The sequence below is a fragment of the Diabrotica undecimpunctata genome, chromosome 9 (genome assembly GCF_040954645.1).
Source record: "Diabrotica undecimpunctata isolate CICGRU chromosome 9, icDiaUnde3, whole genome shotgun sequence".
Classification (NCBI taxonomy): Eukaryota; Metazoa; Arthropoda; class Insecta; order Coleoptera; family Chrysomelidae; genus Diabrotica; species Diabrotica undecimpunctata.
The window spans coordinates 59112488-59184576 of record NC_092811.1 but is presented as its reverse complement, the minus strand read 5'-3'; the positions used below and the strand labels follow the sequence as shown (position 1 = coordinate 59184576).

Sequence of the window (72089 nt, the reverse complement as noted above, 5' to 3'; positions counted from 1 at the left end):
CTGAATGTGTGCTGTTTGCTCAGTTTGCTGTTCACGTTGTTCCAAATGTTGGCTATCATCGGTTGCTTTTCCAGAAATGCCCTCTCTCGTCGATTCTAACTCCTGAAACAAAAAACATGAAATTACATGAAATCAGTCATTCCCGAAAGCAATTGAAAGTTGACACAAATACAAAGCTCTAAAAATAGAATAATGTACACTGTCTAATAATTATTGCTTGTTACAGGTGCCTAACACAGTTGAAAGCTGGGAAAATGTGATGCGACACTACGAAACTTTGTGGAATTTTACAAATGTGTGTGGGGCTATGCACGGTAAGCACGTCACCATCAGGTGTCCTCCAAACACTGGTTCATAGTATTTTAATTACAAGAAAAATTTCAGTACGATACTATTCGCAATTGTTGATGCCAATTACAATTTCATATACATCGATGTGGGAACCAATGGAAGAGTAAATGACGCTGCAGTATTTGCGAAGTCAACTTTTAATGAGGCCTTGCAAAATAATTCACTGAATATACCGGAACAAGAAATTTTCGTTGCTGACGATGCCTTCGCATTCAGAACCAATATTTTAAAACCATATTCCAGATGTGGTCCGCTAACGGAAAAACAAAAAATATTCAATTACAGACTTTCAAGGCAAGGGCCCGTCGCGTTGTGGAAAACACATTCGGCATACTTGTGTCGAAATTTAGAATCTTTGAGAAACCTATTCCACTCTCTATACAAACAACGGAACAAGTGGTGAAAACTACATGAGCTCTTCACAAGTGGTTGCGAAAGACTTCAACTCCCATACACCCATACATCCCGAGAGATATGCTGGATGTTGAAAACTGGGAAGAAGGAAGGGTTCAACCAGGTACCGCTACCCAACATCCACATAGTGGTCTTGAGGAAGTACACCACGGTCCATTAAATAACTACAGCAGGGCAGCAGGAGAAGTACGAAATTATTATGCTGAACGTTTTGTCACAACAGACATTGTACCATGGCAATTGAAAATGATTTAGTAATCAACAAATTAAAAAAAAAATAAACATCTTGTTTTTGGCTTTGAACTTGATTTGTCATTTGGTTTGTGAATTATTATTAGCAAAAATTAATCATACATCATTTTGAGAAAAAGAAATACTTACGTAAGTATATGTATTTGAGAGTACTCACCTTCAAGTTTGAAGAACTTGCTTTTGGAGTGCATATGTTGCGTAGAAACACGTCTGCAAGTTTAAACCAGAATAGTCGGGGCTCATAAACGTCATCAGCACTAGCTCCACTTCTTTCTGAATTTTTTATCTTGCAAAGTTCTGCCCCATAACGTGTTCTTCTCTCGTTTGTTTTGCTGTAATCACTGCATTTATTATTCCACAAGCACTCATACCGCTGGTAAGTTTCTAGAAATAGTTCCATGTGTTTGTTTATCTTGCCACTTGAATGACATTGTCACGATAATAGGTATGCACAATACTTCCACAAAAATTTAAATCAAATAAAACTACTTAAAACTACCAAAACCCAAAACAATCGACTGGCGTTTGTGAAGTGAACATCGGCAGTTTACATTTGTTATTGGGCCTTCACTCTCGATGAATCATCGCTTCGAGGAACGACTCTTTCATCAAAAGTTGGTCGGGGGTCGATATATTTCATCCTTCATCTGAAGTGTACACTTTGGATAAAATCACAATGAAAGGCAATTTACACTTGTCACTTTGGATGATTCCTCCAAGATGATCATCAAAAGTGACAAATGTAAATGGGCCTTAAGTGTACTGGTATGCTGAATTCTATTATGGCCATGTACAGTGCGTTTCTCTCAACACTATCACAGGCACATCTAAAATCAACAAACAGGTGATGAGTATCAATGCCATACTCATATGTTTTTTCCAGAGCTTGCCTTAGAAGGAAGGTTTGATCGGTCCGTAATCTTTCTTTACGAAACGCACACTGATATTTACCTATTATGTCTTCACAATATCCCGATAGTCGGTCGTAAAGAATATATGTCAATATTTTGTATGTTATGTTTAGGAGGGTTATTCCTCTGTAGTTGTCACATATTGTTTAATCTCCTTTCTTGTGGATAGGTATAATTATATCTATATTCCAGTTTTCTGGCAACTTTATTTGCTTCCAGATCAGTTCTACCAGTCTACATATACAGTCAGGTTTTTTTGCCATGCTTTAAAAGCTCTGAAGGAATGCCATCTGTCCTAGGAGCTTTGTTTTCTTTCAATTTCTGTATAGCTTGGATGACTTCTACCTCTGTTGGGATGTTATCTTTCTCTCTTTTATCGTCAATGTCCTCGAGTTGGATTTCTGATTCATCGAGCCCTGTCTCACCTCTTATATTTAGCCTTTCCTCGAAGTTTTCTGCCCATCTTTCTAGTATCTACTCCTGATCACCAATGATCTCCTCTGTTCTATTTCTAACGATTGAAGGTTTGAATTCTTTCCTGTTCTGGTTAATCCTCTTGTAGAACTTACCTGAAATGCCCTTTGCTTTCAACAATGTAGTGTGTCTTGTTTTCTATCTAGATATGGCAAATCTAAATATTGTGTTAAATGGTAGCAGAGGAGATTGTTGTCTGTTGCATGACAGTGTCACTTATGTTCTTGTCAAAATGTTCCTATATATATTCGTCATCGGCTTTAGCTTTAGTTCCAGATGTCGACACTACGGCTGGTTCTGGTATTTGCTCATGAACTTGTTGAAATTGTGCCAGTTCATCTGGCAAAATTGGGTTTTTGCATGTTTTTTAATAAGCAAAAATGTTTTATTCTATTTTATTTTCTTGTAAATTTTATTTTATTGTAAAATACCAGTTACACATGAAGGCATTTTTAATCCTTGAAATAAAATCGAACGCCACTGAAAAATATATATTTATTTGTCTTAAGATTTACAGTTGTAACATTTGTCACCCTATCCCTAATGACACGAACTCCTATGTCATCTAGATTATCATCCTCTTCATTAATTTTATATAGATGGTCTGGAAGATTTTGTTCAACTGGTTCTATATTTAAAATATCATCATCAATGGCAATATTATGTAGTACACATGCAGCTCTAATTAAATGGCATATTTACCTGATATTTCTTAACTTTATGTGATACATTTTCCTAAATTTTTGTTTAATTATCCCAAAGCGATGTTCAATCGCGATTTTTTGCAAGTTTTACATTGTAGTTTCGTTGATGTCTAGTTAAGTTCCCTCTTTCCTTATAACTAGTTAGCAAATTGGCCCGTAAAGGGTAGCCACTGTCTCCTAGAAGAAAATATCTTCCGCATCTTTCCTCCAAATTCATGTTCAATGTAGAGTTTCTAAAGACTGCTGTCATGGACTAAACCTGGATATCCTATAAATATGTCAGTTATTTTTCTTCTGTGGCCACATACAAGTTGCATCTATAATAAAAAATAAATTTAAAAACCAATTATTGTGTTTTTATAAAATGTCATATTATTAGGTAGTACTAAAAAATTAAACATGCATAGATTAAATATTTCCTGGTGTCAGATATCTTACCTGAATTGAGTACTACCCTTTTCCATTTATATATGAATCTGGGTCATTTTCCGGTTTATTAATTTTTATGTGGCTACCGTCAATTGCTCCTATTACATTTGGAAATCCATTAGCTCTAAACTGTTGTTCACTTATGGTTTTCTCATTTTCATTACGCCAATTTATTACATCTGGACTCCAATTGCTTAAAAAGTATGTTAGTAGATGAATCATTTCATGAACAGAGCTTATTGTTATATCGAAACGATCTCCAACATCTCTAAAACTTGCAATCTCATGTCCAATGTACCACAGATAAATAAGTACCTAAAAGCAAATGTTTGTTAAAATAAAAGAAAAAGCATAGTTCTGATTGATTTTAGAAATCATGTGTGTATCTAAAATATTTATTATTTACTTACCTGACGTAAAGCAGGTATGTTTGCATACTCTTCCTCCTGTGAACTATAATATTGACTAGCCTCAAATATTTTAACTAAACCATTTACAGTGTCCCTTGATAATCTAAAATGTTCCAAAAACTCTTCTTCAGAGTAATGTGTCACAGTTTGTTCTGATAGTAATAAATCAGTTATCATTTATTTAAATTTGTGTTACTTATATACACATATATATATATATATATATATATATATATATATATATATATATATATATATATATATGTATATATATATATATATGTATATATTATATATATATTGTTATGATGTGTTTTTTGTTTGAATGATGAGCAATGAGTATTTTTAATAATATAGGGTTTTTATCGCGGTTCTCAAAGAATTAGTTTGTAAGTACTTTTTTAAATTATCTTTATTATAACTATTATGAAACACGCATATATATCTAACCTAGCCAATGTAAATTTAAAATAAACTATCTTTAAATTGATGTTCTTATAAAACTAATTAAATTCTATAGACAATGTTAAATTTAAACAAACTATCTTCAAAATTGAAATTGTTATAACACTAACTAAATTATATTAACAAAATTTTGTACCTTTCTTTCACTGAATGCCTAAATGAACTGTTTTCCACTATATAGATTCTAATCACCACTGAATGTCTTCGTACTTCAGTTATCCTTGTTTTTTGTGAAATTACTTTTTCCAATTATCAGCTTCTACCAATTTAAGATATAGTTTTCTTCACCAGCATTTATACACCACCAACCAAACCAGCAAACAGCATTTATATTTATTCTTTTCAATATACCAATATCCAATTATTATAAGTTGATTTATACTAATCTCCAATCATAATATAATTTTAATTCCTTCCAATGTCCATACAATATTCTTCTAATATACTTTTATAATCTTCAATAATTATTTGTGTATAATTATAAATGTGCATTAAATATATGCATAATTTTTAATCTTCATTTAACTCACTATATTAAACAATTGGACTATCTCCAACTAACTTTCATATTTCTTATTAAACTGCTTGACTGACTTACTAAAACTGTGAACAATTGACTTCACTAACTAATCTACTAACTTTCATAATAAACTGCTTGACTTCTGACTAAAAACTTCCCTCTTGAATCCAAATCACGGGTATTTATATCTTTTTGGATATTCTAGAACCATCTGGTAAGAGATCATGTTCCAATTTGTTCCATTACTTCCATATAGATGTTCTCGAAAAAAATATCTGTTCGATCCACCGCCATAATCATTATTTCGAGAATGTTCGACCGTAAACAATGGTCACACTATGCACTCTGGAGAATTCGTTAATGTTCCATTGATAATTTTGTTGACATTTAGGCTTTTCAGATCAGAATAAACATTCAAATTAGTAACTAACACTCTAATTTAATAAAATACACAATTCAAACAATATATTATTATAACCCCACTTATATTCGTATTATGATTAATTTCTATCTGTCAATTACTCACTGTATAGTTGGTTGCCTAGTCACATGGCTCACTTAAATCTATTTACAACATTAAAATACAACTTTTTACAATTATTATATGCTGATTTCTTAAAATGCCCTCACATAAATATAATTTTATAAAATTCTCTAGTATATAACTTATTTAAAATAATCAAATACTTTTTTATATCTAATATTATGTAGTATATAACTTAATAAATTATTTTCTATAAACCCCAATCGTATCAATATATATATATATATATATATATATATATATATATATATATATATATATATATATATATATATATATATATATATATATATATATATATATATATATCGAGAAAAGGAGTACGACCGTCAATCCAAAATAAACTAAGGTACACTCGAAGAGTGGTGGGTTTTTCGGTCAAAGTGGAGAAATAAAAGACAAAGAAGGTGGCTACTTCATCTATTTATTGAAGACGTTTCGCTTTCTGCTCAGAAAGCATCATCAGTTCATCTAAAAAAAACAATATGAAACCAAACATCCATAGAGAAGTTACAACAAAAGTGTGTTACCTTACAAAGACATGTAGCAGTCAGTGATGTTAAAAATATGAAAAAGCTTACAAAGCTGGACATTCAGAGTTAACGTTGTATATACGTTCAATTAATTGTTATATATCATTGTTGGTATTTATCATTTTGGCTTTTACTAGATGGTGGTCACTTCCACATTTGGCTCCTCGAAACACTCTTACGTCATGCACTTTTATTTTAGATTTTTGTTTCATTATTAGGTAATCAATTACTGATCTTAATTTTCTTGTAGGCCGAGTCCATGTATATGTATGTATTTTCTTATGTTTGAAATACCCATTCATGATCCTTAGTGAGTTGTGTCTACACATTTCTATTAAGTTATTGCCATTATCGTTTGTAGTGTTTTACATACTTATATTTAATTTACCTAAATCGCTTTGGTTCTTAACCCTTGGTTCGTCTAGTAATAATTCTAGGTCATCCTCGTCACTGCTTTTCATAGAAGACATATCACTGATATCACTATACTCTTGGTCGGATATATTAAACAAAAATAATCACTGCTATGCTCACTGTAAAACTCAAATATTTAAACACTGGTAAACAAGCGATTGTTAACTTTAAACATAAAAAAGTAGGGTTATAAGGCAGAGAACAATTAAGCCGTTGACAAACCTATTCATTACTATTCAACGGTACTAGCAGTACAGCTTGTTTCCGACTCTGGTTGGAATAAACCTATGTACAGTAGAAATGCAGAAAAAATGAGAGCAATGCTAAAAAACTATTTTAGGGACAAAGGAGCAGTTAATTTCCAGTGGAACAAATAAAACTTTTTGTACAATTGTTGAATATATTTTTTTTAAATAATGCTTTTGAATTCAAACATACAATAATGATCGTTATTTCATCGAAATTTTTTTATATACTTTACTATACTTTTTTATATACTCAAAATCATGTGAGTATCAAAATTTAACTTGAAATTGAACTTATTTAATAAAATATCGCTACACCTTTTACAGTTACAAAAATATACAAATTGTAGTAAACGTTAAAAGATCAAAAAAATTTAAAATAAAAATCAAGGTTCAAAGTTTTATTCTTAAAAACAAAATTACACATTTTATACAAAAAAGTGAAATATGTATTTATAAATAGTCTTTTGATCCTTCAAAAGCCACGCCTAGTAGTTTTATTTCTAAACATGTTCTTTCTTTTTGAGGCATGACATTTAACAAATCTGATGTTCTTGAGCATATCGGGTTAACGGGTACTGGTGATAGTACTGTGGGTGCAGGTGCAGGTGCGTTAATTTTTTGTAAAGTGTCTATCAGAGCTACTTCTATATTATCAGTTTTATTCTGTTTGACAGTGTTATGTAATACTGTGTCAGTATCAGAAGGTAAGAGATGTTTTGATGTTGGTTGCACTTTAACATTTGATACCGTTGGTTTTATAGCCAATGCTATATCATTTAAAAATGATAAGTAATCAAAGTAAACCCACTTCTTTTTTTCTTAGCGCCAGATCCACTGGGTGTATACTTGCCTTTCAATGTAATATCTCCATTTTTTTGTAAGATACTCGATTGAAAATTCAGGATTGCTACCAAACTGTTCAAAAATTTCTGTCCAGAGCTTCTCTCTTATTCTTATACCCTTTGACCTTTCTTGGAGTGCAATTCGACAATCCCATAATGCAGGTCTTGCCTGCACGCACTGAACTAGTAGTTCCTCCAAAGGCAATTCTACCTGTCTCACTTCATATTCAATTTCCTAAAACAATTCAAATATTACCGTAGTTATAAACTATTGTCTGCTCAATATATATACAGGGTGGTCCTTAAGTAATTGTACAAAAAGAAACCGTAGATTCTACACTTTAAAATTTTACGACTTAAGCCAAATTGCTTTAATAAAATGTTGATATTAAGAAAGATACAGGGTGTTAAAGTGGAAATTTAAAATTTTAATTTTCGCTATAACTTTTATGTTTGTAAACATTTATGTATCAAAATTCATAACTGGGTACTACTGAACATCATAAATTATAATTTGATGCATACTTTAATGTAGCTGCTGGAGGGCGCCACATATGCCACATATGTAGCATATATTTGCGCTTACCTTTTTTGCTCTTTAAGTTACCGGTGTTTGAGATATAAAATATTAAAGATACATTATTTTAATAAAAAAAAGGTATACTTATTAATAACTTTAAAACTCAACAGTTTTCGAGATAATCGCATTTTACAAATCAACTACATAATTCAGATTTAACGCAATTACTCCAAGAAACGAAAGAAAATTAGACAAAAACATCAATACTTCTGAATTTTTGTATAAAATGCCTTTAATAAAGTTAATAGTTAACGAAATATTAAATAAAATAAATATATTAGCAGGATAGAATAGTAGGATTTGACAAAATAACAGAATAATTGGATTTTACATCAAACATTTTACGTTTTGTATTAAAGTCATAATCAAAATATTTTATTTATAAACCAAATTAGGAAACAGTTAAACTAAATAACATTAAACTTTTTGTCAAAGTAAGTGTTCGATATGTCCACCATTTTCTTTAATTCATTTGTCAATACATTCCATAAAAGATCGTCTCATATCAAATAGCACCATTGGTTCTAAAGAAACTGCTGCAGTATTTATAATATTATTATAAGTATTATAAGTATAATAATAAGTATTCTTTTGGGATTGTTATGCATTAAGTAATTATATTAATATCTCACCACATGACTAAGGAATATGACTACCACGAACAATCCAACGTTCAGGAAAGTTGTATTAAAGTATGTTCTCACTCTCTCACCTCTCTCTATAATGTGGTGGTGTACCATTTTGCATTAACCACATATTTCGTCTTAAGTTTGATGACAATTCTTCCAATAAATCAAATAAAATCATTTTATAAAAATGTAAGTAAATCTCACCATTCAAATTACAAGGTAATTCGCATGTCCGTAAAAAATAATTACCAATTGTTTCAAACCATACGTTTATTTAAAATTGATGTTTAAAATGCATATGGTATGGTTTGGTACCATTTGTAATTATTTTTTATGGACATGCGAATTACCTTGTAATTTGAATGGTGAGATTTATTTACATTTTTTATAAAATGATTTTATTGGTTGGTACACTACCACATTATAGAGAAAAGTGCAGTGAGAACTTAATTAAATACAACTTTCCTTTCCTTTCCAACTGAACGTTGGATTGTTCGTGGTAGTCATATTCCTTGGTTATGTGGTGAAATATTAATATAATTATTTAATTCATAAAATTCCCAAACGAATACTTTATTATTTTATTATGTTTATTATATATTATACTTATAATACTTATTATAAATACTGCAGCAGTTTCTTTAGAACCAATGATGCTATTTGATATGAGACGATCTTTTATGGAATGTATTGACAAATGGTGGACATATCGAACTCTTACTTTAACAAAAAGTTTAATGTTATTTAGTTTAACTATTTCCTAATTTGGTTTATAAATAAAATATTTTGATTATGACTTTAATACAAAACGTAAAATGTTTGATGTAAAATCCAATTATTCTGTTATTTTGTCAAATCCTACTATTCTATCCTGCTAATCTATTTATTTTATTTAATTTTTCGTTAACTATTAACTTTATTAAAGGCATTTTATACAAAAATTCAGAAGTATTGATGTTTTTGTCTAATTTTCTTTCGTTTCTCGGAGTAATTGCGTTAAATTTGAATTATGTAGTTGATTTGTAAAATGCGATTATCTCGAAAACTGTTGAGTTTTGAAGTTATTAACAAGTATACCTTTTTTTTGTTAAAATAATGTATCTTTAATATTTTATATCTGAAACACCGGTAACTTAAAGAGCAAAAAAGTTAAGCGCAAATATATGCCACATATGTGGCATATGTGGCGCCCTCTATCAGCTACATTAAAGTATGCATCAGATTATAATTTCTGATGATTAATAGTACTCAGTTATGAATTTTTATACATAAATGTTTACAAACATGAAAGTTATAGTAAAAATTAAAATTTTTAATTTCCACTTTAACACTCTGTATCTTTCTTAATATCAACATTTTATTAAAGCAATTTGACTTAAATCGCAATATTTTAAAGTGTAGAATCTATGGTTTCTTTTTGTACAATTACTTAAGGACCACCCTGTATATATATATATATATATATATATATATATATATATATATATATATATATATATATATATATATATATATATATATATATATATATATATATATATATATATATATATATATATTCATCATCATCATCATGTGCAGCTTTATCAACCGTTTCCAATTACGGTGCAGCCTCCCTTATTTCAAAGTTATTCTATGTTCTTATTATTATTCGACGATGTCTTAGTTATACGTTGTTGTAATAATTTGCGCTCATTTGCGCCCATATTTTTCTATTTTGTGCTATTCGAGACCACGTTGTTCCTGTTAATTTTCTAATATCATAATCCCATCTGAGATTTGGGCGCCTCTTTGGTCTCTTAGCGTTCCTGGGGTACCACATAGTTGTTCTAGTGGTCCATCTGTTATCTGTTCTTCTTGCCATATGTCCTGCCCATTGCCATTTCAGGGATTTTATTCTTTGGATTACATCAGTCACCTGGGTTTGCCTCCGTATCCATTCAATTCTTTTACGATCCCTCTTTGTTATCCCTAGCATACATCTTTCCATTGCTCTTTGAGTTACTTGGAGTTTCGACGTTATTTCTCTCTTTAATATCCAAGTTTCACATCCATATGTCAAGACGGGTAATATGCATTGATCAAATACTCTCTTCTTGAGGTATAGTGGCATTTTGGACTTGAAGACTATGGAATTTCGTCCGAATGCTGACCACGCTTGTTTTATTCGTCTGTTGATTTCCGGAAGTAGTGATCCCGATTTATGTATGAGCTGTCCCAGGTATATGTATTCATCTACTACTTCTAGCGAGGTTTCATTAATTTTTATTTCCACGTTGGCGATCAGATCATTGCACATTATTTTAGTCTTTGCTAGGTTCATTTTTAGGCCTACCTCATTGCTGGCTGTATTAAGGTCATTAATTTGCAGTTGTAATTCTTCAGGACTTCTAGCAATTAGAATGATGTCATCAGCGAATCTAAGATGGTTTAGGTATTCTCCATCTATACATAGACCTTGGTTGTTCCAGTCTAATTTCCGGAAGATATTTTCTAAGGTTGCAGTGAAGAGCTTAGGGGATATGGTGTCTCCTTGTCGGACTTCTTTCTGAGTGGGAAATTCTGGGGTATTTTCATATATGCTTACTCTAGCTGTGGCCTCTTTGTATATATTTGCTAGCGTTTCGACATATGGTTTATCTACTCCTTGGTCGACAAGAGCTTCTATGACTGCTCTTGGGTATACGGAGTCAAATGCTTTCTCGAAGTCTATGAATGCTAGCGCCAGTGGTAGATCATATTCTTTTGTTCTGCTCATTACTTCCCTTAATGTTTGAATATGATCCATTGTGCTGAAGCCACTTCTAAAGCCTGCTTGCTCTCGGGGTTGTGCAGCGTCAAGTGTGTTTTGTATTCTGTTGTTAATGATTTTTGGTGAATACCTTGTATATCACAGGTAGCAAGCTGATCGGTCTATAATTTCTAATGTCTTCCTTGCTACCTTTCTTGTGAATAAGGATTATGTTGGCTGAATTCCACTTTTTTGGAATATGTCTCGATTTTAGGCAGTCTGTGTATATTTTTGCTAGGATTTTCCAAGTTGTTTTACCAGCAATCTTTAGAAGTTCGGCTGTAACACCGTCATTACCGGCTGCCTTGCCGTTCTTCATGCTCTTAAGAGCTGCCTCTACCTCATCTAATCTACGAGAACATCTGGTACATCTTCTTGAACCGCAATTTCTTCTTCGCCTATTTCTTGTGCTTCCGGAGCTTTATATAGACCCTCATAGAATTCGGTTACATGTTTTATTATTTCATCCCTATTTGTGATCCTTCCGTTGTTGTTTCCCAATGCTATTATTTGCTTTCTACCGATTGCCAACTTCCTCTTGGTTTTCCTATAGCTTTTATGGTTTTCGATTGTATTTTGTACAAGTCGTTCATTGTAGGTTTTTATATCTTCTGCGATTTTTTTCCGTATTACTTTGCACAGTTCGGTATATTCAATTCTATTAATATTGGAGTTAATTTTCATTTCTCTTCGTTGTTTCAGGAGAGCTGTTGTTTCATCTGAAAGTTTTCTATTGCTGTTGTGTGCTTGTGATCCTCCAACTTCTTTGGCGCAATTTAAGATTGTTTCCATTAAGTGTGTGCTATTCGTTGGGTCTTGTAATTTTTCTTGAATTAAATTTTGATAGCGTTCCGAGTTGTTGCTTAGGTTAGTGATATTTACCCCTGCAGTTGGTTTCTGGAGTAATTTCATTCTTTCTAGTTTAGTGTTTAGAACGACCCGAGATCTAATTAGTCTGTGATCGCTACCTGTTTGGAATTTGTTGAGCACACTTACATCCTTTATGGTTTTCAGCTTATTAGTTAGGATGAAATCTATTTCGTTCTTGGTAGTTGCATTGGGAGCTAACCATGTCCATTTCCTATTGAGGTTCTTCTTAAAATAGGTATTGGCGATTGAGAGGTTCTGGTAATGTGCGTATTGAACCAGTCTCTCTCCCCTTTCATTTCTTTCTCCAATGCCAAAGTTGCCGACACATTGTTCTTGATTTGATTGTTTACCCACTTTGGCATTAAAGTCCCCGACTAGATACTTAAATTGGCTTTTGTTCTTGTTAAGCACCTCAGTTATTTCATTGTAGAATTCCTCTATTTCCTCATTGGAGTGGGATATGGTTGGTGCATATACTTGCACAATTTGGATGGTGTATCTTCTGGATAGTCTTAGACTTAGACTAGCTACTCTGTCTGAGGTGCTTGATATGTCGACTATCCTATCCTTCCATTTCTTATTAATTAGGAACCCCACTCCACTTGTTCGTCCATTTTCTGTTCCTTTGTGATAGAGGATGTTGCCTGATTCAAGTTCTATTAACTCTTCGTCCTTTCGTCTTACTTCGCTTATTCCGATGACATCCCATTTAATATTGACTGCTTCATTTTCTAACTCTATGAGTCTTGCCTGGTTCGCTAACGACCTGCAGTTATAGGTCGCTACGTATAGTGTTGTTGATCTGGCTGGGTAGTGGTTTAGACTCCGCAGATTCTTAGCACCCTCTGCCCTCCTGACTGGTTCTCGAGAACTACCCATCTCGGGGTCAGTTGGGCCTACGGAGAATGAGGGCCGTGGCTTTCTTTTTCCTTTATTCATAAGGGGTCGCGAGGCATACCTTACCACGATGCCTCAGGTCGGGTTGGTAAGGGGCAAGTGTTGTCGTACAATGGCTTTTGCCAGTAACCATTGAGTTATATTATATTAATTAGATTTATAGTTCCATCGTTGATTAAAATCAGTTTCCCAGACATTATCTAAAAAATTGAATGTTTCACATTTTTCATCAAAATTATCATCATTGTTGTTGTATTTTGGATCAAAAGTCGTATTATTCATAAAAACTGTAACAAAATGAGATTTTCTGTTGCTATTTTATTCATTTACTTAACCAATTTTCAAATTTTAATATATATGAGATCTTAACGGAATTTTTCATATATTGTCATTTTGACAGTTTTGTTATATAAATAATCAACTGGATGCATTTTCATAAAAAAGGTACTTTGGGGTACCGTAAACAAACCCACAAACTGACACATATACAAAACGTGATTAAAATGTTCATAAGTAATTGTCAAAAACACTATAATTCCGGTTCTTATCTTACCGTTGATAATTAGTGTCATTGCGTGATATGTTTTCGACGTGGGAATAATTTCGTCTTCACTTAAATCAGTTGTATTGGAAATAAATTATTTAAACAGATTAGCAATAAAGTTTGTTGCACTACTAATTTCTACATCTGACTGCATCCAATTATGTGGTAACATCTTTTTGTAAATCTTTACAGAAATATCCAATTTATTCAGATCTTCTTCAGCTTGCTATTATTATATATATATATATATATATATATATATATATATATATATATATATATATATATATATATATATATATATTGTTATGATGTTTTGTTTGTGTATGGTTTTATGAGCAATGAGTGTTTTCAAATAACATTATATATATATATATATATATATATATATATATATATATATTATATATATATATATATATATATATATATATATATATATATATGGTTTTGGTTTTTATCGCGGTTCTCAAAGAAGAAGTTTTTAAGCACTTTTGAAATTATCTTTATTATAATTATTATGAAACACACATATATATCTAATATAGACAATGTAAATTTTAAACAAACTATCTTTAAATTGAAATTCCTATGACACTATTTAAATTATATTAACAAAATTTGGTACCTTTCTGTCAATGAATGCCTAAATGAAACTGTTTTCCAAAATAAAGATTTTAATCACCACTCAATGTCTTCATTGTCAGCCTCGGTTATCCTTCTTTTTGTGAACTTGCATTGCCAAATACACCACGTTTTAATTATCAGCTTCCACCATGTTAAAATATTTTTCTTCCTAATAGTATTTATAAATCGGTAAATATTCTTCCGTTTTAATTGCTTTTTTGTTTATTCTTCTTTCTAATAATCTTTTTTTTTCTTCCAATCTCCAATCACCATATACATAATATAATTTTTAATCTTCATCTATTACTCTCTTCCAGTCTCCAATCAACATATACATAATATAATTTTTAATCTTCAATTAATACTCTCTTAATTCTATTTTTTAATCTTCATCTAATATACTTTCCAACTACTGAATCACTAATAACTGATTATCTTGACTGACTGAAGAATTATTGGAAATAGTGGGAGTGTATAATAAACTCATAAAATTTTGTGGAATTTATTTCTTCAAAATATTTTTATTTTGTACAATAAATAATTATTGATTGGCATCATTTTTGTGTTATTAATTACCTTTGTTTACTCTTAATATTGGCTATGAGTATGTGTGCTTGATTGTAAAATAATTACTAAAATGATTAGACAATAGTTGTGTCTCAGATTTGCGAACCAACTATAGTAAGTATTAAAACAACTCCTATAAAAGTTTTTCAATGTTACACTCATGCGACATATTGAATTTTTAATTACAGGTTAGCATATATAACAGCATAATAAACCCGATAATAACATATGGGGCGGAAACATGGATTGTGCAAAATACAAAAGAGATATGAGAAACCTGGCCACAAATACTATAAGTGCTTGGAAGAAGTGGATAAAAGGCGGAACACGACATCCGACGGCCTGAAGGGCATTAAGGATTATGAGAAAGAAGAAGAATTACAGGTTGTTCAAGAGACTAAATTTAAAATTGTTTTCTATTATTCATACCTGCCAAATAGTAAAAGATCATTTTCTTCTGCAGGGGGTTTTGGTTCGTGCAAATTCTTCAGTGCTTTTGTGGTTTCTACCAAAGTATTGTCCAAATGTTCGACTTTCCTTTTTTTTTGCGTTTGGACTACTACTTTATTCTGGCGGTGGATGGCGTATCCTCGAACCTATTCTCCTTATCGCAGATATCATAAGAGGAATGGCTAGGCCCCTCTCCTGGGTCATCACAGACTATTTCTATATTGTCATAATCAGAATACTAGAATATAATAAAATAAGTTATATATAGTATATATATATATATATATATATATATATATATATATATATATATACTATATATAACTTATATAAAACTTTATTATATATATATATATATATATATATATATATATATATATGAAAATTACTTTTAGCGATTCTCGGGAAGAACTGCGTTGAGATTTAAATTCTCAACGCGGTTCTTCCCGAGAACTTAATATATATATATATATATATATATATATATATATATATATATATATATATATATATATATATATATATATATATATATATATATATATATATATATATATATATATATATATAGTAAATTCCTAAAACAGCAGATTTTTACTTATTTTGCACTTTTTAACTTTATTGTTGATATTGAAATCTAGGTATTTTGACATAATTAGAAAACATTAAAAAAATTTCTCGTTATTTTATCTAGTTTATGTTTTTCATGTTAATAAATTAATAAGTATATCATATCTCTAATCTAATCTCTTTCCAGATTTATTGTAAGAACACATGGCAACACTACCGTGTCTTCAATTCATTATATCCCTAGCTAACTTTTCGGACCCCCTATCTAAATGTTGTCCAGTATAAAACAATTAAGTATTTAGTGAACGGATAAAAAATAATTCTAAATATTACCTCAATGTTATATCGAAAGCTTGACTAGCTTGACTTATCTTCTTGTAAAGCACTAAAGTCTCCCTCCTGAGTGTCACCCTCTACAGGATTAAGTAGATGTCCTAGGTCCAAATTGGACTCTCTCTTACATGTAACATTTGTGCTATCATTTAAAAAATATGCCATATCAAAAAACCAGAGTTTTGGCACGTAAATGTCGTCAGTGGATGCCCCACTTGCCTCTGATTTTTTTATTTTATTTATTTCAGTTAAGTATTGTGACCTAATTCCATGAATTTTCTTTTTTATGACATCCACAGTTATAAATTTGTTTTCTTCCATTAAATTATTTTTAATATCTTCCAATGCCTGAATTCTTTTAATTTTGTTGTGGTATTGGCTGGATTTTATATTATATAGGCAAGGATAATTCTCATACAGAATTATTAATTTTTTGGTCAACTCCATTGTCCATATTATTGGTTTTCTATAAAAGATATATATTAATTTTCTCTCTAGCAATATTATAAAACAAACTTGTACTCACTCAGTCGTTTTTACATTAACTTTAGACATAGTATATCTATTTATCACCACTTAATAAACTTAATTTAAATCAAAACACAACAATACACACGTGGGCTAAGGGACGCTAAAGATAGAGATAAGGTTATGTTTTATTCTGTAATCTATTATAAATTGTTATGTTGGCAACATGAATTTTAACGATAAATTGCAAGAAAATAGCATGAAAAATAGAACATGTTCTAAATTTTCGTCTAGCACAGGAATTGCATGGAAATAGTCCGTGCGCATGCGCAGTTCCATGATCTGTCTTGCATGGCTCTTGCCTAGCATGAAAATAGCATAATGTAAAACTGTCTTTACAGTTATGGTATATTTGAAAAATACGAAATTCTCAAAACTTTATGACAAAATTCTGATTTTTCTGTGTGGTTTACTGAAAACATTTTTTGTCACGGAGTATTCTGTTTTTGCAGAAATCCACTTAGCTGTATAAAAATTTTAATTTTAATTAGCTGATCAATAACAAGCATATTATGCTCTTTGCAATTATCCAGCCATTTTTTATTAGAATTTATAATGGCTTCTAATAAGTATTGTTTAATTTTGACGGTTATTTAATACGCGGTTATTACTTTTTCGAAAATTGTATTAAATTCTTTTAATAGGAATAAAATGGCCTCCGAAAAACTTTTTGTTGGTAGTTTCAAATGTTCAATTTCGCATTTTGTTCCATAATCCCGGTTGAAAATTAATAATTCGTGTTTTCTAATTGCTGAACGATCAGAACTAACATTTTGTGAGCAAATTTCGCAATTGAATTTTTTTAATATATAATATAATAGATATCCCGTCACGTAGATTCCCGAACAGGTCTTTAGGGTGGGTTGTACATAAATAATTTTTGTGTGACAAGATTTAGTATTAACCACATCAGAATGATTTATCCCTGGATCGTCAAGACCTAGGCTATCTGTTACTTCATCACTATCCCCTGGATTTCTTAAGTTCTATTTCCGCAGAGTTTGAATCCAGTTCTAATCCATCTACTTCATCATCTTCACAATTTGCTCCTTCGGTGTGGTTAATAAATTTTATATGCATATTGTGCTGCAGAGCTATACGGAAACCCTTGACCTTAAAAAAAATTAAAATTACTCAAAGTAATAAGTATCTATAAATGTTGAATTGTATTTCGGTATTTGCAATTATTTTTATACAGTAAATTTATTTGTGTTTGTGGCTTCGGACTATTCATTAGCCACAGATCGTAGTAATTACGATTTTATTGTAGTGTACTGATTTAAATTGACAAAATTAAGGAAAAAGAATCGTTAAACTATATTTCATACTCTTAAGGAAGTAGGTATGCTGTTAAACCTATTATAATGTAGAGAAGGTCTATTAGCAGTACAATAAAAAATTCTTTCAAATGTCTAATTTTGTTTTTCCCAGGAATTCAAGTAACAGGTCAAATAAAGCAATTATACATTGACTGGACCTGAGATATAGATTATATAGTTTTGACATCAGTAATTTTATTTACTTTGGATTGTTTTTTGAGATAAATAACACTTTACAGACTTGTAATAATTTCATAATTGTGTTCTATATCAAACCCCATTTTATAGAATTATTATGAAATATTTACTTTTACTTACTTTTGGTTGAAGATTATAGCCTCCACGATGTCGTACTACAGAAAAACGATTTTCTAGTTGATCTTGATTCACTCTGGATGTAAAAAAAATTTAAATCCTTCCATTTTTAAGTCCTCCCAAAGCTTTAATATGGAAGTAATAGTCCACTGAAATCTATCCAAGCAGTAAATATTTTTTCTTTCCTTGTCTCCTTCCATATCCGTCGATTCTTTGAAAAGACCAATTCCGTTTTTGAGAGTGCTGTATGTTGTATGAGAGTGCGGTATGCTGTTATATATAGACAAACCCTTTTGGTAAGCATTTGGATCTCCTAACGTTTTGCTGTTTAGGGAATCAAACAATCAATTTATTTGCTTAAAAAAATCGGCTGTATGTTTGCCGACTGGCTCTTTATTTGACCCAAATCATGAGCCGTACGGATACCTTCCGCCTCAGAAGAACTAAAATCCTGGGCTGCCAATTTTACCCTCATCTTTTGAAACGTATTTGGGTATACGTGTTTGGTGGTTATTTGGACCATAGACCTTGATACAATACTTTTCTGATTTGCTTCGGAAGTTTGGACAAAGTCATTCCAGTTTATTTGATTATTATTTGAAAAAAATTGGAGTTTTTTATTAATGAAATTGTTCCTTAATGATTTTATTAAATGAGTGGTAGAAGATAATAGCAGATACTATGGTTTAAATGGTTCCTCATCCACTCGCAGACGACCAACAAAAATGAAACCAATTAGGAAGTAAATCTTCTTACCATTTAGAGCATCTTAAATCGTAATGATTTCCAACGTTGAAGGACCACCCAGTTTACATGGGAAATAAAACCACAAGCGTTAACAATACTTAATTTAATGATTGATTTTTTACTACACTAAGTTGATATCTAGCCAAGGGTTTGTCATGTAAAGTTCTTTTATGTAAACCGCCCGTCACTGTTCAATCCACACTAGTCCGATAAAAACTACACGAACACTGATTCAATTTAAATTATACTAATATTACTTATTATTTTGAACCAAGGATATTTCTGCCGTGCTAACCAAGTAATGTGCTACAATTATTACTAAGCGGAGTTATACAGAACTCAAACTAACAAAGAATCGACCCATTGGGTCTTAAACTAAATTTGTAAGTAAAGCGTCCAGCTTGGCTGGTAGACAACGTGACACACTGAATATTTCAACGATACTCATAGATTGCCATGCCTAACTACCACTGAGGGATTTGAGGGGAACCGGTTCTCGCTTTCTAACAGGGAATTAGTCGGAGAATTTATCTAGGTAGATTTTAAGAATTATTAGCTATTTAATGCCAGTGGCGTAGCAACGCTTGGATACATTTCTTACTGAAATTTATCCAATGAGGTACATCAAAAACAGTATATAATAAAGTATTGTTTAGTGAAATTTGTGGCACATCTTTCGTAGCTCATAGTAAATTATAAGCACGACGATGATTGGATCCTTGGTCACAAAAATTACTTTTGGAAGTAAGCCTATTTCGTTCACTTTTCCTACTACTTCAGATAACTCTTTTAACATTTCTCCTTTTACAGGACCTTTTGAAATGTAGCAAAATGGTATTTTCCATGAATTAATGATATCCCTAACCATAAATACTGCCAACTTGTCCTTTCTTCCTTAAGCTGAAAAATTTTCGAAACCTTCTTACCAGTCATAAAATTTGTTATACTCAAACCCTACTTCTAACTTAATTTCGTCGAATAATATGCTACAATGTTTTTCAACGTCAGTCATGGTTTTAACTTTATTTTTTAATTTCGAAATTAAAGTTGTTTTCACACCGGTTTGCAAATTATATATTTTTAACCAAGACCGAATGGTTGATTCTACTGGTATTTTAAATTTCAATTTATTTCTTAAAAATTTATACAGTCCAGGGGATTTATAGTAAATGGAAAGCGACAATTTCTTTTCAGCTAGACTCCATTTTTGACCTTTTACGTGGAAAAGTTGCATTTCGACAAAAATTTTTGCTTCTTCTGAGCAACGATTTAGAAGGTTTTTGAGTATAATTCTTGGATTGTTTTTTGCTTAGTTTTTGTAAACTCTTTTTTAATCGTAAATTTTGTGACTCTCTGCACCGATTTTTTTTTTCAATTTATTTATTTTAATAGAAACGGATGTAGAAGTACTTGCGTTAATACGGGTATGTGTATTTTCAGTTTCTATTTTCGCTTGAACCTCGGGTTGGGGCGTTTTATCAGGGTTTGTCCAAAGTGGTGTATAGGGAGTCTTAATACCTTCTACAAAACCAACATCCTGTTCTGGAGACATATCAGCAAACTCCAACTTTCTTTGGCCAAAATAGACTTTTACATTTTGACTGCGATTAACTGTCAAAGTACGGTTAGTTGTCTCACTAGTGTCTAAAAATAAACACATTTTTAAATGAAACACCAAAAATAAAAAACAATCGAGTTTTTAACAAGCATAACGTGTTACCGCATAAAAATAGTTTACTCACGCACGGTTTTTGCTGTAAAATAAGTCCGGAATTGGATCAACTGGCTATTTAATTCTAAGCAACTTTTGATCTATACAGTTTTTTCAAGTCAATACTTTTCGAGTTACTTGTGAGTGGATATGTTCATTTTTCAACAAAAAAAAAAACACACGTTTTTTGCACAAGGAGCAAAAATGTAGGTTTTTTTTTTCTGAATATTGAATAATCTGGATTTTTTGTTTTCCTGTAAGACAAAAATTGGTTAAGATGTGGCTGTTCAAAATTTGCATACACTGGTGATTAGTGACTTGTTCATGCCGTTTTAACTACAGCCTTTTAAAAAATATGCACTTTGAACCGATGAAATTTACAGATCAGGAAAATTATAAAAATTATTGTCAAAAACTGGCAAAGTGAATGTGAATACATAAAATATATGGAATGTTGGAGGGCAACTGTATATACGTATTTCGGACTAATTGGCCCATCATTAGTACAGTGTAGCCAAGTTAGAACAGGTGTACGTTCACTTGGGAAAGGATTTGAATTTTTGCCACGTAAGTGCTACGTTTAAGAAACAAAAATAGCTTTTTTAAACAATTTGAAAAGGGTGAAATGAGTTTTCCCCGAAAAGTGCTTAATTTTTGGTTGTATCACATTGCATCCACGCGGTTTGTTCAAAGGAGGTTTTGCAATATTTTACCGTGAGTGAATGGACTCAAACTTGGCTTTTGTCAAAAATAACGAAAATTATTTTTTTACAATGTAATTGGTATGTTAATTTTAGTATTCCATATTGTGCGATGTAAAATAAAAAAGTACAAAATCTAAAACATGCCCCTATTATTAAAATCGCGTTCTTGTCAAGTAACAATTTTTAGATAATATGTTAATATATCGCTGCATATCGTAAAAAGTAGAGTTATGGAATTTTTTTTACAGCGTTATTAAAATTTTAATTAGGCATTGATTTTGTGGTATATACTGTTAAACATGTTCTGTAAAATGTACTATTTTAATATCAAAACAACGACGAATTACTCAGAAACCGGAATAAGACATTAACAGTCCGTTAAAACTACCTGTTATGGAACACTAACAGACCCGAAGGGCTTTCCAGCTTTATAAGAATATAATAAAGAATATAAATAAATATGCAACAATTTGCAACTTATGTTTTCGTTTTCACGACGTTCAAGGGGTCTTATTGTTTCATATGGTCAATGGACCTCTAAATATGAAAAAACCGCGGAGTGCTACCATTTAAATGGGTGCGTTTTTTGAGAAAGATGTGAATTAACCCCTATGCACTAGGGTGCATAGGGTGAATTCTGTTCACTTTTCGTACATACTCTCTTTTGTCGTTTCCCCATTACTGAGGATCGTGATATCTTCCAATATTCCTAAAAATTTTTTTTCCATTTGTCTCTATCTTCAGTTGCTCTATGAGCGTTTCCAGCTGAATTTTTAATTTGGTCGGACCATTCTAGTTGGTAATCGTCATCTTGATCTTCTCCCCGGAACGTTTCCAGAAACAATTAATCTCTCCAAGCTATCGTCACCTGTGCGAACTACGTAGCCAAAGAATACATTCGTACATACACATAATATACAGAAAAATTGTTCCAAATTAAATTTACTATCAAAATATCACTTTTTAAAGTCAAAAATATTTATTTTACAAAAATATATTAAAAAAGAAAAAAAAAACACAAAAGAAAGCAATTTTGTTTTTTGTCTCATAACTTTTTTCACGGGAATATAGGTAGGTACATGCATATAGGCATTGCTTCACAAAAAAACGTCCATCCTTTCTCTTTAAAATGACGTCTGGTAGAAGACTTTAGGATTTATAGTTTCCGAAATATGATTTTTCAAAGTTCGCCACTCACAGCATTTTTGGGCCATTTTCCGTATTATTTCGCGAATATTGTTCGGTAAATTTTTTCTACGCAGCTTTAGGTATATGTAATGGTTGTCTATAAGTAACTTGTCTGTAAACTGTCTATTGTATAAGGTTTTTTTTTAATTAATTAGATGGCTTTGGTAAAGACCAATTAGCCAGATTGTATAAGGTTGTACGACTATTTTTAAGCAAGTTATGGTATTTCAAAGTTGTATACTTTTAAAGATTCTTGCTGAATAAAAATTTTTGAGTCAGATAAATACCTAAAGGTACCAGAAAAAAGTTTATAATGAAAATTTTAAAAAGTAATCGTAAAAATATCAAGAATCGTTAAAAGCATAAACTTTGAAAAACCATAAATTGCTTAAAAATAGTCGTACAACCTCGTACAATAGAATTCAACCTTAACGGTAATTGATTTCTCTTCCTATAAAATGTACCATTACATCTACCTAAACCTCCGTAAATATTTCTAAAACTATAATTCATAAAGATTTGTACCAAACGTCATTTTAAAGAGGAAGGATGGAAGTTTTTTTTTATGTGAAGCAATGCATTTACTTGTATCCCCGTAAAACAAGTTATAAGGCAAAAAACTAAATTCCTTTCTTTCGTGTTTTTTTTTTGCTTTTTTGAATACATTTTTGTAAAAAATATATTTTTGACTTAGAAAAGTTATATCTCGATAGTAAATTTAATTTGGAACAATTTTTCTGTATACCGTCGGCTTACTGCCAAAACACGACAAGTGTCAAATTAGTTATTTTGAGATAATCGCATTTAGAAAGGTTTTAGAAAACGATATCGACATATAATATAACAGTAGGAGTTTTTTCATTATTTTTTATTTTTACAAAATGTAACTAAGAATCACATACAGTCGATCCGCCGGATCTTTGCACATCGTCATCATTCTTATTATAGGAAATAAATCAAAACATGTGAGTCAAACGTATGTCGGCTATAAGAATTATTATAAAAATTAGAAAATGGCTAATATTACAATTGACGTTTTTATACTTCTCTTTTATTTCATTTATTGCATTTAGAAAACTGGATACGTATACATTTATGAACGTGATTTTTCAATTTTTGGAAACCTATAGGTTGTCCAATAACATCTACAGTAAATAAATATTTAAACCATAGTAATAAGAAATTAAAGTATTTTTATTGAATATAAGCAAATATATGGTACTGACATATCGTCAGAGGATGTTCCTGTTGTTGGTAAATATCGGTTTAGATTTAAGAAGGTTACAAAAAAGAATAGTAACAAAAATGTGATATGAGAAGACTAAAATGTGAGTAAACAAAAGAGACGTTTTTAAAGATTAGATAAGAACATCTAATAGAAAAAAGAGAAAAAGAACAGTCAGATGAATGACAAGATACTGCAACTCATGGAAAAAAGAAAAAAATCAAAGAACACAAGAATGTACAACAATATTCACAGACAAATAAGAACACAAATACGAAAGGCCCAAGAAAATTGGTTAAAATCACAGTGTAAAGAAATATATTTATTGAAAGAAAAACACGATACGTTTAAAATGCATAAACAAGCAACTGGTCTTTAGAAATTAAATACAGCTAACAAACTGCGAGATCAACAGAGAAACATCATCACAGATAAAAATCAAGAAATTTGCATATGGACCAAGTTTATCAAAGAACTCTGATGATAGTAGATCCCAACAACCTCCATCCCACATATGTAATGACCACTTACAAATCACATCAAATGAAGTGGAAAAGGCAATATTACAACCAAAAGATGGCAAAGCTCCTGGACCTGACAATGCACATGCTGATCATAAAACTATTTAACACCAACGGTACTCAACTCCTAATAAAATATATTTAATGAACCAAGAACATGGCTGAAGTCACGCCGACGTTTATTGCTGTACCAAAGAAAACAAAATCCGTATCCTGCAGTGATTTGCCGACCATCAGCTTAATGAACCATCTTTTAAAGTTATTTCTAAAAATCATACATCAAAGAATATATAGACTGTGCGAAGAAAAATTCAGCCGTAGTACAAAGTTTAGTTTTCGGAATGCAGTGGGTACGAGAGAGGCTCTCTTTAGCATAAAAAGGCTATTTCAACGATGTAGAGATGTGAACTGCAATACATATGCATGCTTCATTGATTACCATAAAGCATTCAGGTTAATGAACAGAAAGAGTAAAAATTGGGACCATTCCTTAGAAATTAAATGTAGGATAGAGAAAGCCAAATCTACGTTTCAAAAATGGCTAAGCTATTCAAATGTCATGATTTATTCACACCCATAAAAATCAGGTTACTACCATGTTATATATTTCGTATACTATTGTACGGAGTTGAGTCGTGGACTTTCACAGACACTACCTGCAGGAACATTGAGGCTTTCGAAATGTGGCTTTATCGTCGAATCCTGAAGATATCTTATACCGGTCACGTTACTAATCAGGACGTTTTATTAAGAATGGAAAAAGAAAAACAGCTGATAACCACAATAAAAACAGCCAAAATAGAATACCTTGGTCACATCATTAGCAACAACGAAATATATGAATTGCTGCAACTAATTTTACAGGAAAAAGTAGATGGAAAACGAGGCTCAGGAAGGCGGTTTTCCTGGCTGAAGAATCTATGTATGTGGTTCAACACAACAAATATTTTCAGACCAGCAGTGTGCAAAGTACAAATTGTCATGATAGTCGCCAATATCCGAAACGGGTAGACACTACAAGAAGATCTAAAAAACTGAATATAAATCTACTCCAGTGCTCCATCATCTTGATAATTTTGTTTATTCAGTGTTAAATATGGTTTTCAGACTTAAGTAATCACTTTGTTTTAAAAAATGGTCATACAAATATTAACACAACGAACTTCAAATAAAGAAATCTATGCATAATAAATTAAAAAATAGAAAACTTGAGCTGGGTAAAAAAGAATTTATTATAACAATAATATAATTTAAATATTTATTGAAGCCTCATACACTATACAGCCATGTAGCCAATCATAAATTTAAGAATTCTTCACTGTCAGAATCTGAGCCACTCATATTACCAGTGTCTATTATGATTGGTTTAATGTTAGTGTCAACCATATTTTTTTCTCGGATATACCACTTTGTAATAATTTCATGAGTATGTTTCACACATTTTTCCCAAATTTCTGTGTTACATTGGTTTAGTGCCTCTTTCCACATATTTATAACAGCATTATCAGAATGTCCATCTCTACCAAGATTCTTATTGTAATATGACTTGCAGTTTGCCCAAATTAATTCAATAGCGTTGAATTCACAGTGATAAGGAGGTAGTCTCAACACTTCATGGCCGTGTTCTTTTAGTAGTTCATGCTAACAGATGTTTTGCCAATAAATGCAACTTCTTTATCCCTTAATTCATTACTTATACTTTGCAGAGTAACATGTTTCTCTAAAAAAAAAAGAACAGATAAGTACAGAATAAACCACACTGTTATAACTAGTTCAATGAAAAAGAAGTAATACTTTGATGTTATAAAACTATAAATTATTTCAAATTAAAAAACTCACAAGAAAATTGACTTAATATCCATTAATGTATTCAGCAGAAATTTTCTTAAACTACTCTCAACAATCTTTTTTACAACATACATTTATATAAAGTATTGATTAAAAAGTACCTTCTGGTTATCATGGTACATGATACCATTATCTTATGGTATATCAAATTCAGATTGAAGAAATTTTTAACTACTTACTTTGTTGGTACATGTCGTATACTGTATTACGCACTGCCATTTTTGATCCCTCAGACAGATCAGTTGTTTTGTTTTTCGGACGAGGTCTACTTTTGCCTGGCTTTGAAAGAATGTGATTATTTTCTTTCCTTTTAATAATTGTACATACTGTTCGTCGTTATATTTTTAATGCAGCAGCTACTCTCTTAAATAAAGAATTGTTTAATGATTTTCATAAACGAACATACATTTCAATATGTTACCTGTTGAACAGACGAAAATGGCTCCAAAGGCCCTCCATTTACTTTTTCTAATTCGAAATACTCCAACACATTCAACACAAGTTGCTAAGCTTGAGAAGTTAAAGGCTTGCCAGGCATACTCTAAAAATAAAAACCTTTAAAAATATTTCATATTGTCCGTTGACGTAGTTTTAGCTATATTTAAATAATTAATGTCAATTTAGAGGTTAAAAAAATTTATTATTCGTTATTAGCTAATACATGAATTCTTACCTTAATAAATTGAACACGAAGGTAAGGGTTAGTCGTTATAACAACTGTTTGTTAAAAATATGTATATTTAAAGTATGAAAAAGGATTGATTATTTAAATCAAACGAAAATAATTTATAAAAATATTACACTCTGTCAAAACAAAATTTCCAATTGTCATGTCAATTGTCAGTAGACGAATCAATCAGCGATCATTGTTCTATGGCTGTCTTTGTTCAATGCATGGTGTTGTGTATGGACAGGCGGTTAAAGTTAATAGTTTTAGTTTCTGTGAGTAGGAAAGAGACGTAACATAAAAAATAATTCGTGAATAATGTCATACTTGTGCAAAGATCCGGCGGACCGACTGTAATAATTTAATCAATCAATCAATTCACTTAATAATTTATAGTGATAGTGATAGTTTATCGTGATAGTCAAAGTCTGCTAATTCGTCTTGGTCTTTAGGATTTACGAATATTAATAAGTTGTTTATATCTATGTCGTCAGTCTCGATTGGATTGACTTCTACTCGAGAGAGTGCGTCTGAATTTGTGTTTGCTTTTTCTTTTTTATAGATGATTTCGTAGTCATATTCTTCCAATTTCAGTCGTCTCCAACGGATTAATTTGGAATTTGGTTCTTTAAGTGAAAATAACCATTGTAACGGTTTGTGATCACTTATAATTTTAAATTTTACTCCAAAAAGGTAGGGTCTGAAATATTTGGTTGCCCAAACGATTGCTAAAAGTTCCTTTTCGATGGTACTATAATTAATTTCAGCAGAATTCAATGTTCGAGATGCGTATGCGATTGGAAGGTCAGATCCGATGGATCCTTGAGACAAGACGGCTCCGATTGCGTAATTTGAAGCATCGGTTGTTAGGAGAAATGGTTTAGAAAAATCGGGATACTGCAGAATGGGATCGTTCATTAATATTTTTTTTTATATATATTAAAGACATTCACAAATTCTGGTGTATGTTCTACGTTTTGATATTTCTTCAGGCAGTTTGTAAGTGGTTTAGTTAGTTTTGAAAAGTTTTTTATAAACTTCCGGTAATAGCCAACTAAGCCAAGAAAGGATTTTGTTTCTTTTGGATTTGTTGGGATGGGAAATGTTTCAATCGCTACTATTTTGTTTGGATTCGGTTTGATACCATCTGGGGTAATTACGTGTCCTAGGAACTCGACTGAGTCCTTAAGAAATTCAGATTTATCTAATTGAATTTTTAGATGTGCTTCTTTCAATCTGTCAAATACTTGCTTGAAATTAATAATATGTTCCTGAAGGGAAGTCGAAAATATTATTATGTCATCCATGTAGACTAAACATACTTGACCGATTAGGCCTTTTAAAATATTGTCCATGGCCCTTGAACATGTGGCAGGAGCATTTTTTAATCCAAACGGCATTTTAAGATATTCGTAATGTCAGTTTTCTTCATTAAATGCTGTTTTAGCGATGGAATCTGGGTGCATTTCAATTTGGTGAAAACCTGAAGTTAAGTCGAGGGTTGTAAAATATTGACATCTTCCCAGCTTATCCAGGATATCCGTAATATTGGGCAAGGGGTATCTGTCATCTATAGTTTTTTCATTAATTTTTCTATAGTCCACTACTATTCTCCATTTCTTTTTCTCGCTGGCATCTGCTTTCTTTGGTACGATCTAGATAGGGGAACTCCAGGGCGATTGTGATGTTCGAATAATACCATCTTCCAACATTTTTGTGATTTGCTTCTGGACTTCTTGTTTATGTACAAAAGGGTATCTATACGATTTTGTGTGCACGGGTATTTCGTCTGTGGTTTTAATTTCATGTTTAATCTTATTAGTAAATGTTAATTTTTGATCAGGTTTATGCAAGATATCTTTATATTTAATGAGGATATTTTTTATGGCAGCTTTTTCTTCAGCGTTCATATGAGCTTTTCTAAACAGAGAAAAGTCAAAGTCTTTATTTTGGTAGTTTTTCTTCAATATTAAAACATTCAAATTCATCATTTTCATATATTTGTGGCTTGGAGCTAAAAGGGCCAATATCAAAATATTCATATTCCAGAAAATTGCAATTGAAGTTTTGGTGAAAAATATTTTTAATTACAGCTTAACCGGCGAACAACCTTTATGTACCAGATTTGACTCAATGTATAATATTTTTGAGAAGAATATGATAGTGTTTTTCATTTTTTTTCTAAATTCAAAAGTCTTAGCAAAAAAATGACTTTGGCCCTTATTGCATAAATGTATGACGTGTTTGTTTCATTGTGTATGACACTGGCCATCACAACAAAAAAAGTAACAAAAAGTAACACCATCAAACGAGTGTTTATACAAGATAGCTAGGGTGTCGGTTGAATATTGCATCCATTTAATTTGCAACCACTGAACTGGTTCGTTTAGAGTGTTCTTTTTACGATGCACATAATGAGTATTAAAACATGATTTAAAATTTAAAAACTCCTTTTGTTCCAATTCTATTACTGTATATGTGGTTTTCTTGGCACCAAACGTATCAAGTTTGTCCAATCTCGAGGCAATTCAATATCCGCAGTAGTACGTTTTTTTGTTTTTTCTATTGCGGCATGAATGCTGTCTGCCTCCATATGAGTATGACCACTCTCAAGAAATTTGTGGTTAATAGTCAAGTTTTTACCTTCAGCTTTCAATTCAGAAATAGTTTGCAGTAACATTGTAGAGAAAAATATATTGCGGTTTTGTCCTCATCCGCTGTACATAGTTACTGTATGAATATTATTATTTTCTTCTGTGAGTTTATGCAGGTAATGGTAAATACAGGAACCAATTTCTTGTTCACCTCTGCCAGCCACTGTTTTATTCCAAACGTAACATATGGAAAATGATTGTTTTCCCATGGTTTGATAGATAGTGAGGTTAAACGTCCACAGTTGGCGTTTATAAAAACTCAAACCACTTCTGAGGTAGGGAGTAGGCAAGCATTTTTGTAAATCGAAGGAAATGGTAACGTAACCTGGATTATTGCATTCTTCTTTATCTCTTCGTTTTGACTCGTAGGCGGACTCAGCTAACTGTAAATGGACTGTTTTTTCTTCTTCGATTGACGTTCGTATTGTCTCACTGTTACAACATTTTAACTGCATCTCAAACTTGTCGCATTTTGCACACGTATCATTTTTAGGCTTATGAAAAGAGAGGTTGAATTCCTCAACAAATACTTTTCTATACATCCAGGCATTTTGCGGTTGAATATTTCTGTCTTTACAATAATTGACATACAGTCGGTACATTTCAGCAATAGATAGGTCGGATGACAAGTACTTCTTGTGCGTATGGGAGCGCGAGTAGTGACTTTGGTAAGCCGGGAATTGGTTTATCTGTTCTCTTATCAAGAGTTTATCATTTTCTGGAACCTTATATTGCTTTCCATGTTTTCCACGTCCATCTTCCGGACATAAACCTCCGGTAGACCGTTTCTTTTCAACAATTACTCGCGCTTTCTTCAAACTTATGTCAAATGTATTTAAAAACATGTTTTGACACACTTCAATTTTCTTACCACTGTTTTGTGATAAAAAATATTTTCTAGTAAACTTTCGCCTACTTTGATTACCATCATTACGTCTTAATCGTTAGAGCTTCTTTTCCTCTTCTTCTATGAAATTTGCTATTAAGTAGTTTTGTCCAGAGCTACACAACTGATAAAATCCAGTGAAATGTCTTTGTCGTTCCTCCTGGGTCAATTTTTCACTGCACTTTTTTTGCATATGCAGGCTGCCTTCAGCTGCTTAGCAGGTATTGTTTTGTTTCCACAGACTGACGTGTACGCTCTACCTTAAGTTTTCAACGATTTTCTTACATTTCTTATCCACTTTGAAGGATTCCGCTTTCGTTTCCTTGTAGCTTCATCTAGTATTTCTTTCTTTCTTCCTCTGCGTGATTGATTTTCAGCAGGACCACTCAATTGTGGATTGTTATCTACTACAGTTATTTTGTTAACATCTTCAAACTGCCCTACTTGGTTTTCGTCAGTGTCATTATCAGAATCTGTTGGTACATATTCATCACCACTATCTTCAAATGGTTCTCTATCACTTAAATCTATATTTCCTATGATTTAATTATCTCTGACTGAGGTCGACTCTATAAGAAAACGATGAAGGTTAGTAATATAAGTAATATTCAAATGTAATTTTCGTACAACAAATTACTTAAGTAAAATTAACACCGGTCGTGTTACAAAACCACGCTACAAAATGTAACCTCAAAATCGCGAGTATTACATTTTAGTGTAATGTTTTAAATTTATCTTATCACTTACCATTACTGTAATCGTCAGTGTTACACATTTTTAAAATCTTTCTTGTTCGTAGATTACCATTCATTTTTTCTTAAAATTCAACTTAAAAACTGAAATTACAATGTACAACTTCTCAACGTGACAATGGCACTACTGATAATGACAGCCGACAACACGGCGGATGCTAAAATGCAGTTATCTATATCCTTTCACACTACCTAGAAAGACCAATGTAGATAATCGCCAACTGTTTATTTCACAAAATAATAATACTAAAAGGGCCAAAGTTTACTTTGGCCCTTTTAGCTTAACGTTATGTGAATTCATTCATCCTAATAATAATACTAAAAGGGCCAAAGTAAACTTTGGCCCTTTTAGCTTAACGTGATGTGAATTCATTCATCTTGACATTGGCCACTATTAAACTTATGGATCGGGTATTGGTTGAAATTGACATTGGCCGTTTTAACATATGAAAGTTGTAAGAAAAGAAAATCGAATGGCATGGTGTACTCAAAATAGCAAAATGTTATCATTGGCCCTTTTATCTCCAAGCCACAGATATATTGGTGAATGGAGTTAAGAAGTTTTCGTCTATTTGTAAGAGTATTGTTTTAGAAGTGGGGTTGGAAAATTTTATAACTGTTGAATGATCTTTAATTTGTAAAATTGAACTAGGTATTATAATTGTATTGTTTGATATGCCAGGAATGATAATCTTATCATCACATAAATTGGTCTTAATTTTTTTAAGGTTGATGTGTATGGGGAATTTCGATTTTTTTGGGTATTAAATTGGTTTCTATACATTCGAGGTATTTTTATATGGGCATTGCAAAGAATTTTATTCTCTAGATCTACACTTGAGTGCAAAACAATCGACTCAAAAGCGATATTTGAGACAACACCTTCTGTTTTAATGTAAGAAGTATGAAAATAACAAGATGTAATGTGTAAACAGTAACTTTATTATTGAACTTACAAAAACCGCTATTTCATTATTTGGAAGACGCATTATAAAAACAATATGCTATACGAACAGAGTTTCTCAAATATTCATCATTGGAACTATCCCAAGAAAAACATAAGGAACAGAGAAATCATCAATTACGAAATGAATTTTTTTATTTTTCAATATCTGATATTACCACCCCTATTACAAATTACACTTTCCAGTCGATTTCGCATGGATCGGATGAATTTTCTAATAAATTCTTGAGGCATTGATTCCCATTCATCATTAAGCGCAACCCTCAATTCCATTATGCTCCTTGGTGCATGATTTCTGTTTCGGACCCTTCGTTTAAGCTCATCCCAAACATACTCTATTGGATTTATGTCCGGGCTCAACGCAGGCCAATTTATTGTAGGTATACCGATCTCAGTCAGATAGGTGGTGGTGACTCGTGCGGTATGACATCGTGCATTATCATGCAATAAAATAAAGCATCACCAATCAATCTTACGTATGGAACCACATTTCCTCCAAAATATCTCTGATGTAACAATCCGTCGTTAAACCTCTGCCACGTCCTCCACCAGGCACGAAAAGCAACTCGGTTTTCCCATCCATGGAAATGCCTACCCAAAATATACAAGAACGGCCTCCATATGACACAATTTCTCGTATACAACATTGAGCAAATCGTTCTCCTGGCCTTCTATAGACTTGACGCCTCTTTTCGTTGCCATGTAGGCAGATCCTACTTTCGTCGGAGAATAATACCTGACTCCATTGATAGTCGTCCCAATCCAAATGTTCACGAGCAAATTCTAGTCGCCTTTACTTCTGGGCTGCAGTTAGCTTGGGACTCGTAGCTGCCCTTTTTGGAGTCAGGTTGTCTGCTTTAAGTCTCCTGACTATCCAAACGCTAGTAATCACACCTCGGACCTCTCTAAGCTCTCCTTTGAGATTAGCACCAGTCAAATGTCGATTTCTCAGAGATTTAGATACAAGAAATTGATGATCTCTCTCCGTTGTTGTTCGTTTACGGTCTCCTACTTGTCGGCGGACATATTCACCATATCTTGGTACCGATGATATACTCGGGATCCAGCAGATTGGCTTAAATTTAGTCGATTTGTTACGGCCCTTTGGCTCAGGTCTTCTCTCAATAATGCTACTGCTTGAGCTGCTTTGACAGATGTGGTATCCATTCGTTACGCAGTTGCGAACTTAATTGACTCATGTTTTAGTGCATCGCTATGGAAATTGATGCCTACGATGTTAAACAAACGTTTTAAGTCGGTGCGTGTCGATTTCAATGAGTCAAATTCTGACCCCCTCTCTACGTGTTGCATTATTTCTTTGTAATACGTCACCCGATTTACCAAAAACCAAAACTTTTTTCAAACTCAATAATGAGGATAATACTTGTACAATAAATATTATTAAATTAACACCTTTTAAATTGAAACAGGAGATGTACTTTCACAAAATAATTTTGAGTCGATTTTTTTGCACTCAAGTGTATATTTAGTTTAAGTTTACGAAGATCTCGTGCACCTATTATTCCATCAAAGTAATCAGGGAAATTATATAAAACGAATTCTAAGTTTCCTATAAGAGGTCTAAATTCATTGAAAAGAGGAATATCGGCTTTAAATTCTGCTTTGCTATTGCCGTTGCAGGTGATAATAGTGGTACTACAATGAAATATTTTATTTGGAAAATTTTTTTCTGCCACAAAGGGGCGAAGTAAGGATGGATGACATCCAGTGCCAGTAAGTAATTTTAGGAGTGGACTGAAATTTGGATGTATGGCAATGAATTTTGCAAAAAATTATTAACGTCTATGTTTCGTTTATTTGGGGATGGACAAACTGAAAATTTTCTTCTTGGGTTAATTCTTCTTCTATTACGACAGGATTTTGTTCAAATTGATTTTTACTATACTCTCTAGTGTAATTATCTATACTGGTCATTATACTGATGATCAAAATAATTTTGTTGTTATACCCTTTTGTACATAAACAAGAAGTCCAGAAGCAAATCACAAAAATGTTGGAAGATGGTATTATTCGAACATCACAATCGCCCTGGAGTTCCCCTATCTAGATCGTACCAAAGAAAGCAGATGCCAGCGAGAAAAAGAAATGGAGAATAGTAGTGGACTATAGAAAAATTAATGAAAAAACTATAGATGACAGATACCCCTGGCCCAATATTACGGATATCCTGGATAAGCTGGGAAGATGTCAATATTTTACAACCCTCGACTTAACTTCAGGTTTTCACCAAATTGAAATGCACCCAGATTCCATCGCTAAAACAGCATTTAATGAAGAAAACTGACATTACGAATATCTTAAAATGCCGTTTGGATTAAAAAATGCTCCTGCCACATGTTCAAGGGCCATGGACAATATTTTAAAAGGCCTAATCGGTCAAGTATGTTTAGTCTACATGGATGACATAATAATATTTTCGACTTCCCTTCAGAAACATATTATTAATTTCAAGCAAGTATTTGACAGATTGAAAGAAGCACATCTAAAAATTCAATTAGATAAATCTGAATTTCTTAAGGACTCAGTCGAGTTCCTAGGACACGTAATTACCCCAGATGGTATCAAACCGAATCCAAACAAAATAGTAGCGATTGAAACATTTCCCATCCCAACAAATCCAAAAGAAACAAAATCCTTTCTTGGCTTAGTTGGCTATTACCGGAAGTTTATAAAAAACTTTTCAAAACTAACTAAACCACTTACAAACTGCCTGAAGAAATATCAAAACGTAGAACATACACCAGAATTTGTGAATGTCTTTAATATATATAAAAAAAAATATTAATGAACGATCCCATTCTGCAGTATCCCGATTTTTCTAAACCATTTCTCCTAACAACCGATGCTTCAAATTACGCAATCGGAGCCGTCTTGTCTCAAGGATCCATCGGATCTGACCTTCCAATCGCATACGCATCTCGAACATTGAATTCTGCTGAAATTAATTATAGTACCATCGAAAAGGAACTTTTAGCAATCGTTTGGGCAACCAAATATTTCAGACCCTACCTTTTTGGAGTAAAATTTAAAATTATAAGTGATCACAAACCGTTACAATGGTTATTTTCACTTAAAGAACCAAATTCCAAATTAATCCGTTGGAGACGACTGAAATTGGAAGAATATGACTACGAAATCATCTATAAAAAAGAAAAAGCAAACACAAATTCAGACGCACTCTCTCGAGTAGAAGTCAATCCAATCGAGACTGACGACATAGATATAAACAACTTATTAATATTCGTAAATCCTAAAGACCAAGACGAATTAGCAGACTTTGACTATCACGATAAACTATCACTATCACTATAAATTATTAAGTGAATTGATTGATTGATTAAATTATTACAGTCGGTCCGCCGGATCTTTGCACAAGTATGACATTATTCACGAATTATTTTTTATGTTACGTCTCTTTCCTACTCACAGAAACTAAAACTATTAACTTTAACCGCCTGTCCATACACAACACCATGCATTGAACAAAGACAGCCATAGAACAATGATCGCTGATTGATTCGTCTACTGACAATTGACATGACAATTGGAAATTTTGTTTTGACAGAGTGTAATATTTTTATAAATTATTTTCGTTTGATTTAAATAATCAATCCTTTTTCATACTTTAAATATACATATTTTTAACAAACAGTTGTTATAACGACTAACCCTTACCTTCGTGTTCAATTTATTAAGGTAAGAATTCATGTATTAGCTAATAACGAATAATAAATTTTTTTAACCTCTAAATTGACATTAATTATTTAAATATAGCTAAAACTACGTCAACGGACAATATGAAATATTTTTAAAGGTTTTTATTTTTAGAGTATGCCTGGCAAGCCTTTAACTTCTCAAGCTTAGCAACTTGTGTTGAATGTGTTGGAGTATTTCGAATTAGAAAAAGTAAATGGAGGGCCTTTGGAGCCATTTTCGTCTGTTCAACAGGTAACATATTGAAATGTATGTTCGTTTATGAAAATCATTAAACAATTCTTTATTTAAGAGAGTAGCTGCTGCATTAAAAATATAACGACGAACAGTATGTACAATTATTAAAAGGAAAGAAAATAATCACATTCTTTCAAAGCCAGGCAAAAGTAGACCTCGTCCGAAAAACAAAACAACTGATCTGTCTGAGGGATCAAAAATGGCAGTGCGTAATACAGTATACGACATGTACCAACAAAGTAAGTAGTTAAAAATTTCTTCAATCTGAATTTGATATACCATAAGATAATGGTATCATGTACCATGATAACCAGAAGGTACTTTTTAATCAATACTTTATATAAATGTATGTTGTAAAAAAGATTGTTGAGAGTAGTTTAAGAAAATTTCTGCTGAATACATTAATGGATATTAAGTCAATTTTCTTGTGAGTTTTTTAATTTGAAATAATTTATAGTTTTATAACATCAAAGTATTACTTCTTTTTCATTGAACTAGTTATAACAGTGTGGTTTATTCTGTACTTATCTGTTCTTTTTTTTTTAGAGAAACATGTTACTCTGCAAAGTATAAGTAATGAATTAAGGGATAAAGAAGTTGCATTTATTGGCAAAACATCTGTTAGCATGAACTACTAAAAGAACACGGCCATGAAGTGTTGAGACTACCTCCTTATCACTGTGAATTCAACGCTATTGAATTAATTTGGGCAAACTGCAAGTCATATTACAATAAGAATCTTGGTAGAGATGGACATTCTGATAATGCTGTTATAAATATGTGGAAAGAGGCACTAAACCAATGTAACACAGAAATTTGGGAAAAATGTGTGAAACATACTCATGAAATTATTACAAAGTGGTATATCCGAGAAAAAAATATGGTTGACACTAACATTAAACCAATCATAATAGACACTGGTAATATGAGTGGCTCAGATTCTGACAGTGAAGAATTCTTAAATTTATGATTGGCTACATGGCTGTATAGTGTATGAGGCTTCAATAAATATTTAAATTATATTATTGTTATAATAAATTCTTTTTTACCCAGCTCAAGTTTTCTATTTTTTAATTTATTATGCATAGATTTCTTTATTTGAAGTTCGTTGTGTTAATATTTGTATGACCATTTTTTAAAACAAAGTGATTACTTAAGTCTGAAAACCATATTTAACACTGAATAAACAAAATTATCAAGATGATGGAGCACTGGAGTAGATTTATATTCAGTTTTTTAGATCTTCTTGTAGTGTCTACCCGTTTCGGATATTGGCGACTATCATGACAATTTGTACTTTGCACACTGCTGGTCTGAAAATATTTGTTGTGTTGAACCACATACATAGATTCTTCAGCCAGGAAAACCGCCTTCCTGAGCCTCGTTTTCCATCTACTTTTTCCTGTAAAATTAGTTGCAGCAATTCATATATTTCGTTGTTGCTAATGATGTGACCAAGGTATTCTATTTTGGCTGTTTTTATTGTGGTTATCAGCTGTTTTTCTTTTTCCATTCTTAATAAAACGTCCTGATTAGTAACGTGACCGGTATAAGATATCTTCAGGATTCGACGATAAAGCCACATTTCGAAAGCCTCAATGTTCCTGCAGGTAGTGTCTGTGAAAGTCCACGACTCAACTCCGTACAATAGTATACGAAATATATAACATGGTAGTAACCTGATTTTTATGGGTGTGAATAAATCATGACATTTGAATAGCTTAGCCATTTTTGAAACGTAGATTTGGCTTTCTCTATCCTACATTTAATTTCTAAGGAATGGTCCCAATTTTTACTCTTTCTGTTCATTAACCTGAATGCTTTATGGTAATCAATGAAGCATGCATATGTATTGCAGTTCACATCTCTACATCGTTGAAATAGCCTTTTTATGCTAAAGAGAGCCTCTCTCGTACCCACTGCATTCCGAAAACTAAACTTTGTACTACGGCTGAATTTTTCTTCGCACAGTCTATATATTCTTTGATGTATGATTTTTAGAAATAACTTTAAAAGATGGTTCATTAAGCTGATGGTCGGCAAATCACTGCAGGATACGGATTTTGTTTTCTTTGGTACAGCAATAAACGTCGGCGTGACTTCAGCCATGTTCTTGGTTCATTAAATATATTTTATTAGGAGTTGAGTACCGTTGGTGTTAAATAGTTTTATGATCAGCATGTGCATTGTCAGGTCCAGGAGCTTTGCCATCTTTTGGTTGTAATATTGCCTTTTCCACTTCATTTGATGTGATTTGTAAGTGGTCATTACATATGTGGGATGGAGGTTGTTGGGATCTACTATCATCAGAGTTCTTTGATAAACTTGGTCCATATGCAAATTTCTTGATTTTTATCTGTGATGATGTTTCTCTGTTGATCTCGCAGTTTGTTAGCTGTATTTAATTTCTAAAGACCAGTTGCTTGTTTATGCATTTTAAACGTATCGTGTTTTTCTTTCAATAAATATATTTCTTTACACTGTGATTTTAACCAATTTTCTTGGGCCTTTCGTATTTGTGTTCTTATTTGTCTGTGAATATTGTTGTACATTCTTGTGTTCTTTGATTTTTTTCTTTTTTCCATGAGTTGCAGTATCTTGTCATTCATCTGACTGTTCTTTTTCTCTTTTTTCTATTAGATGTTCTTATCTAATCTTTAAAAACGTCTCTTTTGTTTACTCACATTTTAGTCTTCTCATATCACATTTTTGTTACTATTCTTTTTTGTAACCTTCTTAAATCTAAACCGATATTTACCAACAACAGGAACATCCTCTGACGATATGTCAGTACCATATATTTGCTTATATTCAATAAAAATACTTTAATTTCTTATTACTATGGTTTAAATATTTATTTACTGTAGATGTTATTGGACAACCTATAGGTTTCCAAAAATTGAAAAATCACGTTCATAAATGTATACGTATCCAGTTTTCTAAATGCAATAAATGAAATAAAAGAGAAGTATAAAAACGTCAATTGTAATATTAGCCATTTTCTAATTTTTATAATAATTCTTATAGCCGACATACGTTTGACTCACATGTTTTGATTTATTTCCTATAATAAGAATGATGACGATGTGCAAAGATCCGGCGGATCGACTGTATGTGATTCTTAGTTACATTTTGTAAAAATAAAAAATAATGAAAAAACTCCTACTGTTATATTATATGTCGATATCGTTTTCTAAAACCTTTCTAAATGCGATTATCTCAAAATAACTAATTTGACACTTGTCGTGTTTTGGCAGTAAGCCGACGGTATACAGAAAAATTGTTCCAAATTAAATTTACTATCGAGATATAACTTTTCTAAGTCAAAAATATATTTTTTACAAAAATGTATTCAAAAAAGCAAAAAAAAAACACGAAAGAAAGGAATTTAGTTTTTTGCCTTATAACTTGTTTTACGGGGATACAAGTAAATGCATTGCTTCACATAAAAAAAAACTTCCATCCTTCCTCTTTAAAATGACGTTTGGTACAAATCTTTATGAATTATAGTTTTAGAAATATTTACGGAGGTTTAGGTAGATGTAATGGTACATTTTATAGGAAGAGAAATCAATTACCGTTAAGGTTGAATTCTATTGTACGAGGTTGTACGACTATTTTTAAGCAATTTATGGTTTTTCAAAGTTTATGCTTTTAACGATTCTTGATATTTTTACGATTACTTTTTAAAATTTTCATTATAAACTTTTTTCTGGTACCTTTAGGTATTTATCTGACTCAAAAATTTTTATTCAGCAAGAATCTTTAAAAGTATACAACTTTGAAATACCATAACTTGCTTAAAAATAGTCGTACAACCTTATACAATCTGGCTAATTGGTCTTTACCAAAGCCATCTAATTAATTAAAAAAAAACCTTATACAATAGACAGTTTACAGACAAGTTACTTATAGACAACCATTACATATACCTAAAGCTGCGTAGAAAAAATTTACCGAACAATATTCGCGAAATAATACGGAAAATGGCCCAAAAATGCTGTGAGTGGCGAACTTTGAAAAATCATATTTCGGAAACTATAAATCCTAAAGTCTTCTACCAGACGTCATTTTAAAGAGAAAGGATGGACGTTTTTTTGTGAAGCAATGCCTATATGCATGTACCTACCTATATTCCCGTGAAAAAAGTTATGAGACAAAAAACAAAATTGCTTTCTTTTGTGTTTTTTTTTTCTTTTTTAATATATTTTTGTAAAATAAATATTTTTGACTTTAAAAAGTGATATTTTGATAGTAAATTTAATTTGGAACAATTTTTCTGTATATTATGTGTATGTACGAATGTATTCTTTGGCTACGTAGTTCGCACAGGTGACGATAGCTTGGAGAGATTAATTGTTTCTGGAAACGTTCCGGGGAGAAGATCAAGATGACGATTACCAACTAGAATGGTCCGACCAAATTAAAAATTCAGCTGGAAACGCTCATAGAGCAACTGAAGATAGAGACAAATGGAAAAAAAATTTTTAGGAATATTGGAAGATATCACGATCCTCAGTAATGGGGAAACGACAAAAGAGAGTATGTACGAAAAGTGAACAGAATTCACCCTATGCACCCTAGTGCATAGGGGTTAATTCACATCTTTCTCAAAAAACGCACCCATTTAAATGGTAGCACTCCGCGGTTTTTTCATATTTAGAGGTCCATTGACCATATGAAACAATAAGACCCCTTGAACGTCGTGAAAACGAAAACATAAGTTGCAAATTGTTGCATATTTATTTATATTCTTTATTATATTCTTATAAAGCTGGAAAGCCCTTCGGGTCTGTTAGTGTTCCATAACAGGTAGTTTTAACGGACTGTTAATGTCTTATTCCGGTTTCTGAGTAATTCGTCGTTGTTTTGATATTAAAATAGTACATTTTACAGAACATGTTTAACAGTATATACCACAAAATCAATGCCTAATTAAAATTTTAATAACGCTGTAAAAAAAATTCCATAACTCTACTTTTTACGATATGCAGCGATATATTAACATATTATCTAAAAATTGTTACTTGACAAGAACGCGATTTTAATAATAGGGGCATGTTTTAGATTTTGTACTTTTTTATTTTACATCGCACAATATGGAATACTAAAATTAACATACCAATTACATTGTAAAAAAATAATTTTCGTTATTTTTGACAAAAGCCAAGTTTGAGTCCATTCACTCACGGTAAAATATTGCAAAACCTCCTTTGAACAAACCGCGTGGATGCAATGTGATACAACCAAAAATTAAGCACTTTTCGGGGAAAACTCATTTCACCCTTTTCAAATTGTTTAAAAAAGCTATTTTTGTTTCTTAAACGTAGCACTTACGTGGCAAAAATTCAAATCCTTTCCCAAGTGAACGTACACCTGTTCTAACTTGGCTACACTGTACTAATGATGGGCCAATTAGTCCGAAATACGTATATACAGTTGCCCTCCAACATTCCATATATTTTATGTATTCACATTCACTTTGCCAGTTTTTGACAATAATTTTTATAATTTTCCTGATCTGTAAATTTCATCGGTTCAAAGTGCATATTTTTTAAAAGGCTGTAGTTAAAACGGCATGAACAAGTCACTAATCACCAGTGTATGCAAATTTTGAACAGCCACATCTTAACCAATTTTTGTCTTACAGGAAAACAAAAAATCCAGATTATTCAATATTCAGAAAAAAAAAACCTACATTTTTGCTCCTTGTGCAAAAAACGTGTGTTTTTTTTTTTGTTGAAAAATGAACATATCCACTCACAAGTAACTCGAAAAGTATTGACTTGAAAAAACTGTATAGATCAAAAGTTGCTTAGAATTAAATAGCCAGTTGATCCAATTCCGGACTTATTTTACAGCAAAAACCGTGCGTGAGTAAACTATTTTTATGCGGTAACACGTTATGCTTGTTAAAAACTCGATTGTTTTTTATTTTTGGTGTTTCATTTAAAAATGTGTTTATTTTTAGACACTAGTGAGACAACTAACCGTACTTTGACAGTTAATCGCAGTCAAAATGTAAAAGTCTATTTTGGCCAAAGAAAGTTGGAGTTTGCTGATATGTCTCCAGAACAGGATGTTGGTTTTGTAGAAGGTATTAAGACTCCCTATACACCACTTTGGACAAACCCTGATAAAACGCCCCAACCCGAGGTTCAAGCGAAAATAGAAACTGAAAATACACATACCCGTATTAACGCAAGTACTTCTACATCCGTTTCTATTAAAATAAATAAATTGAAAAAAAAAAATCGGTGCAGAGAGTCACAAAATTTACGATTAAAAAAGAGTTTACAAAAACTAAGCAAAAAACAATCCAAGAATTATACTCAAAAACCTTCTAAATCGTTGCTCAGAAGAAGCAAAAATTTTTGTCGAAATGCAACTTTTCCACGTAAAAGGTCAAAAATGGAGTCTAGCTGAAAAGAAATTGTCGCTTTCCATTTACTATAAATCCCCTGGACTGTATAAATTTTTAAGAAATAAATTGAAATTTAAAATACCAGTAGAATCAACCATTCGGTCTTGGTTAAAAATATATAATTTGCAAACCGGTGTGAAAACAACTTTAATTTCGAAATTAAAAAATAAAGTTAAAACCATGACTGACGTTGAAAAACATTGTAGCATATTATTCGACGAAATTAAGTTAGAAGTAGGGTTTGAGTATAACAAATTTTATGACTGGTAAGAAGGTTTCGAAAATTTTTCAGCTTAAGGAAGAAAGGACAAGTTGGCAGTATTTATGGTTAGGGATATCATTAATTCATGGAAAATACCATTTTGCTACATTTCAAAAGGTCCTGTAAAAGGAGAAATGTTAAAAGAGTTATCTGAAGTAGTAGGAAAAGTGAACGAAATAGGCTTACTTCCAAAAGTAATTTTTGTGACCAAGGATCCAATCATCGTCGTGCTTATAATTTACTATGAGCTACGAAAGATGTGCCACAAATTTCACTAAACAATACTTTATTATATACTGTTTTTGATGTACCTCATTGGATAAATTTCAGTAAGAAATGTATCCAAGCGTTGCTACGCCACTGGCATTAAATAGCTAATAATTCTTAAAATCTACCTAGATAAATTCTCCGACTAATTCCCTGTTAGAAAGCGAGAACCGGTTCCCCTCAAATCCCTCAGTGGTAGTTAGGCATGGCAATCTATGAGTATCGTTGAAATATTCAGTGTGTCACGTTGTCTACCAGCCAAGCTGGACGCTTTACTTACAAATTTAGTTTAAGACCCAATGGGTCGATTCTTTGTTAGTTTGAGTTCTGTATAACTCCGCTTAGTAATAATTGTAGCACATTACTTGGTTAGCACGGCAGAAATATCCTTGGTTCAAAATAATAAGTAATATTAGTATAATTTAAATTGAATCAGTGTTCGTGTAGTTTTTATCGGACTAGTGTGGATTGAACAGTGACGGGCGGTTTACATAAAAGAACTTTACATGACAAACCCTTGGCTAGATATCAACTTAGTGTAGTAAAAAATCAATCATTAAATTAAGTATTGTTAACGCTTGTGGTTTTATTTCCCATGTAAACTGGGTGGTCCTTCAACGTTGGAAATCATTACGATTTAAGATGCTCTAAATGGTAAGAAGATTTACTTCCTAATTGGTTTCATTTTTGTTGGTCGTCTGCGAGTGGATGAGGAACCATTTAAACCATAGTATCTGCTATTATCTTCTACCACTCATTTAATAAAATCATTAAGGAACAATTTCATTAATAAAAAACTCCAATTTTTTTCAAATAATAATCAAATAAACTGGAATGACTTTGTCCAAACTTCCGAAGCAAATCAGAAAAGTATTGTATCAAGGTCTATGGTCCAAATAACCACCAAACACGTATACCCAAATACGTTTCAAAAGATGAGGGTAAAATTGGCAGCCCAGGATTTTAGTTCTTCTGAGGCGGAAGGTATCCGTACGGCTCATGATTTGGGTCAAATAAAGAGCCAGTCGGCAAACATACAGCCGATTTTTTTAAGCAAATAAATTGATTGTTTGATTCCCTAAACAGCAAAACGTTAGGAGATCCAAATGCTTACCAAAAGGGTTTGTCTATATATAACAGCATACCGCACTCTCATACAACATACAGCACTCTCAAAAACGGAATTGGTCTTTTCAAAGAATCGACGGATATGGAAGGAGACAAGGAAAGAAAAAATATTTACTGCTTGGATAGATTTCAGTGGACTATTACTTCCATATTAAAGCTTTGGGAGGACTTAAAAATGGAAGGATTTAAATTTTTTTTACATCCAGAGTGAATCAAGATCAACTAGAAAATCGTTTTTCTGTAGTACGACATCGTGGAGGCTATAATCTTCAACCAAAAGTAAGTAAAAGTAAATATTTCATAATAATTCTATAAAATGGGGTTTGATATAGAACACAATTATGAAATTATTACAAGTCTGTAAAGTGTTATTTATCTCAAAAAACAATCCAAAGTAAATAAAATTACTGATGTCAAAACTATATAATCTATATCTCAGGTCCAGTCAATGTATAATTGCTTTATTTGACCTGTTACTTGAATTCCTGGGAAAAACAAAATTAGACATTTGAAAGAATTTTTTATTGTACTGCTAATAGACCTTCTCTACATTATAATAGGTTTAACAGCATACCTACTTCCTTAAGAGTATGAAATATAGTTTAACGATTCTTTTTCCTTAATTTTGTCAATTTAAATCAGTACACTACAATAAAATCGTAATTACTACGATCTGTGGCTAATGAATAGTCCGAAGCCACAAACACAAATAAATTTACTGTATAAAAATAATTGCAAATACCGAAATACAATTCAACATTTATAGATACTTATTACTTTGAGTAATTTTAATTTTTTTTAAGGTCAAGGGTTTCCGTATAGCTCTGCAGCACAATATGCATATAAAATTTATTAACCACACCGAAGGAGCAAATTGTGAAGATGATGAAGTAGATGGATTAGAACTGGATTCAAACTCTGCGGAAATAGAACTTAAGAAATCCAGGGGATAGTGATGAAGTAACAGATAGCCTAGGTCTTGACGATCCAGGGATAAATCATTCTGATGTGGTTAATACTAAATCTTGTCACACAAAAATTATTTATGTACAACCCACCCTAAAGACCTGTTCGGGAATCTACGTGACGGGATATCTATTATATTATATATTAAAAAAATTCAATTGCGAAATTTGCTCACAAAATGTTAGTTCTGATCGTTCAGCAATTAGAAAACACGAATTATTAATTTTCAACCGGGATTATGGAACAAAATGCGAAATTGAACATTTGAAACTACCAACAAAAAGTTTTTCGGAGGCCATTTTATTCCTATTAAAAGAATTTAATACAATTTTCGAAAAAGTAATAACCGCGTATTAAATAACCGTCAAAATTAAACAATACTTATTAGAAGCCATTATAAATTCTAATAAAAAATGGCTGGATAATTGCAAAGAGCATAATATGCTTGTTATTGATCAGCTAATTAAAATTAAAATTTTTATACAGCTAAGTGGATTTCTGCAAAAACAGAATACTCCGTGACAAAAAATGTTTTCAGTAAACCACACAGAAAAATCAGAATTTTGTCATAAAGTTTTGAGAATTTCGTATTTTTCAAATATACCATAACTGTAAAGACAGTTTTACATTATGCTATTTTCATGCTAGGCAAGAGCCATGCAAGACAGATCATGGAACTGCGCATGCGCACGGACTATTTCCATGCAATTCCTGTGCTAGACGAAAATTTAGAACATGTTCTATTTTTCATGCTATTTTCTTGCAATTTATCGTTAAAATTCATGTTGCCAACATAACAATTTATAATAGATTACAGAATAAAACATAACCTTATCTCTATCTTTAGCGTCCCTTAGCCCACGTGTGTATTGTTGTGTTTTGATTTAAATTAAGTTTATTAAGTGGTGATAAATAGATATACTATGTCTAAAGTTAATGTAAAAACGACTGAGTGAGTACAAGTTTGTTTTATAATATTGCTAGAGAGAAAATTAATATATATCTTTTATAGAAAACCAATAATATGGACAATGGAGTTGACCAAAAAATTAATAATTCTGTATGAGAATTATCCTTGCCTATATAATATAAAATCCAGCCAATACCACAACAAAATTAAAAGAATTCAGGCATTGGAAGATATTAAAAATAATTTAATGGAAGAAAACAAATTTATAACTGTGGATGTCATAAAAAAGAAAATTCATGGAATTAGGTCACAATACTTAACTGAAATAAATAAAATAAAAAAATCAGAGGCAAGTGGGGCATCCACTGACGACATTTACGTGCCAAAACTCTGGTTTTTTGATATGGCATATTTTTTAAATGATAGCACAAATGTTACATGTAAGAGAGAGTCCAATTTGGACCTAGGACATCTACTTAATCCTGTAGAGGGTGACACTCAGGAGGGAGACTTTAGTGCTTTACAAGAAGATAAGTCAAGCTAGTCAAGCTTTCGATATAACATTGAGGTAATATTTAGAATTATTTTTTATCCGTTCACTAAATACTTAATTGTTTTATACTGGACAACATTTAGATAGGGGGTCCGAAAAGTTAGCTAGGGATATAATGAATTGAAGACACGGTAGTGTTGCCATGTGTTCTTACAATAAATCTGGAAAGAGATTAGATTAGAGATATGATATACTTATTAATTTATTAACATGAAAAACATAAACTAGATAAAATAACGAGAAATTTTTTTAATGTTTTCTAATTATGTCAAAATACCTAGATTTCAATATCAACAATAAAGTTAAAAAGTGCAAAATAAGTAAAAATCTGCTGTTTTAGGAATTTACTATATATATATATATATATATATATATATATATATATATATATATATATATATATATATATATATATATATTAAGTTCTCGGGAAGAACCGCGTTGAGAATTTAAATCTCAACGCAGTTCTTCCCGAGAATCGCTAAAAGTAATTTTCATATATATATATATATATATATATATATATATATATATATATAATAAAGTTTTATATAAGTTATATATAGTATATATATATATATATATATATATATATATATATATATATATATATATATATATACTATATATAACTTATTTTATTATATTCTAGTATTCTGATTATGACAATATAGAAATAGTCTGTGATGACCCAGGAGAGGGGCCTAGCCATTCCTCTTATGATATCTGCGATAAGGAGAATAGGTTCGAGGATACGCCATCCACCGCCAGAATAAAGTAGTAGTCCAAACGCAAAAAAAAAGGAAAGTCGAACATTTGGACAATACTTTGGTAGAAACCACAAAAGCACTGAAGAATTTGCACGAACCAAAACCCCCTGCAGAAGAAAATGATCTTTTACTATTTGGCAGGTATGAATAATAGAAAACAATTTTAAATTTAGTCTCTTGAACAACCTGTAATTCTTCTTCTTTCTCATAATCCTTAATGCCCTTCAGGCCGTCGGATGTCGTGTTCCGCCTTTTATCCACTTCTTCCAAGCACTTATAGTATTTGTGGCCAGGTTTCTCATATCTCTTTTGTATTTTGCACAATCCATGTTTCCGCCCCATATGTTATTATCGGGTTTATTATGCTGTTATATATGCTAACCTGTAATTAAAAATTCAATATGTCGCATGAGTGTAACATTGAAAAACTTTTATAGGAGTTGTTTTAATACTTACTATAGTTGGTTCGCAAATCTGAGACACAACTATTGTCTAATCATTTTAGTAATTATTTTACAATCAAGCACACATACTCATAGCCAATATTAAGAGTAAACAAAGGTAATTAATAACACAAAAATGATGCCAATCAATAATTATTTATTGTACAAAATAAAAATATTTTGAAGAAATAAATTCCACAAAATTTTATGAGTTTATTATACACTCCCACTATTTCCAATAATTCTTCAGTCAGTCAAGATAATCAGTTATTAGTGATTCAGTAGTTGGAAAGTATATTAGATGAAGATTAAAAAATAGAATTAAGAGAGTATTAATTGAAGATTAAAAATTATATTATGTATATGTTGATTGGAGACTGGAAGAGAGTAATAGATGAAGATTAAAAATTATATTATGTATATGGTGATTGGAGATTGGAAGAAAAAAAAAAGATTATTAGAAAGAAGAATAAACAAAAAAGCAATTAAAACGGAAGAATATTTACCGATTTATAAATACTATTAGGAAGAAAAATATTTTAACATGGTGGAAGCTGATAATTAAAACGTGGTGTATTTGGCAATGCAAGTTCACAAAAAGAAGGATAACCGAGGCTGACAATGAAGACATTGAGTGGTGATTAAAATCTTTATTTTGGAAAACAGTTTCATTTAGGCATTCATTGACAGAAAGGTACCAAATTTTGTTAATATAATTTAAATAGTGTCATAGGAATTTCAATTTAAAGATAGTTTGTTTAAAATTTACATTGTCTATATTAGATATATATGTGTGTTTCATAATAATTATAATAAAGATAATTTCAAAAAGTGCTTAAAAACTTCTTCTTTGAGAACCGCGATAAAAACCAAAACCATATATATATATATATATATATATATATATATATATATATATATATATATATATATATATATATATATATATATATATATATATATATATATATATATAATGTTATTTGAAAACACTCATTGCTCATAAAACCATACACAAACAAAACATCATAACAATATATATATATATATATATATATATATATATATATATATATATAATAATAGCAAGCTGAAGAAGATCTGAATAAATTGGATATTTCTGTAAAGATTTACAAAAAGATGTTACCACATAATTGGATGCAGTCAGATGTAGAAATTAGTAGTGCAACAAACTTTATTGCTAATCTGTTTAAATAATTTATTTCCAATACAACTGATTTAAGTGAAGACGAAATTATTCCCACGTCGAAAACATATCACGCAATGACACTAATTATCAACGGTAAGATAAGAACCGGAATTATAGTGTTTTTGACAATTACTTATGAACATTTTAATCACGTTTTGTATATGTGTCAGTTTGTGGGTTTGTTTACGGTACCCCAAAGTAGACAATAATTTTTCAAAGTCGCTATTATGTTCAGTTTCTACGTTTGTTAATTCTTCAATAATAAATGGTAGTTTTGTATTGTTGGGATATCGGTTTTGAAAATGATTTTGTGGTTTTTGATAGTTCATTGAAAAATTCCTATGTGAGGGTAATCTACTAGAAGTAGAAGTATCCATTGGTTCTGGTCTTCTTGTACGTTGATAGTTCTGAGAGAAATTCTTATTTGATGGTGATCTACTAAAAGTAGAAGTAGCCATTGGTTCTGGTCTACCTGTAGGTTTATGAGAATTTTTGGGTGCAAAGACATTAGCTGGTTTGCCAAATACTTGTTCGTTTGTGAAAAATTTTTGTGGAACTGGTCGAAGCTGAATGTTTACGGGATTAATATTTTGTTGGGGTCTAGAAGAATAATTATTTTGTGGATTATATTTTTGTGGGGGTCTAGGACTAGGATGATTGAAATGTTTCAAATGAACTTTGTAGTTCGAAGAGAGAATGATTTATGAACGGAGATGTAGCTTCTTCAATAGATTTTGGATTTTTTAATAGGAGAGTTTTTAATTCAGAGTGAGAATTAGATATTAGGACAGTAATAGATGTTATTTCGTTTTGGTTTATCAAGACCAGCTTGGTGGCTTGATTGATATTAGGATCAGAATTTTTTTTTAATTTTAATGCGACTTAATTTAAAATAATTAAGTTTTAAACTGTTTAAAAATTCTGTCATCGATTAATTTCTATTTTTATTTAAATATATAAATTGTTGTTGTAGTACATGCCTGTAAACTTTTTTTTTATTTTATTTATCCGCATCAACCACTGGGGTTATTAGCGGTAGGTTTATAATACAAATAGAGAAAATAAGGTACATTTTAAAAGTGGTATATGGTATAATGTAAATATGGTATAATGTACATGTAACAAAAAATAAATCCGAATTTATTATAGGGTTTACAGTAATTTAAAAAAGACTATCTTGAATATCGCCTTGGCTGAGGTGTACTCTGGACATTCTATTATTATATGGTTGACTGTGAAAGGTGTTTGGCATCTTTGGCACATTGGTAGTGTTTCTTTGGAGATTATGTAGCCGTGCGTAAGTCGTGTATGCCCATGCCGGAGTCTGCTGATAATTACCTGGTCTTTTCGTTTTGATGGTATAGGAGGATTTTTTGAAGATACGTCTGGTTTGATGCTTTTAAGATTTGTCTTTGTTTGATCCCATATTTCTTGCCAGATTCTATTTACATAAGTCTTCAATAAAGTTTTAGTATCTGATATGGGTATACCTGTTGTAGTCGGAATATACACATTGTTTATTGCATCAAACGCTGTTTTATCTGCTAGCTCATTACCAGTTATTCTGACATGTGATGGGGCCCACATAAATGATATGGTCTTCCCAGAAAATTGGAGCTGTTGTAACGTGTCTTTATTTAGGAATAGATTGATGTGTGTAGGATAAACATGCTTAATGGCCTGTAATGCATCTGATAATATTAGTATTTGTTTTTCATTTGTGGTTTTACAATGATTTAGTGCGTCAAGTATTGCTTCGAGCCCTGCGATATAAATACTACAGCCGTCAGTTAATCTAGTGGCAGAAATTACGTTTTCTGATACAGTAGCAGCTGTACTCCGTTGCAATCTTTGGAGGCATCAGTGAAGAATAAATTTTAAGTGGAATATTTGAGTTAATTTGCATGATACTGAAGCTTGACCTCAGCAGAAATGTGTGAATGCTTTGATCATAATTAAGTAAGGAGAGGTCTACTATTGGTAAAGAAATTGTCCAGGGAAGTGTCTGGTATATTTTTATGGATGCCAAGGTGATTTGATTGATATAATACGTTAGTCTTTTAACTCCTTCGTAAAATGGTACTGTCTTGGTGGTGTAATTTATGTATTGCTCTAGTGATGCTCCAGAAAGGTATGATCCTTTGCGCTTAGAATTTTTGAAGCGTAGCATATTGATATATATTATCTTCTGAGGTATAGTGGCATTTCTCTTGCTAACACTTGAAGGATTCTTATTGGAGTAGTTCTAAGGGCTCCAAAGATTAGTCGTAGAGATGTGGTTTGAATAACATCCAGCTTTTTTAGTTGATTTTTATTTGCTGTATCATAACAGATGCATCCGTAGTCGAGTTTGCCTCTTATTAATGTCTGATATACATTTAGAAGAATTTTATTATCTGAACCCCATCTATGATTGGATAAAACTCTTAGTACGTTTATTCTTTTTCCTGTCAACTTTGTCTCCGAATTTTTCACGGAGAGCAGTTTTTATTTGGGGCCAGGTATTTAAATCTGGGCGGCATAACAAAAAGTCTCCAGGCTCGTCAATAATTTTAGAACATATAGCCGCAAAAACAAATTCACTTAGGCTATTGTCTGGTGTGTTTCCATATCTAATTAACAAATTTATCCGTTGCACTTAGGAACGATTCTAAGTGTTCGCTTCTCCCAGAGAAGGGACGAAGGTTATTTGCAATTTCTTTAGCAGCAGTGATTGCTGGCATTTTGGAATTTATATTTAAATTATTTAAAGATTCAGTTAAATGATTGATGTTCATAACATTTTATGAAGGATGTAAAATAGTCTTATTACAGAATTAAAAAATTAATCAAAAAAATATTAACTAAAAAAATATTCTGTTATATAAAGATTTTGCCTTTTTACCAAAATAAAACTTTCAATAAAATTTTCTCAACTGTTTTCTTTAAAATTTACTTGAAAAAATTAAAAGAAAGGAAAACGAAGGAAATAGTTGCTCAACACTTACTTCTTTCTGTTCAGAGGTCCTATTTCTCGGTTCTCGTCGTCCAGGTGAATTGTTTAAGACCAAAGGTGAAAACAGTTTTTCCACTCAGCTTCCGCTCCTGGATCCTACTGACTGCGCCAATTTTGTTTTTCTTCTTAGAAAACTTGTTTTTAAAAACTTTTATTAAAAAAATAGCTTACAACTAATGCTTACAATCTCAACTACTAGTTTGGAAGAGACTTCATCAATGTCCCTTATTTTGGTTTATAGTTCTTTTATATAAAATATTATCATTAAATAGTAAAAGATACATATTGGGAATTTTATACATTATACTTAAACTTGCACCTCGCGATGGAACTGGGGTTTTAGAGGTAAAGAGACTCTCGGTAAACCCTGACCTCTTCGGTTTTTTTAGAAAATGAAACAAATAGTGAGGTTTATGAAGCGGAAGGAATTTTAGTAAAATATAATGAAAGCTCGTTTGCCGTCATTGTTGTAACATCTATTATGCAACGAGCACACAATCTCCCATTTACCATTCGGTTTCGATTATGTTAACCCCTTGTGGAATAGAAGCTGTGCCTTTGGCAGTTATTATTACCAAAGGTCAAACAATTGTAGATTATGCTGAAGCATACCAACTGCTTAAAGGGTTAATACCAAATGCCTTCGGTGGAGTGGGTTATCCTAAAATATTTATTACAGATGATAGTGACGCGGAAAGAAAAGCCTTAAAACGTGTTTGGCCAGCATCATGCCGTTTTCATATATGCCAATCAATTTGGCGCTGGTTGTGTGAAAAAAGAAATGGAATACCCAAAGACGAACTGGATGAACAAGAAGAAAGGTGTGCCACTTAGTGATTTGGACTCCTTCAGAATCAATCATATATGATGTCAATTATGAAGAAGACTGTGAAAAAAATATACTATTATTAAAATATTTTTATTTAAATAAGTATGTACCATTTTTATGTGGAAATAAAACACTTTAAAATTACATTGTTTTGTTTATTTTGTGTATATAAGTGTTATACATATTGAAAATAGCAAAAAGAGAACATTGTCTTTATTTACCAGATTACATCCATAGAAAGACTTTTAATTTAAGTTTTAATGTTAAAATGTTACTTGAAACTAATTAACTAGATTATTGAATTAATTCATTCACTCATTGATTCAATAATAATAAAATAAGATACCCTTAATATATTGTCTTATAAAAACATAATATAATAAAAAATATTCAAACATCTAGATATATTGGTAATATTATGTATGTGTTTGAATTTCATAGAAGCTTCGCTAATTCTACAGAGAAAGTATAACAAAGTACAAAAGCAACTGTTATTTGTGACAATAAGTTATGAAATTTCCAAATGAAGGGAATTATTTTACTCAAACTAAGGAACAAAATCAAATGTTAGAGCAGCACAAAAACGGGGGAGGTGCATTACAACAATGTATTTTTATGTAAAATATTAAGGATTTTCATTTAAATTTGTATATATATTTTAAGTCTCTTATACTTATTTTTAGATATTAAATTATAATAAGCAAAATAATTTTCATATTTTTTATATATATATTACTTTGGCTATATGAGTCGCTTAAAAGGATATTTGTGATTCTATGTGTTCCATGATTGTGTGTACAATAGGATTGATTATTAGAAAATATCATTCATTTTCTTTATTATATAAATCTTTTACTTGCTTTAGCAATTGTTCTGGTTTGAATTACCTGTTGTGGTGTAAATTGTGCAGTTGTTAAAAAAGGTGGTATATTTAAACTTACACCTGGAGGAAGCAAATCGGAAATTAAAAACCCTTTATCAGCAATTATTAAGTCACCTGATTCCATCTGCTCTAATATACCACAATGTTTTACTATTTTCTTGTCAGATACTGAATCTGGATATAATTTGCTTGCGTATGTAACTACTCCATTGAGAGCCACTCCGATTAGACCTTTAAAAGTATTTCTATGTTTATATGAGCTATATGTTGCTCTCTGTTTTTCCATATTTTTTTTGGTTACAATATATCACACCCCCAATACAACAGGGCCACAACTCAAAACTATAGCTTTTCTCAGGAAAACGATTTGAAAATTCCAATAACCACTATAAAATCAGACTTAAATTTTTGTTAACATTATTATTAACATAGATATAACCTTTCTAATATTTATGAAGGTAATAAATTACTCGAAAATAAAAATTTAATAAAAAAAAAACAAATTTTTATATTTACGGCCCTATTGCACTGTATGTTTTGATCTGTTTATTGTGAAATTTGGAAATGTGTTTCAGTTTTTTAAACAATTTTAATTAACTTTATGAAAAAAAATGGTATATTTTTGCCTTTATAATAATAAAGGCAAAAAAAACAAGAATGTAAAAAACAATACAAACTTTTAAGAAATATATATATTTTTATTAGAATCTCTTTTTTAAAAGTAAGGCAACAAAAAATAAGTGTACAATTGCAATTATTAGTAGACATTACTGCATATCAAACCTATTACACAAAGTTAATTATTTCTAAATGAGTTTAAAAAAATCTAATTATATTAAACTTTAGGTTATTATTTATTAAAGACTAAACAAAAATAAAAATTATTTATGAAAGGACAATAATTTTGGTTATTTTGACTTCACATTAGTCCGACTCACTTTCCGATTCACCTGGAATTAAATTTAAGAAAAACTGTTGGTGTACTAGTGGAATTATATTAGATTTACAGAGATCTACAAGATCTTTTACTTTTGCAGCTGGTACTTTAGGAGCGGTTATGTATGCTTTATGCAATTTTAATTCCAAAGGTCGTCCTCCATTCGTCGCCTTATATTAATTTGGTTGAACTTTGTTTCACTATAGTCTGTTTTGTAAAAAAATATAAATGGATTTTCTTTTTCAAAGCGCATACATTTTATGTCATTCCATTTTACGTTGTTATCGTTGGTATTGATGGTAAAGTTTGATCCCACATCTTTTGATAAGAGTTTTAAATTCATTATCTCTGATGTGGATAGTTCCCTGACATTATAAGGCTTCCCTTGTTTTCTTGCTAAACGCAGAATTGGAGTCCACTGTGTTGGAGTGTATATTGGTCCTGATTTAAGCATTCGTTTTTTCTGCTTTTCAATGGCAGAATGCATACTATCCCCTTCATTCTGTGTATGACCAATAATGAGGTAGGGTAGAGGCACCACTTATGGCCACCTTAAGAACTTTCTTTATTATTTTTCTATTGAGAAACATGTAGGATTTGAATAAAATCTTTCCGCCCAATGCCATTTTGACTTTCGAATCTGCTCTGCTAGGAGATCAACTGATCATAAATATTCAATTCATACTGAAATTATTATAATGTTTTATATTTTGAACAACAAAAATCCCTACTTTTGGCCATGTGTTTCTACTTTTGGCCATACACTTTCCCCACTTTTGGCCACCCAAGAACTAAATAAAAATAGAGATACAAGTTGATATTTGTGCTTAAATATTTACTGAACTACAAAAATAGGTAAAACAAAATAAATTTATGGTAACACAAATAAGTAAAAAGTATTGAAAATAATAATTAAAACTTTTATAAATAGTACTTATGATTTCATATTTGTTCATAAACGTCTAATTGTCCTGGAAAAATAGTCTTAAATTTTCTTCCTTGTTCCTGGACAATAGGCTCGGGTAGTTTTCCCAAAATATCGCCTTTATCTATACTGCAAACGTCATTTTCTATAGGACAAAACACAGTTTTTTCTTCATTGGCACTTTTGAAACATTGTATCTCATACTCTTCTGATGAAAGGATATCTATAATTTTGGCAACATATTTATATGTTGTCGTCGATCTTTAACCCAGTTGTTTAAATCTGGCAAGCACAAAGTCTCCCAATTTCAGATCATCGGTATCGTACATTTGAATATTTTCTGGTTCTGGTTCCATGAAATCAACATCGTCTCCACTACTACCACTTTCCTCCCAGTCTTCATATTCTTCTGAAGAAGAGCCTGAATCTAGATCGTATTTTTTAGGTTTCGTCGTTTTAAGTTTTGTTGTCTTTTGTTCAATTTTTTCGACTTTTTTTTGTGCCTTCATCTGTTTGTTATGCTCTCGAGCCTGTTTCCTTTCTTGCTTTTTTTTCTTTATCATTTTTAAGTTTCTCGCATTCTTCATGATACTCCACCCACTTATCAGATGTGACAACACTTGGTGTATATTCTTTTTTCCTTTTTTTCTTTGAGTCCGGTTCCTTTTGTTGAGGGTACGGGAGCACATTGTAAAATACTGTTGAAGAAATCGGTTTTTGTGCAAAAAAATATTACGTTTGACTTCTTCTACCTTATCTGGGCGAAAACTGCTATCCATCACAATATTGCTAGCAGTCGATGTGGTCGGAACTTGATCTCGGCTAAATAATCAAAATTGGAAGATTGCGAAAACACAGCATTTACCATATTATCATTTGTAGTAGATACCAGGGGACATATATTTGGAAGCATTATGTTCAGAGCATTATTATCAGGTTCTGGATTTTCTCTCGCCAGAACCGGATCTCTACTTTCGGTTGGTTGAATTTCTACTTCGTTTGCTATTTGAAACCAAATATTGTACAGCGATTTATCTTCAACATTGCCTTCCCATTTATGGTTTCTTCTTTTTGTTGTCTTAAATTGGTCCAGGACAACCACATCAATTTTTGATTCTAAATATTTAAAGAAAACTGTGGCTTCAGTGTTAATATCGTTAGTTTGAAACATATCGGATTTTCTCAATATAATTTTACTGTAGTCCACATTATTTTCTGAAAAAGGGACAGACCTGTGGCTCTAAATCCTGATATTATATTAGGGGTCATTTTTGGATCATCAATCAACTGAGCCAGTGCCATAGGTAAAAATGATTTAGTAATCTCCTGACCATTGTTTTCTATCTTATATTTTCGAACAACATGTTTCCACTTTTGTTTTATAGGCCCAAACACACAGACGTCTAAAGGCTGGAGGATATGAGTAGCATTAGGGGGCAATGCTATTAAAATTATTTGATTTTCTCTGCAAAATTTACTTAAATATAGGGTCAGGTGGGATTTATGTCCATCTAAAAAGAGACAAGAACGTTGAACTCTATTTGAGACTCGTTTAGGTAGGGTACAAAAACGTTTGAAAAATACTCAAAAAAACATTCTGCAGTCAACCAGCCTCTTTCACTTTTCCCTAATCCCCAACCTTTAGGAGCTGCTTTGCATACAGCGGACGGAATCCGGTCATATTTAAAAAGTGTCAAAGGAGGAGCGAATTTTCCTTCTGCATTTACTGTGAAAAGCGTGGTTACGTTTTCCTTATCTGATGAGGTTCGTTCATCATAGATGTTTTTTCCTCGCGGTCCAATTACAGTACCACTTTTTGGGGCTAAACAAAAACATGTTTCATCCATATTGTAAATCCTTTTTGGATGATCTAAAACACTGGTAGCACTCATATCGCTTAAATTCATACGAACCTCGTCGAACCATTTACGTATTTTCTCTTCAGTTACTGCGCCTCTACCACCGTGAATGTATTCTGCTTTCTTCTGGGACAGTTGCTTGTGCCTGTTAAGGAAGCTGTAATACCATTTTTTTCCTGGACGATCGTTGACAAAAGGAGTTTTAATATTTGACTCTCGAACAAGTTTAGTAGATGTGACAGGTTCGTTCTGGAGCGGAAGTGACGTCACACGTCGATCGTCAAGCGTACGTATCCTCATGGGTCAAGGCCACGCCCCCTCGTGACGTAGGAACGTGCCTAGGGTCTCAACGCCACGCCCCTCGACCAATGGTGACGTAGGTACGCCCCTTGTCTATAGGCCACGCCTCTCGACCAATGGTGACGTAGGTACGCCCCCACGTAAACGCCTGACCAATGGTGACATAGGAACGCCCCCACTCGTGACCTTAGAAGATATCCTCGACCAATGGTGGCATAGGAACGCCCCCCTCGTGACGTAAGAACATATCGTCGACCAATGATGGCACAGAAACGTCCCACTAGTGACGTTAGAAGATATCCTCGACCAATGGTGGCATAGGAACGTCCCCTTGTGACGTAAGAACATATCGTCGACCTATGGTGACACAGAAACGCCCCACTCGTGACGTAACAACATATCCTCGACCAATGGTGGCATAGGAACGTCCTCTCGTGACGTAAGAACATATCGTCGACCAATGGTGACACAGAAACGCCCCACTCGTGACGTTAGAGCATATCCTCGACCAATGGTTGCATAGGAACGTCCCCTCGTGACCATAGAACATATTCTCGACCAATGGCGGCACAAAAACGCCCCCACTCGTGACGTAACAACATATCCTCAACCAATGGTGGCATAGGAACGTCCCCTCGTGACGTAAGAACATATCGTAGACCAATGGTGACACAGAAACGCCCCCAAGTAAACGCCTAACCAATGGTGGCATAGAAACGTCCCCTCGTGACGTTAGACCATATCCTCGACCAATGGTGATACAGAAACGCAACACTTGTAACGTTAAAACGTATCCTCGACCAATGGTGACACAAAAAAACCCTACTCGTGATGTCAGAACGTTTCTATGTCCAATAGCGGCATCATGACATCGAATTGAGTTCATTCTCGTATCTCACCGATCAATGGTGACATTGGAACGCCCCCAATGGGAAAGTGTGCATCGACGTCCAATGAGAACGACGTACATCAATGGCGGAGGCTATTTCCCCACTAGGAGTGGAGCTGTGCCCCCCTCCCCCCCATTCCCTAATAATAACGAAGATACGCCTCAACGTACACCAATAGTGCATTTCCTTTTAACATTTCTCACACGGTCGCCGAAAACACGTGCAACAATTTTTTCAAGAATCAGCTTGTTAGTTATAGAATCACCAGACGTAATATGATGCGAAATACTGCTAACGAGAACTTTAGCGGATATTATTACATTCCTTTTTAACATTGTCTCACGATTCAGCGTTTTCACAGTCGACAATATTCGGTGCACGTGTGTACAGACAAGATTTGGCTTGCAATTCTCGATAATTTCCAGTCGAGTTACGTCATACCAGCCTGACTATTTAATGAACGGATCCATTCTGTTATACTCAGTCTGCAGTTCACCTTTGTAATAACGTGTTCGTTTTGTGTTACAAAAAAATTTGTGCTACCAGTAAAACAATTTAAACAAAGTAAGTACTATTCTATATATTTTAGAGGGCTTGTATTTTATTTTATACACTATCATTCTAAGTTTGTCATTATGTTAATTTATTTCTGCATTATTTAAAACATGCAATAATATTTGTAAATATGTTGTTTAATTTTCTCGTTTTTAAAATGGAACAGTGCATTTCACAAATAATAAAGTAATTGTTGATTAAAAAAATAGAGACATACAAAAAATATTTTAAAATTTTGGTTTTATACCGCATCTGTTATCCATTATTTTTTCCAAGTTTTTCATATTGTTTATTAATTTATGTATTATGTAAAACATGCAATATTATTTGTAAATATATTTAACTTTCTCGTTTTTAAAGTAGAACAGTGCATTTCACAGATAATAAAGTAGATGTTGATTAAAAAATAGAAGCACGCAAAAAAATATTTTCATGGTAAATTAAGAAAATACATATTATTGCAGATGGATCTAGCAAAAATTAATGCATCATCTTTGGTTGCAGAACGCAAACCGATAAAAAAATTGGTAGTTTTGCCAATTGGGACACCCTTTCCAATTCACTCAGGAAAAGTGGTAAACACAAAATTTGGGGAAGCAGTTCTACTGGATTTAGGTACTGAAGTCGTGTTCCTGCCTCATCGGGTGACCGAAGTATACCAACCAATCATCGGCGAACTTTGTGGAGGAAAATATTCACTAATCTTCGAAGGGAAAGTGGACGTAGGAAAAAACCAGCCTCTGACATCATTTCAAATAGCTGAGCATTAATAAAAATACTGGTGAGTTTTTACATTTATTAATTTTTTATTGTTTATTCAATCATGAGTGGTGACATTGGTAACCTCAGTAGCGATATTGTACAACATTTAGTTAAGGCGCGAAATATTTTGTTTCAACATTATACACTGCGAGAAGCGAATATTTGGTTAAAACACATCAAGAGACATTTGACTTTGTTTACTAAAGCGATTCGGTGTGGGGGCTTGGAATTAGCCAAGTTACGACAAATACAGACAAACGCAGGTCATTTAAAGACAATTAAATTGGAAATTAAAAATTTCGGTTTTCGCGTGGGTGGCGGAATTAATAATAAACATCGTAGAGTTAAATGGGAAGATGTAAATTCCGTATTTTCGAGTAGAGTCAGAACGGCTATAATTATTAATTTAGGACACAAAAATTTAATGCAATTTTTTGGGGATTGTTTTAAGTTATTTAAAATTCGAGTTAAAAACATCTTAAAAAATTAAATATGATAAAATGTAACATGACATTATGTGGAGAATTCATTAGAAAATCAAATCAAGGTGATATTAACCAATTTAAATATTTCAACACCAAAAATGCTGTCCTGGACGGAGGAACGGATTTAGTTTTATGGTTTCATAGAAACGTAGTCGATAAATTAATGACCAAGCTATCAGAATTTGAAGACACCTATGACTATAAAGGGTATTTCAAAATTTGAAAAGTTAAATAACATTTCTGTAAACGTTTACGGGTTAGAAATGAATGTTGCTAAAGAGAGAACATTTTACGTAACAACACCGGTAAGGCTATGCAAAACCAAATTAACTAAACATGTAAATTTATTGATTGTGCAGGATAAATATTTTCCAAAATTGAATGACTACGAAGCACCTATGGCTCACGATGAATCTGTAGAAATTAAATATCATTATTGTATGATTAAAGATATGTCTCGACTCATGTCTAGTCAGTTGAGTAAGAATCATAATAAAAAATTTTTATGTGACAGGTGTTTGAATTATTTTAGCAGTTTTGACAGATTAAACGATCATACAAAATATTGTGAGAAAATCAATGAATGTAAAGTTTCGTTTCCATCATATCAGAATGTTGAATTTAAAAATCATATGTATAAACAAACGACTCCTTTTGTCGTTTATGCTGATTTTGAGTCAATGTTGCACAAAGTTAAAAACACTCCGTTAAAATGCAAAACAATTAAATATCAGCAGCATAAGGCCTTTAGTGCAGGTTATTACGTAAAATGTTCTTACGATGACTCTCTGTCGTTTTACCGAAGTTACGCAGGTGAAGATTGCATGGAGTGGTTTGCCAAGGAAATGTCTGAGTTGGCGGCATTTGTGCAAGGAAAAATTAAAGATATTGTACCTGTGAATGTCACACCCAGTTTTAATGCATCTAATTGTCACATTTGCGAAAAAACGTTTTCAGATAAGGATGTAATTGTTTGTGATCATGACCATTTTACCGGAGATTTTCGAGGATTCGCACACCAAGTGTGTAACTTAAATTTCAAAAAACTTTTCGTTGTCCCAATTTTTTTTCATAATCTTAGCGGCTACGATTCGCATATGATGATTAGAGATCTAGCGAAAAATGGTAGTATCAGCTTACTACCAATAAATAAGGAAAAGTATATTTCATTTACAATATACGATTCTGAGGTCAGTATTAGGTTGAGGTTCGTTGATTCACTGAGATTTTTAAATTCATCTTTGGACAAGTTTGCTGCCACATTGCAACCTGAGGATTTAAGATATTTAGCTAGCGAATTTCCAAATACCACTACCGAACAAATGGAATTATTGAAAAGAAAAGGCATATTCCCATACGAATATATTGATTCTTTCAATAAATTGAATGAAACGCAACTACCATCAATTGATAAATTTTACAGCTCATTATCGGGTGAACACATCTCCAAAAATATGTATCATCATGCTCAGAATGTTTGGCAGTCATTCGGTATTAAAAATATTTTGGAATATAGTATGTTGTACATGAAAACTGATATTATGTTACTGACTTGCATTTTTGAAAATTTTCGACAAAAATGTCGAAGTACATACAGTCTTGATCCTGCATGGTACTATACCATGCCTGGATTTTCTTGGGATGCAATGCTTAAATATACTGGATGTAAACTTGAACTGCTGAATGATATCGATAAAATCATGTTTATTGAGAAAGCTATACGAGGTGGTATAAGTCAAGTAAGTAATCGGTATTCTGAGGCAAATAACAAATACATGCATAATTATGATCCATCAAAGCCTAGTAAATATGTGCTATATTTAGATGTCAACAATTTGTATGGTTGGGCAATGTCTCAATTCTTACCATATGGGGGTTTCGAGTGGGTCGATACCAATATTGATGTCTTGTCTATTCCTGACGATGGAGATACAGGATACATACTACAAGTGGATTTGGAATACCCAGAACACTTGCATGACTTACATCGAGATTTACCGTTTTGTTGCGAACATCGTGTGCCACCAAGAAGTAAGCTTCCAAAACTTATGACCACCTTGTACCATAAAAAAGAGTACACTTTGCACTATCGCAATCTAAAACAAGCTCTGAATGCAGGACTAACACTAACAAAAATCCATAAAGTGTTGAAATTCAAACAGAGCGCTTGGCTTAAGCCATATATCGATCTTAATACAAAATTGCGAACTGCAGCAACTACAGCATTTGAAAAAGACTTGTACAAGTTAGCCAACAACGCCATATTTGGTAAAACGATGGAAAACATTAGGAAACATCGCATTGTAAAACTTGTATCAAAATGGGATGGAAGATATGGAGCGAAAAATTTGATTGCTAGTCCACGATTTCATAATAGAACTGTGTTTAATGAAAATTTAATGGCAATCGAACTTAACAAAACAGAGCTCATTTTCAACAAACCATTGTACATCGGCATGTCAATTTTAGATATATCCAAAGTGTGTATGTACGATTTTCATTATAACTTTATGCTGCCATATATGGGAGTTGAAAATTGTAAGCTAATGTATGGGGACACTGATAGTTTTATCTATGAATTAAAATGTGATGACGTTTACAGAGATGTTATTAAAGCAAATTTATCCAAATTCGATACATCAGACTATTCTGAGAATAATATTTATGGAATACCTCAAGTCAACAAAAAAGTTCTCGGAATGATGAAAGATGAGGCAAACGGTTGCATTATGACTCATTTTGTCGGACTTAGATCTAAAATGTATTCGTTTAAGATTAGTACGACGGATGAGGATCGAAATGCATTGTGGGATAAATACAAGAATAATATGGATGATGCAAATATTGAAAGACTTGCAAATAATTTAGGCGTCACAAAAAAATCTAAGGGTGTAAAATATTCAACGGTAAAAAATGACATTACTTTCGATGATTATGTTAAGTGTTTAAACGAATTTACAACTAAAAGTGTTTCCCAATCAACGTTTCGTTCCTACGCCCATGATCTTTTTACAATAACACAAGAAAAAATTGCATTAAGTCCGTATGACGATAAACGTTACTTGCAACAAAATTCCACAAAATCATGACACTTTACCTTGGGGTCATTATGAAACCACAATGATTGAGTAAAAACAAAAATTAATAAATGAAAACATAACCAATTTTTTTTATAGCTTTATCAATCTCCACACGAAAATGGACCGGCTATTTTTAAATGAATATGTAAATCGATAATTGTAATTTTGTTAAAAATCAATTTGTAATCATAAGTAGAAAATAAAAGCTTTAAAAAATTTACATTGTTTTCCTGTAATTTTAAGTCTCAGCTTATCTTTTCCAGCGTTGTGAGACATTCAACGTGAAAATAAAAAAGACGTGTTTGCATAAATAGCATTTATTTTGATTATTACATAAAATCATTTACAACTTTAATTTTATAATAATATAAATATTCTCTTAAAGCATTACTTAACAAAGTGTCTGTGGAAATTTCGCAAAACGCAGTTAAAGCTTCAAGTGGTCCATATAAACTGCTTCTGCTGCAAAAGTTGGATTGTATCAAATCGATAACATTTCTATAATAAGCATGAAAGTGTAAATTATCCAATAACGATACACGATGACACACCAGACTGCTGTTTACTTCTAGGATTTGGTTGACATCACTTTCATCTAGATAGTATTCCAGACCATGCTTTTCAATAACAAGAAACTTGGTTGAATCATACACTATTTGTTTAATTTTACAATAGTCTCCACACTGAAACTCGATAGGATTGTAATCATCTTGAGAGGTGCTGTTAAAGAAATCGCTAATCTTCTGCTTAAAAACTCCGATTATATCATCCCACTCGAACGTGTTTAAACTAATTCTTGCATTCTTGTTGTGCTGACACAAAATAATGGCTGATGAGAAATGACGAGCTGGAGAAAGGCCAACTTTGATTATACAGTTGTCAAGCGGAAAGGATGCTTCTAGTAAATAATATGGTTCATTGTTGGCTGCTTCTTCGAATTTCGCCAAAACTCTATCTAATTCAGCATCATAATCGATATCATCTGATGGTGAATCAGCAGCTACCACCATATCGTCTGATGAACTATAACCACTATCTTTAGAACTCATATTGATGAACTGGCAGGAACAACTGGGCATGAGCTTGCAGCATTTATGAAATTTATACTTTTTGTCGCCCCCCACTCATTTAGTATATATCTACGCGGTGTATGTAAAAGTAGATCCTAAATGATATCTTTAACGTTAATCCAACTATTATGGCTACTATCGAATCCCAACCATTGAACATACATCTTATTTCCACGTCTGCGCAGTACTTTCTCTACTAAATATATGTCTTTATTTTTTGTTTTCTGTAATTCTTCTTCGTAGAATGCTCCTTTGATAGGCGCTCCAGTCATATCTTCAATCAAGTATGTTGTGGGATTCGTTATTTTAATTTCAGTAATTTTAAACAGTTCTGTTGTCCAATTCGGTTTATATCCCTTATCGAAAATGTGTTTATTTTTACTAATGCGAACCACGTCACCAACTTTCAATTTTCTTGGACCGGCAATTTTCAAGTGAGTATAATATTTTCGTAAAATTTCATTTTCGTTAGATTTATTAACATCAATAGGTCTAAGTCGAATTTTGCTGTGTTTCGTGTTGTTGTACTCTTTTGTAATTTGAGGCAAGATATCAATCCATTTGTAAGTTCCATTAAGACTGAAATACTTGTAAAGTTTTTCCTTCAATGTTCGAATAACTCGTTCACATATGGCTGCTTTTTTAACACTAAAGGTATTATAGTGATTAATACTATGCTTTTTCATGAGATTTTGAAACTTGGAATTGAAAAATTCTGTGCCTTGGTCTGTTTGTAAATTTTTCGGACATCGTCGAGTATGAGCGAGAATATCCGAAAATGTTCGAGTAATTTCCTCCCCTGTTTTCGTCTTTAATGGTCGAGTCCACACAAACTTTGAAAAACAATCAATTACAACAAGAATGAGCTTGTAAGATTTATTTTGACTGGCATAAGGTCTCATCTCAGCAAGATCCATTTGCCACAAATCGTCTAGTCCTTTAATGATTGTTCGTCGACGAGGATAATTTTTTCGTGCAGGCTTGTGTAGCTCGTTAACTAGTTGTATCTTCTCCTCGGTAAATGCCATGTCTAGCTTCCAACGATTCGATTCTTTGAACTAACGCTAATTCGTTGTTCCGTTAGCTTTATTATGTAAGAGGTAATCTTCCATTACATTAAGACGCTTATCTAAATCATGTGAATTAAGATCCGCTGTTTTAATCTTTTTTTCTATTTCCAACGTTTTCATCATAATTTGTGCATTTTGGTTGGCGGCATCTGTAATATTCTTCGTCATTTGTTGTTTAAATATATCAAGATCATTTTTAAATTCATGCATTTGTTTTGATAAATCAGATATTTTCGAAGCAGTCATTTTATTCTCATCAGACAACTCGTTAACTTTTTTACTTAAATTAACTTCTATTTTACTAATGGAGTTTGAGATTTTTTGTTCGAGTTGAGTATCTTTTTGAATTCTATTTTTTTGTATCAAATTAATCTCTTTTCTTAGAAAAGTTTTCGCACGAACAATGCTGTCATCTACATATTTCTTATTGAAAAGATGAATACCTGCTACAGGAGGATCTCGTGTAATGTCCTTATGTACTTCATGTATCTGGTTTTGTAAATCCAAAATGGATTGCTTTAAGCCTTCACGTAGCTTTTTAACAACTTGTTCATTAGAACGGTAATGATGACGACCAAACTTGTCAACACTCATGTTGGAAATGATGTTCCAATAATCCAAACATTAATATATAATATCTGCTTCACGTAATTCGTTGATAATGGCAACAATTTCGTTATTGTGTGATGTGTTTCCTGCTTCTTGGGAAGCAACCAGCAATTTGAGTCTGTCGCATAGTTCGTTTGGATCATCCCAATATACATATTCAATAGGATTATCGTTGTAGATCAAATGAGAATTATCGACGAGCCCTGACCCTTTGGAGCTAGATGGTGAAGATAACGATGTTCGAGGAGACGTTGTTATCGATGATGAACGAGTCGTTTTTGCTAAACGAACAAGACCTTCGAAAGGTTGTCTCTTTAATGCAGTAGATCGAGTTTTCGGTGGCGATTTCTTTGTTGTTTCATCGGTAGGTTTAAATAGCGGTTTGATAATATGATGATATTTTTTCCCAGTTGCACCTTTAAGACGACCTTTGGAATCCAGATGAACTTCTGTACTATTTAATAAACTTTTATAGTGCTTTAAATCTGTATCATTATAATCTTCAGGGTTATCATAGAAAATTAGTTGGTATAGACCTGGCGTTCCCGGCACCCATCCTCCTTCCCCACTACCATCACTGATGACTTGTATACTACCTTTGTGTTTGTTAAAGTTTATTCTGTGTTTACCCAACATCCAGCCAATTTCATCATTGTAAATAGGTCCATAGTTTTTATCAATTTTATTATCTTTCATCCAAAATTCTTTTATATACTTATGGCTCATTGGAGGATATTGCTCAATATATTCATCAATAGCCTCTTTCGAAACATTATTAGGATCAAACATTTCATGTTCGTTAACTTGGCCGATTGATACTGCATCGGAAAATACATCGTCATCGCCGGCTTCTTTTTTTATCTCTTCCTCCGTTTTCACCTCTTCTTTTTTAACGTGTCTAAGCTTGTTATTAATAGCATGATGCAACGTTTTTGACGATTGCGCAATATCTGTTAGAGGTTTAGCTATGGGCTTAAAGAGTTTATTTAGCGACTCATCTTGTTCTGTTTTACCTAACTTTAATGCCAAATACTTTTTGCGAATGACACGAGCTAGTTCGGCAACTTTACGCTTGCGCGTAGCTACCTCTTTGTCTGACATATTGTTATACAATGCGTGTTTTTCGATCATACCTACAGTTTTATAAACTTGTCGAAACCTTTACGATATCGTCCGTTAGAAATATCGAAATCCTTAACAATGACGAATGTGCCGTATTTGTCCTTCCAACATTCGGAACAAAATTGTTTAAATTGCTCGAATGTCATATCAGGTGATACGTGATCATCAAAGACGTGTTTCAAATTAAGCTCATCTTGCTTAAACAATACAATAAGATTCGCATTATCACGTAAAAGTTGTTTGCCTGCTCGACTGTATGATTGACATAGGTATGCACAATCAATGTCTTTATGTCTACCCATACAGTAATATTCACGTATTGTTTGTTGTGGATCCGTTGATACGTCATCAAATATGAATATTGAGTTTGGTTTAGCTTTACTTGGGCTTATAACATCATCATTATCTTTAAATGGAAAATAACCTACTTCTTTCACAGACTCCAACACTTACTTCAAAAATTGATACTTGGGCTGAAACAACGACTTTGAATAAACGTAAACATTTTTGAATTTAGCGCCATTCAGGTCAAACAGTAATGCCAACATAACATTAGTTTTTCCACATCCGCTTGGACCACATATGATAGCACGAAATGAATGTGGTAGCAATGCACCATGTTTGCTGGTTCTTGTCACGTTGTCGACAAAATCCAAGTTTTCCACTGCTAGTGTCTTGTCTTGTTGAATGACCTTCATCTTGTGATTGAGATGTATTTTGTACACATGGTTATATAAAGACATTTTGCAAAAAGCGATTCATTTCAATGTTGGTCGTTCAAGGTGAAGGAGTGTTGAATTCTCTGATCAATAGTCTACCGTTTGAATTGCATGCTCCTGGTTACCAATATCTAGGACCTGGAACTAAATTACAGAAACGTCTAGCTCGTGGAGATCCAGGGATAAATCCGTTAGATCGAGCTGCGAGAGATCACGATCTCGCATATTCCCAAAGTAATTAATTAAAAGATCGACATAAAGCAGATTGGGTGTTGGAAAATAAAGCGTGGGAACGAGTTAAAGCAAAAGACGCATCTTTGGGTGAAAAAACCGCTGCCTGGTTAACTACTACAGCAATGAAAGCTAAACGAAAACTGGGTATGGGTATGAAACGTGGTAAAGGTGTTGGTTCATTTAAGCGACATGTGTTACAGCCAATTATCAAAACATTGAAACGTGCTCCTCCGTCACCAAATCTGCGTAAATCCGCTCTATTTGCACTTGCAGCAGCTAGAACAGCCGTTAAGAATGTAGGTGGGAAGAAAAATGTACGTGTTCCAAGAATTATTCAATTTGAACCAAAATCTGGTGGCATTTTACCTTTAATCCCAATATTTGCAGGCCTATCAGCTCTCGGAAGCCTCGCTGGGGGCGCAAGCGCGATAGCGAAAACTGTTATCGATTCAAAGAATGCTCAAAAGAAACTAGAAGAAGATAAACGTCACAACAATGCAATGGAACATCTAGGCAAAGGATTATACCTGCGAAAAAACGCTAAAGGTGGCTTTGGATTATATTTAAAAAAGGCAAAAAACTTTCGCTGAAGCTACCTAATAGACCTTTAACCAATGTGGATTTAAATAGATTTGTTAAACTACTTAAAATTTCAAATTTCCGCGGCGTGTTCATGCGAGATAATTTACCACGTAGCCCTCGTAAACATGAATGTGCTATTATTAATCTCGACATTTCCACAAACCCCGGTACACATTGGGTAGCTTACAGAAAGATAAACAACGATATAGAGTACTTTGATTCATATGGTTGCTTGAAACCACCGCGAGAACTAGTATCCTACTTGAACGGTGGAAGAATTTTCTACAATAATCATATCAATATCAAAGTTATAACCAAATTAACTGTGGACATCTTTGTTTAAAGTTTCTCTACAATGGAACCATCTAACGATATATTGGGACGTGCCATTTGCATTTTTATGAAAAATATAACGAGCGTTGTTTGGTATGAACTACCTCAAGATATTCGTCGCGCACTAGAAGATTATTTACCCTGCAAGAAAGACTATGATAGACATGAATGGAGTGATGTTTGCGGCATGTATATGGAAAGTAGATGTGTATTTTGTAATGTGTCATATTATGAGAAAAATTTGTAACAGTATAAGAATAAATAAAGGAATTTTTAACATATTTTGCTATTTAATTTCATACACCTATTCAAATGTATCAGTCATGTCTCGATTGTTGACCTTGGCAAGTACTTCCAACGAGTTTTCGTTTACTCCTCAAGTACCTCTTGTGCTTGACCCTAACCGACAGTATTATGTAGCATTTAATTCGATTCCAAACATCGATGGCGAAAAGTTTTACTACTACGAGAAAAATGATCGAAAAAAGTTGTGTAGCATCGATATTCCGTCTGGATCTTATGAAATTACCGATATCGAAACGTATATTCATAACGCATTAATCGATAAATATAATTCGATTCGAGATAATGAGTTCATCTTAAGACCCAACAACAATACGCTCAAGTGTGAAATATTTAGTGAAGATCATGCTGTTACTTTCGAGAAAGATCACAGTCTCGGCAAAATATTGGGTTTCTCATCAAACAGAATATTGGTGCCAGGAAAAATGCATTCTTCGGACCAACCTGTAAACATTATAAATGTATCGAGCCTACTTTTTGAATGCAACATTACCGAAGGAGCCTTTTACGAGGACAGACCTGCGCACACCGTTCTACATTTTCCGATAAGTGTTGATCCTGGTTTCTCTATTGACGAACGTCCTCATAATCCTATATACATACCAGTAAGCAATAGCATACGTGAAATTGCCAACATTACCGTTAGCGTACTCGATCAAGATTTAAGACCAGTCAACTTTAGAGGAGAGAAAAATACACTTCATTTGGATTTTAAGGAAACGATATAGATGGGTTTAATTATAAAACAAAGCTCTACACATCAATATCCATTAGTCTCACGCAAATCTTACAAGCGACGTGACGTGTCTGCTGTCAATAAAGCCTTTCTTGTTTCCATTGGATTACAGCTAAAAGATGTCAAAACGTCAATACATTCGACGACAGGTTCAGGAACCTCAACCACCTATTTTAGATCTGTACCAGAAACCTCAGTTCGACGATACTATTAGAAAAGAAGAATTTCGTACATATACACCTTACATCAAGTCATTTAATAATAGCGACGTTGTCGAGTTTATCATCAATCAATCAGATGCATTTTTTGCCATACACGAAACACTTTTGGAAATTAAAGGAAGTATAAAGAAAGTGGGTACTGGAACTGTTTCTCTTGCACCGAATGCTGGAGCCTTCTTGTTTGATACATGTACATACATCCAAAGTTCACACGACATGGAAATAGTTCGAGATCCTGGTGTAGTTAGCACTATTCGCAGTTTGTTGTGTTACACTCCTGACGATTCCAAGTATCTCAGTACTGCAGTATGGAACTATCCCAATAATCCACATTTATCGGGAGACAGCTTTAGTTTACTGATTCCGATAAAACATATTTTCAACATTTTCAACGATTACAATAAATTAACCTATGGTCGTCAAGTGTTTCGATTTGTTCGAGCACGTAATGATAGAGACAGTATTTTAGTGGAAGAACCTAATGCCACAACAACAACAACAGTGTCTTTAACTGTTACCAGCATGGAACTGAAGGTCAAACATGTCTTTCCGAATGACGATGTGAAAATTGACCTAATGACTCCGATTAAGAATAATACGCCGATAACTATACCTTTCCGTAAATGGGAACTTAATGAACTACCTTCACTTACGGCTGGATCCCGACGTGAGATATGGAGTGTAAAGACAACTTCAGCTGTTGAACGTCCACGCTATGTCATTGTAGCTTTTCAAACTTCTAAACGAGATGACATTCACGCCAATCCAACGTTATTCGATAACATTAAGGTGTCCAGCGTACGAGTGGTTATTAATGGTGAATATTGGCCTAACGAGAGAATGCAATTGGATTTTGCGAAAAATGATTATGCTATAGCTCACTACAACTATACCCAATTCTTTCCCAGTTATACTCATTCGTCAACAAAACATCCAATCTTGGATTATAATGCTTTTAAAAAATATGCTTTGTTTACTTTCGACTGCTCCAAACAGGATGATACGTCATTTAGATCGGGAACCGTTGATATTAAGTTGGAAATCGAAGCAGATGAAGGTTTTCCTGCAGGCACTCGAGCGTACTGTTTAATTGTCCACGACAGTCTACTCGAATACTTTCCTCTAACTGAAGTTATCAAAAATATCATTTAACTTGACTTATTCAATCATATCCAATTCAGTATACTATCAGCCATCATGAGGATTGCATTAGTTGACATTCAAGGATTCACCGTAGATGGGTGGTTTGTTCCCAAAGAACTCAGCATTGAAATTGGCTTTAAACAT

General features: G+C 32.4%; 2 long non-coding RNA genes across 4 annotated transcripts; one reads left to right on the top strand and one right to left on the bottom strand.

Moving 5' to 3' along the window:
- Positions 1–25871: 25871 nt before the first annotated feature.
- On the bottom strand, positions 25872–27386 carry LOC140449595 (uncharacterized). 2 transcript variants are annotated; one of them, XR_011951841.1, is made up of 4 exons: positions 27149–27386; positions 26897–27016; positions 26655–26838; positions 25872–26347 (listed from the first exon to the last, which is right to left on the bottom strand). It is a non-coding gene; the product is annotated as an uncharacterized lncRNA (long non-coding RNA). The 2 variants fall into 2 exon arrangements; XR_011951840.1 differs by having other exon boundaries at positions 26897–27386.
- Positions 27387–35877: 8491 nt separating this feature from the next.
- On the top strand, positions 35878–37392 carry LOC140449594 (uncharacterized). Of its 2 annotated transcripts, XR_011951839.1 has the most exons (4): positions 35878–36115; positions 36248–36367; positions 36426–36609; positions 36917–37392. It is a non-coding gene; the product is annotated as an uncharacterized lncRNA (long non-coding RNA). The 2 variants fall into 2 exon arrangements; XR_011951838.1 differs by having other exon boundaries at positions 35878–36367.
- The last annotated feature ends 34697 nt before the right edge of the window (positions 37393–72089 follow it).